Raw genomic sequence first — 64,601 nt, forward strand, 5'->3', positions numbered from 1 at the left:
CACTTTAACCGTGAGATTTTACACCAGCTTCAAATCTGCGAAATAAATTAAATAATCGAATAAATAAATAGATGTATAGATATATACACGAAGAAGGCACTTGGTAACTGAATAACTACTTAAAAATAAAATTTAAGTTATATGAACGACTTACATAAACTTGTAATCAAGACCAAATATATAAAATATGCAGTCTAAAACATGGTCATTATTTAAAATGCTCACAATTGCTCACGTTTTTAATACCCAGTAAATGAAAATTTGATACCTTAACTTTAATTTAGCATGTCTACATTTTTTAGGAAATGTTAGGAAATCTAAAAGAATTTAGTTTCAAATGACTACATAGAAAACTGTAAACGCTTACTTTAACGAGTCACTGTTATCTGAAGAGTTACAATATCACAGAAACGCATGCTGAAAGAAGTAGTACATTTATTCTACCGATGAATCCCCAGCAGTGCGCATTGTTTGTATTAATTAGTTTCAAAATATGACACGTGCGCATATGTCACCCACAACTTCCGTTTTGTTGAAATTTTGATGCATCTGCTGATTTACGATAAAACCGCGGTGCCGCACAGTGTGTTCAAAGGATTATGTTAATTACATGTAAAATGGTGATAATTAAGTGACTGTGGTGATATCTCTCGTAGGATTCTGAAAGGAGCTCAGCAAGGAACAACATGTGGTATAATAAAAAATTATCACCAATTATCTCGTCCGCACTCCATCTCTATATTACCTCCATGCAAAGCGTGAGTATTTCATTATAAAAAAAAAACAAAAAAGAAAGAAAGAAAAAAAAACAGTGTCAATTATGTTGTAATATACTGTACATATTGATATTATAATGCATGAAATGTCAAAGAAATGGTGGTTCTACAGTATTGAGTCAGACTTGTTAACAGTAAATGTAGAAACAAAGTTGACGCAAAACTAAAACAACGACACGTACATAAACATGATAAGAATAACGCAAGATAACATTGCAACACCAGGAACGTTATAGACATAAGAAAGGAAACATGACACAAAATAACTTCAGTAATAAGTTAGTAAATATGGGGAAACAAATTGATACAAAATTGCTCCAGTAATAAGTTAGTAAATATACTGGTTTGGACTAGTTTCCGGACAGGACCAGTTTCCGGACACATGTAATAATCGCTTTATTTCGGCGTTATTCACGTAATTGTTTCATCTGGATCAGTTGGATGTTTGTTCTTCATGTATTCAACAAACCACTATATTACAGGACTGTTTAACATTAGGTTTTATGATGATATCTCACCTGTGTTTTTCTGACTTAGTGGGGCATGAAGATAGCATTGTGCATGCGCAGTAGTTTACACTTGTCGAGGTATCAAATGGGGAAGAAATAATTTAACTACATATTGTCTGCTGATAACATTTGCTACTTTTAATTTCACGGTAATAGTTACATAAAATGCAGGGCTGTCGATTTTTGCAGTCTAGTTTTATTCTATATCTATTGGAATTATTAAGAATTCGTGTTAGACGAAATTCGAGCTTTTTACAATAGACGAGTTTCACAATCCCGTTAATCCGATAATCTTTTAATCGAGCTGATTCGAAAACGAGGCTGAGGATGTATTGATTTTATTCATGATTAAAACAATGGCGGATAAGCATACAGATAACGCGTTAGATGTCAATATTGATAAATTATGGACTTACACATGTAAAGATTTGAAAGATATTTTGCGGAATCTTGGACAACCGGTGTCAGGAAATAAGGACATACTTGTAGCTCGTGTTTATAGTGCTTCATTAACGGGAAAAGTGAATGAAAGTCAGCCGGTTGAATGCGGAAGTGAAACACAACACAAAGAATGCGATGCGTTGAGTGTTCTTCGTACAAGTCAAACCAATGAAATAACTTATAATGACATAATGCTTACAACTAGCGGTCGAGTATGGTCGAATGATTTACGTGATTTACCAAACTTTACATTTGATAAGTTATTCACATACTTGGTGGAACGTACCAACAAATATGGTGCCAGTGAGATGAAAGGTGTATCATACAAAAAAATGAAATCCTACCAGTTCTTTGTGGAAGGTCATGTTACTTCTTATGAGATTGCTAAGAGCAATGGACTTTCCTGGGTCAGGTGTAAGGTGATTGCTTCCATGAAACAAGAGAAGTACAAGGTGATAGTTGTATTTGAAGATGATGATGTGAAGTTTGCAGCATGTGAATGCCCAGCAGGGTACGTACCCATTCATTTTCCTGTACATTTTTATTTTATTTGTAATCAATCTCACTCGCGGGTTCTAAGCATATATATCGAATATAAAATGTTAACAGTGATTTGCAGCATTCTCCGTTATTTATTAACTCGAGTAGTAAAACTAATTCAACAATATTCATGAGCACAATCCATGTCTTCATACTAAAGAAACATTAAGTGTATTATTTAAATTTATCAGTCCCGAGAAAAACAAGAGTTTGATAAAAGCTTCCAGTTACGGCATACAATTGCTATTATCATTCATCAAATATATGCAATTATATTTTTTCTCGGGATTAAAGATTTATAAACAGTTTCTACTTGTTTCCTGTCACCGGACCTCTAGACACTGGCCCACTGCCATTCTAGAATAGTGGTCCACACATGTAAATTTTTATAAGAGAAGTTTCATGAATAATGAATTGCTGTAAGGCCGGTTTTTGCATGACGTTGATCATTATGATCCATACTGTACCTGAACATCTCATGGTACCTATACTGTCTGAATAGTGAACAGTATGGATCCTGATCAGACTGCACGGATATACATGCTGATTTTGATCCATACTGGTCACAATAATGAATTGCTGTAAGGCCGATGTTTGCATGACGCTGCTCACATATGTAAAAAAGGAGGAAACAAACAAACTGATAACATTCTGATTAAAAATAAGAATATTCTTTAAAAATTGTACGCAATGCCGAAACAAACAAACCGATAATATCCTGATTAAAAATAGGAATATTTTTAAGCCGAAACAAACAAACCGATAAAAATAAACATCCTGATTAAAAAAAGGAATATTCTTTAAAAATTGTACTCAATGCCACTGTGTACAATTTTTAAAGAATATTCCTATTTTTAATCAGGATGTTATCGGTTTGTTTGTTTCCTCATTTCTATATATGTGAGCAGCGTCATGCAAAAACCGGCCTTACAGCAATTCATTATTGTGACCAGTAGGGATCAAAATCAGCATGTATATCCGTGCAGTCTGATCAGGATCCATACTGTTCACTAGTCAGACAGTATAGGTACCATGAGATGTTCAGGTAACAGTATGGATCATGATGATCAGACTGCAAGGCTTGTTTTCGCATGACACGGCTCATATGTATATCAGTTACTCAGTATGCTAAATCATGTTTATAATTAGAATTTGCCTTTTGTATTTTTCAGGCTTGGAATCAACGGAAATGGCAAATGTAACCATGTGGGTGGGCTGCTTTTTGCAATTGAAGACTTCACGGCCAAAGGGAAGCAAGACGGACCGGTAAAGATGTCAAGTACGTCCAGGTTGAATGAATGGATTGTTCCACGCAATCTGCCTATACAGGCAAAGTCTTTGTCAGAAATGAAAATAAGGAAATTTAAATATGGAAAGTCTTCCAAGGAGAAACCAACTGTGAATGACTTTGATCCACGTGCTCCACAAGACCGCGTTCTAGATACTTTCGCCCTGCAGCAGCTACACCGTAAATTGCAAGATTGTGCTTCAAGCTCTGGGTTTTTCCTTTACCACGATGACCCAGAATCTATGTCAATTCCTGAAGCAGACTATTACGACACGATTGATGGCGAGTGTTTAGGACTGGATGTGTCTATTAATTCCACATTTACAGATTTTGAAGAGACTATTAAGGAATCCGAAAATCCTGGTTTAAGTCTAACACAACCTAAGTGTAAAATTAGTGTTAACCCTCAAATCAGTGATCAGGAACAGATTGATGATAAATTTATTAGGTCATATGTTGAAGAAGTGATTGAAAATGAAAAAATTAGTGATGAAGAAATACAGGATGTAGAGAAAAGGACTATTGATCAGGCTAACAGTGATGAGTGGATGGAGTGGCACAAACATAAAATTACCGCATCCAATTTTGGTAAGGTGTTTAAATGTAGAGTCCCTGAAAGTGCCATTAAACAGTTATTGTACACAAATGCTAGTAGTTATACACTGCAGTATGGAAAGGATAATGAACAAAATGCTGTAAAGGCTTATATGAACATGAAAGCAAAAAATGGCACACCGGTTAAAGTTGAGGATGCTGGTCTCGTTCTTTCGAAGGATAGGCCGGGATTAGGCGCTAGCTTAGACGGCCGAGTTACTGATGAATCAGTCGATGATTCCTGTGGTGGACTGGAGTGCAAGTGCCCTATCAGTCAGAAGGGAAAGACTGCCATTGTCGCTTGCTCTGACAAAAACTTTTATTTACAGGATGTTAACGGTCAAATTGCTTTAAAGAGAAATCATAATTATTACATACAAATTCAAGGTCAAATGTTTTGCACAGGACTGAAATGGGTTGATTTCGTTGTGTGGTTTGGGGACGACCAAGATATATTTTGTGAACGTATTTATTTTAACGAAAAACAATGGTATTCCGAGTATTTACCAGTACTAGATTTGTTTTATAAGTGGGTGTTTGTGCCAGAACTCTTGACTAGACGGTTGGAAAGAGGCTTGTCTTTAATAACTCCTGAGCAGTGGAAAAACTTAAAATACTCAGATGAGGAAGTGGAAAGTGACTAATTAAACTTACAGGAAAACTGAAAAATACATGTACTATAGACTATATTGCTATATATATTTATTCTGATACTATTATGCATTCCTGATTATTGGTTATGCTAAGTATTGTTATCTGTTTAAAAGACTGTATATAAAGCTGAGAATTCCAATGTTATTCTTTTTTTTTCCCTTGTGACAGGACCAGTTTTAGGACATTGATACTGTTTGAATGTGCAGTATCTGATCAGGATTATGCTTAGCTGTTAGCTGACCTCGGACCGATGTGACAGTATACAAATATTTATGGTCAATACAAGGATTCGAAGCTTTACTGTACATCAATACTGCTAAGGTGGAAAAAGAATTGTTTGTTTCCGGTATCATGACCTAACCGGTATTTTTAATTTTTGCCTGACCCTAAATATTTTTTGGATTCAGAGAATTTTTTTTTTTCGACTTTTTAACAAAAAGGTGTAAAACTGCAGTCTTTCTGCTTTCTAAAGGCATAACCCCATTATTTTCATTCATTATTTTTTTGACACAAAAATAATTTCCGAAAAGTCTCAATAAAAAAATTCAAAAAAAATTCTGACCTACCACACACTATTTTTTTTTTTTAATGCTACCGGAAACAAAGAATTTTTTTAAGGCCTTATTAATTTTAATGCAAAGTAAGTGTGCTTCTTAACCACTCTACTGAGGAGGCCATCTCTTCACAGATGTTATCCTTCAAACAATCTAACCAGAGGCATTACTTCATTCAACAAATAGATTGGTTTCAATCCCATGCTGCTTAAAAATCTAAGTATTGGAAAGAAAATGGTGAAAAGAAAAAATATTTATAATTTATTTTCAGAAAAAGTAAGAATATCATTGTTAACACCAATATACATCTAATAGAAGTATAATCAACTTTTCAATTAAAAACTGCGAAATTTGTACTGTGATTTAACAATATTTTAAGCACAGACTGGTTCTGAGTGACCAGACCATACTACATAAACTATAACTGGTTAAGCTGCCGTACTCCATGACACAACTTCTAAGCAGAAATCAAATAAAACAACAGTTTTCTTACATTACTTAACATTATGCACACGGGTGAAAAATGTATTGCCTTTGTGACAAGTGCAGTCTGATCATGATCGGCACTGTTCGCTATTCAGTCAGTTAATTTTGAATAATGTAAACAGTTTGTCTAAACTGAAGGATGGATAAGTTTTTCTGCTGCGTCTTATAATTCAACAGTAACCGAGTCAATCAGAATCACATTCCTTTGAAACTGCACTACCTGGCTCTACTAAAGGCGGCAGAAAGCATGTCAAGTAAGAAATGACCTTAAATATCTGACCAGCAATATGTGACAAACTTAAGGGTAAAACACCATCCAATATATGATAGTTCTTTATCCTACCAATCTCTCTTTCTACATGTATTCTTACTGTAGCAATTTTAATTGTTTCTTCTACTTCCGCCGAGGATAGCTGTTTATTTAGTTTGAATGGCGGTATGTTAAGTGTCACTCCCTTTGGAAGTATATCACCAATGTCAAAACCTTTATCTGCCATTACATTATCACCACTATCTAGCAAATCTAACACCCCGCTACGTTTTGTGATTTCCTTATCTGACACCCTACCTCCCCACAAATCTGAGACGAAAGTCACAGTGCCGTTAGGCGAGACGCCAACTAACACCTTAAATGTGTTGTGGTGCTTGTAATTTGACCATGTTTGAGACTGACTTGTCATGGAACTAGGGATTTCTACAAACACCTCTGTACAGTCTAAAATGATCCTTGTTGTAGGATATTGCTTAAATGAATCTGGCATATTTTGTCTAATCTTTTCCTGTGATGGAAATGGAAACAGTAAAGGTAGCTCATGATGTAAGAAATTTATCCAAGTAGTGAAAATCTTTGAAAACTGAGATACTGAAATTTCAAATCTATCAGCAATATCTTTCACAAAAAGTCCAACTTTGAGTCTAATCAAAACCATGAAAAATTCATCTTTTAATGATAGTTTCCTCTTCTTGCCTGGCTTTCCCCCTTGAATCTGGTACTGTTTGTTGTCAGTCTGTTCACTCTGCCCTCTCCAATATTGGAGACGGGCTGCTTTATTTTCAAGATATTCATAAACTGCTATAAAAACACCATAATTTTGAAAGCCAGTATAAAAAGACATGGCATCATTGTCATGTCTAATCTTTTCAATGCTGAATCTGTTTTCTTCAAAAAAATTTATCATTGCCTTAAGTTCTGAAATTTTGGTTTTTGCCTTCTTAAGATCTTCTTCTAGTGTCTCAATCTGATGCCTTAAAGTGTCATTTGAACCGATGTCCTTCACAGCATCTTCAAATTTATAGAAACTGTAACAATGTTCATCTTTAAGTTTATTTTCATAAACATGCTCCCAGGACGTCTGTGTGCCCATTTCCTTCGTGGAAACCTCTGTCTGCGTACAATGGCTGGTCACCTAAAGTTAAAAAAAAATTTCAACATATCACAGCTATTTTTAATCAGCATAGTTTAGCATGAGAAAATCTCAGTAGCAATAATATGAAAGCAGAGGACTCCAAAAATTACAGCAAAGCTGCAGACTAGGTTTTATTCAGTCTGTACATCTAATTGCTTGTTTCGGTGAAATCAATATTTATTTCGTCATATTGCAGTGATACAAATGCCTGCACAGTGGTCCTGGGTTTGAGATATTTTTTTCACCACCTGTTACATGTATGATAGTTACTGCACTCACTTAGAATATCGGCATGTGACTTGTTTTTTGAAAACAATCTGTTTATACATATACATTATTGTTTATATTTGCAAATTCCTGCTGATGTTTGTTGATTTTATTTATTGATTTATCGATTAGTTTTTATCTAGAAAGAATGAACAAGCAATACCATTTCTTTGCCTCGGTTTGGCTTCTCATCATCAATCCCGTCACCAGGTTCTGTCAGGTTCTCGGAATCCATACTGAGTGTACTTAGTGGAATCCTTTGTGTGGGTGCTTTTCTTTGACCAACTGGGGCTTTGTTCCAACTGAATGCACATGGTTCTACACCTTGTTTAAGAGTCCATATCTTATTGACAAGCGATACCTTAATCTGATCTTTCAGAAAGTGCTGATGACAAATTCTAGTGTTTTTTGACATTTCAAATCCATCACGACCATGTTGACGTTTAATCAGACAACACCACCTGTCCCTTTTACGTTTGTCTACCAACACAGATTGGGGAACTGAGAAAAAATGAATATCCGACTTAGAACCATCAGCAAGTAACTGGAAATTATAACATCCATATACTGCACACTGCCGTCCTCTTGAGCTGTTGGGTCTTTGTGGCTCAGTCATTTTCAGCACTCTGCAAGTTAAGCAAGCATTTCAATAAGACCTTTCAATAAACAACATACTAAGTTAACATTTGATTGTTTACATGTTTTGGGAAGCAGGCAATCTGTCATCTAAATAAAGCAAACTTGCACATTTCATTAACTTAAATGATTAACATAATCTTTCGAAGCGTAACAAACCCGAAATGTGTGCTTGTCTGCAAAATAAAACCACTATAAAACTGCCGGTACCAACCGACAACAACAACAATATACAGAACGAAGCGTAAATACTACTTAAACACGATTAAATTTGCATCATATTAAGAATATTTTTAATACTCACACAAATCTGAACCATTTCATTGCGATATCACAAAATAAATATCGATTTTTACCTTCAAAAACGACGAAAAACCTATCTTTTTTTCTCACTTCCTGGTTTTGACTGTTTACATCCAGAGCCTCGTTCTGGATTATTTCGACAAGGGAAGTAACTCGGTAACTATTCTGATTTAACCGAACGTGAAAAGGGTCTATTAGCTTCTCTTTGCTTTCGTAGCTGCTATTGAATGTCAGGTTATCTTTCATGTGCATTTTAGTAAAGATTAATGATAAAGAAATGTGTAAAAATAATTTAATTACTTATTTTGATATCAAAATAATTGCTGATTACAACATCGGATGCAGAAGGAGCTGAAGTTAGTGCAGTGTGGGCTTCATTTAGGTCAAATATGTTGTTGAGAAATAACAGAGCCGAAATATGAAAATTTGTCCGGATACTGGATCCCAACCAGGAGGGAAACAAATTGACATAAAATTGCTCCAGTAATAACTTAGTAAATATAGGGAAACAAACTGACATAAAATTGCTCCAGTAATAACTTAGTAAATATAGGGAAACAAATTGACATAAAATTGCTCCAGTAATAACTTAGTAAATATAGGGAAACTAACTGACATAAAATTGCAATAGCAACAAATACGAAACATGTCAAAAACTAGGCACACAAATTGCAAATTTTAAATAAATCACATTTCTACAAGCATAATAATACATAATAATTTATTCAAGCAACATTGCTCATGAACAAAGCACAAATTCACATTTTATAATTACGTAATCAACATGAAACAAAACAGCTTTTCTAGGAGTAAGTTCATTAACATGCTTTTACAAAATATTCAATATACAGCTATACTCCAGGCACAATCAATAAATTATTCATTATCATAGACAACAGATAGATATGTAAGGAATGATTCCATATTTCTTGATCGAATATTCATACATTTTGTTTTACAACAGTTCAGTGTAACCAAGAATGTGCGTTGAACAAAAACATACATCTATTGTTATAGTATATAATTTATGAGGCTATACCAAGGAGCTGAAATCTTGCCGTCAGAAATCGGGTAACTAAAGAAACCGTTACTTATAAGTCATTATCTCTATCGTTTTAAATCAGTTTCCCTGTAATTACATTCACATTGTTTCCTATTTAAATTTAGGGCCTCTATGGAGCATATATAAAGGAAATGAGTAAATATGCACATCTATGTGTCATACATTCTTAGCATATCACAAACGTCCATATGGTTCATCTGGTTTTACGTGAACCACAAAATGAGCCGCGCCATGCGAAAACCAACACCAACACAGTGGCGTTGCGACCAGCATGGATCCAGACCAGCCTTCGCATCCGCGCTGTCTGGTCAGGATCCATGCTGTTCGCTTTCAAAGTCTATTGGAATTAGAGAAACTGTTAGCGAACAGCATGAATCCTGACCAGACTGCGCGGATGCGCAGGCTGTTCTTGATCCATGCTTGTCGCAAAGCCACTATGTTGGTTTTATCATGGCGCGGCTCAAATAGATTATAATATTCATTTTTAAAGGTTTATCACTTATTGCATGTAAAACCAGCATTTACGAATAAACTGTTTTTACGATTTTATTTGTTCCGTTTCATATGCGTAAGCAAAATTTATACATGCGACCAATTTCTATTTCCGTTTACTTTGTGCACACAAACAATAAGTATTCAATTCAATTCAATTTCCCAAGAGTACATTAAAGTTCAGTAAATTGAAATACGTCAACATACATCATATCACCAATAATAAAAAACGGTGGTTTTGTTAACAAAAGGTATTGTTTTAAAGAAGATACATCTATTTTTTATGAAATGAAGCCCTAGTTTTCAAGCAAGCAGCCCTACACAAACAACAATTGTGTTTGTTTTTCAAAATCAAGTCTTCTTGCCTTTTGTGAGACAGGAAGTCCTACATTTATATAAAACAAAACTTATTTTGAAGCAAGTATTCCTAGTAAACAAACAACAGTTGTTACAAGAACAAGAAATATGAACAGATACATGAAACATCTGTCCATTATGAGAGCCACTTCTTTCCACGAATACAGTTTAACATCGTCCTCTTTCTGATGACCATGTACAGGCTGATCTACGTCCATCAACTCCATATGTGTACCTCTAAAGCGTGGTCTTGCATTAGCATCATGTGCCATGTCATCTAAAGGGAGTTTACTGTTGGAAGCCGTCAATGTAGACCTTTTCTGAGGATTGACCTTTGGCTTTCTACAACACTTTTCACCTGTAAAAAAGATACTCTATTTTAAACACTTTTAGTCCAGTACATGTGCAGTAACACATTTACAATAAGGTACAGGAGACGATAATATTTCGTCAAACTTGACAAATTTGGTTTGATTGTATTATTCATAAAAGTTTCATAAACCATTGCTATACACAGTATATTCTGAAGAAATGAAGAAATATAGAACTGCTAAACTGCTTTCATTCTTTTTCAAACATCTAAATAATTACTTGAACGCTTTAAAATAGAAAAATAAAAACATGTAAGTATATTATGCAAAAGCAGTACAGATTGTCATATTTTATGCTATTCTGCACACTTAAAGCTAATATGTGAATCAAAAACAAAATTTAAAGCAATAAAATAATACGACGAAAATCTGTTTAAATATTAGAAATTGCGAACTGTACTGTGTGCAATACGTCCTGTTTTAAATTGTATTACATGGCCTCCATGCTGACGATTTCGTGACAGTACACAATAATTTCAGAACACGGGCTTAAAAATTATTGTGAAGAGATAGAATTTATATTACATTTATACCGGTCAATTGACCGGCAAACCATATTCATGATATACAGTAACTTGAATATCTGCCTCTAATGCTATAAAAAACATAATACTAAAAATATCATTTCGTTTCTTATTTTCACAGCTGAATTATACAATAACAATGTTAATGAATGTCTTGTTCCTGACTTAATGCTGCAAAAACATTTTACTTATTTATTTCAAAATGTATACAAGTTTCAGTTCAATATTACTTACCTTTAAGGAAATACATATATATATGCACTGAATTTAGATAAAATTTGTGTTGTATTGTTACAGTATTGTTTAAATTTTTAGTAAGTAGCTTTTTTGAATGCCCTATCATAACATTATGCATAATTGTCAACAGTGGATATTATACTCACCTTTCCACATAGACATTTTCACGAGTAATACTCTAGTCAATGTTTGTACCCAGCGCGGTGGTTCCTCGTCATCATCATGGTTGAAATAAATGTCCAGCACCACAATGGTGAATACAACAGATAATGTACTCAACATCAGAATAATTGTAAGATATGTGGCTGTAAATATATATAATAAAAGATAAACTCGACCATGATCAATACCATATAATCGACCATGAGAAATACATGATAAAGATAACCTCGACTATGAAGAATACTGTAAAAATAAATCCGACCATGATAAGTAAATATAAAGATGAACTCGACAAAGTCGACCATTATGAATAAATATAAGGATAAACTCGACCATGATGAATATATGTAAAGAAAAACTCGACCATGATTTTATTGAATACTATAAAAAATAAACTCGACCATGACAAATATATATAAATTGAAATTAAACTCGACCATGAAAAATATATAATAATATACAGAAGTAAAGATGTTAAATGACTAATAACCAAACTATATAATAACATTGTACAAAAGTAAATAATGAATGACTTAAAGAAGGTATCATGTAATAATAATGTGCACAATTAAATGATAGAATGAACGAATTAGAATCCGTATTCTACAAAGCGATGCTAATAACATGATAGTGCCCATTTACAATTTCGACGAATATTTATTAGCTAGTTTATTGGTATCATCTGACATCGCTATTATTTACCATACAAATAACCGCATTTGTAAATTATTTGGTCAAACATGTAGAAACACAACACGTTTGGAGATGCTGTTACAACACGTGTAAAATTGAATATTCATACTATGTACAGATAGCACGTGCTTTTTCGCGAAAAAATATACACTGAATTCTTTAGGAATGGTTGGCCATACATGTCCAAATGTTTTAAAAGATTCTTTAACATTAAGCAATTATGCGTTAACGCTTTTCTAGCAAAAAAACGTGTTAAAAGTCAATTTAAAAAAGCAAATACATGTACATAAATTTCAGCTAAAACTAATTTGATTATGCATTATAGAGCCATTGTGCCTTGACGTTGGAACGTGAATATACAAAACGTTTCATGTAAAAACAACCTTTACTCTCCTGCTGAAACAGCAGCATGCAACACCCGTTTTTTGCATATCTTTAAATAATTCAAGCTAGATTATAGTAGAAGGTGTTTTTGTCACAAAAACATATGTCTCTACCCACCTATATATTCTAAGGATGGAAGAGGGGCATGGTTGTTTGTATTCAGGGCGATATGCACAACTATGCTTGGTAGTGACCACTCCTGTAAAGTTTCGTCGAGATACGGCCAGCAGTTTGGCCTGTTAAGACCTGAAAATATTTTCTATTTTTAGCTCTGCCAGCCATTTTGTGCAGCGAAACGAAACATGCCGGCGATATGCACAACTAGGCTTGGTACTGATCACTCCTGTGAAGTATTGTCGAAATCCGGCAAGCTGTTTGACCTGGGAATGCAGGACAAGCTTAATGCGGACGGATGGACGGGCAGACAGACAGACGGTAAAAGGCCAAACAATATGTCTCCGCCACCTATGGGTTAGACATAGTAAAATTCATTTGTGGAGACTGATATGCTAGAAACCGGTACTTACACAGTATGCTGGTACTCAAAGAAGTTTTTGGAATGTTATCAGCAATTAGCGTCAAATATACAGCATATGCGAGAAGAACTGTATAAAGCAAGGAATAAAACAACAATTAATAGACTATGTTTAACAAATTATCCAGAACCAAAGATATTGGCAGATTAAATTGACATGACTAAAGGATTTACTGTATGAAACCACAGTTACTTAGTATACGATGTGGAATAATTTCTGTGGATAAAGTAGAATCTAGTTGGATCAATCCTTGATAACAATCCTGTTTGTTCGAAAAAAATCTATTTACTTTAGGTGCTAGTTAAAATCCGCGAATTGATATTCCTGCGAAAAAACCGTTTGCCATGAAATAATTTTACAGTAGCAGAAGTTGATGTTATATAAGCACCTGTCAGCGACAGGCCTACTCGTTCCCCAGATTCTGGAGGCAGTTTGAACACAAACACAATCAGGGACGCCATCAGCAGTACAGGGAATATTGTGTTCAAAATATGAAACAGTGGACGTCTCTTCATTTTTAACGTGAAATACAATCTGCAAAGCAAAACTTAAAGAAATGAGAACAAACATTTAAGACAATACCGACTGTTGCATGTTTTCGGATAGTTTTGAATTTCGGATATCAAGTCGTTATCATTAGTTCAAGGTTTGTAAATATTGTAATGAGATGCTCAACTTTGACGAATGATTTGGCCAATTATTTCAATGTTACGTTAATTGGATGGCTCCGCTTTTAGGTTGTCCGGTTAGTTTTTAGGAGCTTGCTATTCGTTACATAATTTCTGTTCCTGGTGATCTTAGCGATATGTAAATGATACTTGAATATTGTTCAATGTCTACATTTCTTTTGATCTCCTTCTAGTAGGGCTCATGATCAAATATGGGTTGTTCTGTTGGTTGAGTGTGACAGCACTTACCTGTCATAGGCACTTCTATCTTGGGGCGATTTGGAAGCTGTTTCGGATGATGTTGTGGTTTCGATCAAATCCCATTCACCATTGGGCTGTTATGTTGTAAAAATAAATGAGTCTATTTTAATCGGACCTACTGCATACAACAATTAAATTAAAATTAAAGAAATTATGACATCGGAAATGCCTGAAATCATAGTGGGAATATCACGAGACATGTTGACAAATTTTAAAGACACAGCTGGTCGCCCGATCTACAATACCGTTTGTTCACTGATTCTTATTGTCAATAATTTCTTCATAATCTTAGGAACTGGCTGGATTGGTTTCAACATTCAACACATCTTTTCCCAGAATACCTTTTTTTCAAAGACACTTTCAAATAACTTTAATAACACTTTTTACACATGTTTAGTATTTATAACTTATACAGCTAACAGCAACCAGAAGAATGTAATCTATGAATTTATTCATCAGCTACATTAAAAACTATGATACATATTTACATGAAGTGCTTTAAAACTTACACTAAAGCTGTCGGTTGTGACTGGATCACGTGTAAAATACAACGTAATATCATCCGAAGTGTATGCCCAAGTTGTCAGCACGATACTAGGAAACAATATATTAAGCAATTAATCAAGACATCAATTAATGTGAGAGATGAGTCTGATTGATGTGATATTGCTATGAAAGATTTTGATGGCAAATTGTATTTAGTAGAAACAATAAAATTAATTCAACAAAGCAAGCCGAACATTGGAAATTTTACTTCTGTTGGGCGTTACTAAATCTTTTTGTTTTCAAACATAATGGTTAAAATCAGCCTACTCTAATATGTAATTATTAAGTACAAGTGTAAACGACGCAAGAATAATGTATAACTGTAATTTGTTTTATATGATAAATTTGTCTTAACTAGAATTTGATTCTGCTTTAAATGATATTTTGGAATAAAAGAAAGTCTGTAGCCGAATGTGTACGCAACCTTTGAATATAGAAATAAGCTTGTGCTAGACACCACACATTGAATTGCTAAATTCGATTTACAGAAGAGAAAAAGGTAAGGGTACAAATCCCGGAAGTATAGAGCAACCCAAAGTCTTTTATTTACATGCATGACTTTTTTGTCAGAATATCATTCTATAGCCAGAAAACCTCACCTTCAAGTCTGTTTATCTAATAGAAGGACTCATCTGCAAGTCTATGCTTCGAAATGAAGGCCTCATCTGCATGTCTATTCATCCAAATGAAGGACTCAACTATATATTTATTTATCTGAATGAAGGACTCACCTGTATGCCTGTTTATCTAAATGAAGGACTCACCAGCACGCCTGATTATCTAAAAAAATGACCCATCTGCATGTCTGTTTCTCTAAATGAAGGCATCACCTGCAATTATGTTTATCTAAATGGAGGACTTAACTGCAGGTCTGTTTATCTAAATGAAGGTTTCACCTGCATGTGTGTTTTTGTCTAAATGAAGGACTCTCCTGTATGTCTGTTTATCGCAAGAAGGACTCCCCTGCATGACTCTTTATCTAAATGAAGGATGAACCTGCATAGCTGTTTATCTAAATGAAGGTTTCACCTGCGTGTCTGTTTATCTAAATGGAAGACTTACATCATGCCCGTTTATCTAAATGAAGGACTCACCTGCATGTCTGTTTATTTAAAGAATGTACTCACCTGCATGTCTGTTTATCTAAATGGGTGGCTCACCTCATGTCTATTTATCTAAATGAAGGTCTCACTTGCATGTCTGTTTGTAAAATATAGGACTCACCTGCATGTTTGTGTATCAAGCGGGTAGTATGTAATGTCAACATCACAGCTGGTTTCAAATATTCCACCTGGTGTCCAGTATGCGACGCCACCCGAACTTATTCGTATTAACCAATTCTCGTCGCTAAATACCTCTAGTTCGTTAACACTACGTTCACAAAAATACATCATTATCACTTGTCAATGGCACGCAAAGCGGCATTACGAAATAATGAACACTTACTCTTTGGCTTTATATACAAATATTATTCAACAGATCAAATTACAACTTTTTTTTCAAAACCTTGTACATTCTACACTTCAGTAAGTAACGCACAATTCAGCAATTTTGGATAAAGTACATGTCAGCGATCTGACTTTCATATGTTTCAGACCATCTGACACAACTACGCAGCTTGTCAAAGGACTTGTGTCTCAAAAATGAAACCCCAATGTGAATACTGCCTGAAAACGCTCCTAGGAACAGCAACTTGAAGTGGCATCTGCTTGTTCCATAGGTAGTGTCTTCTGTCATTATTTGCAGCAGTAGAACATCACTTACTGTATCAGAACTGTATCAGTATTCAGAACCTTATATGTATTCCGTGTTCATAAATATATAATTGTTTAGAGTTTAAAATTTTTTTGGATATGATTGAAATAAAATGCATATACATTTTATATCAGTCATATCCAAATAGAATTTAAACTCTAAACAGTTAAATATACATTTTATATCAATCGTATCCAAATAGATTTTAAACTCTAAACAGATAACTTAAACGTAATTATTTGGAATATTTATTTCAATCTAAAATGCACTTAATTTCAAAACGTTTTGTATGAATAGATACAAAACATACTAAATTACAAATTAATAAAAGCAAAACCTATTTTATGTGAAACGTTGGAAACATCATGTTATAATGCGAATATATCATAAAGCTGCTCCAATACCTAGAGTGACTAAATACAATTGTTAAATAACTAGCGTATAAAACTATTAGAATATAAAGCGATATATAACAGTATCTAGTTTATTTTATCAGATAAAATTGGTTACTATGTGCCTGAGGTAACAATGAGAGATATAACATATTTAAACAAAAACTTAAAGGATATCATATAGAATAACAATAGCAGGGAAATATCGTCCGACATAAAAGAAAGAGAAACTCATACGGTGTTAACGCTTAGCCTTACATTTTGAGAAAAAAAACACACACCAAATCATAGAAAGAAAGAGTTGTTTCACATACAAATTAAACAGCACGTAAAGCATGTAAATTACTCTACGAAACTAGTGTCAGTATACTGATATAAACATTGAATTTTGGAAAAGGACTGCCTAAAGGGGCTCTACTTCCGGACAGTTAAATGCCTTTATAAAAACTCACCATTTTCAAAGAACTGTTACATATGTTCGTTTTAATGCATTTGCAATAGCGTGCGAGTGTTGAAATTTCACATAACTAGGTGGAACACAGTTTTCAGCAATTGTTTATTTTTATTTCTTTACAAATGTCATTCATTTTCAAAAGGGAACAACTTTTTCAGAATATTTTACGTATCCGTCGTACGGGACAGTACGGCAGAATATGTAATGGTCAGGTAAAATATTGGTAAAGATGGTGTTCGTTTACCAAATATTTCTGTGCTGTGATGATATACTCCTAAACCTTAATACTGCTCTGCGGTGTACTTCTGAATATTTACACTCGACCTATTCTTTTCCATTGACACTTTTGGGAGTTCATTTCGTATGCATGTACGTTCCATTCATTAAAGCAAACACTGTTACCACCTTAAAACAATTTTGAATATTATAAATAAATAAATAAATAAATAAATAAATAATACATATTATCTACAAAACTTATTAAGAGACTATGTCAGTATAACACTACTATTTAGCGATATAGTATGTGGTCTATAAATGTCGACCATAGTTTGACCTTTGAACATTCTAGATGATGAATCTATCTGTTGTTATGTGAAATAGTGTGTTGAAGATTCACTTTTTGTTACAATTATGGAGATTTATTTTATTTCAATAACTTGCAAAGGTCTCAGATGATTTACAATGTTCAAGAAACTTCAATGTTTCACAATAACCATCGGTTAACATTTAAAAGAGAACTCTTGACATTTATATGCAATATCGATAGAATTATAAAAATGTACTTCACGTAACGTTTTCGCAGCTCGCTTTACAGGCATGATTGACGAATGTAACTTTTAAAAGCAAAACTGTGAACTTCAAGTACGGTGATCGTAGTTTTTCATCTGCTGCACTGCAGTTATCGAATACCTTTCCGGCTACCACCAGATATGCTAAAAGTTTGGATGCTTTCAAAAGATCATTAAAAGCACCTTTTTTCTTCAAGGTCTATTATTGTTCTTTTAAATATCTAGTATAATTAATATGTAGAGTCAAACCTGATTCTAGCTAACTTCCTCTGGTAATTTTAATATTGATATCTTTTTACTTTATTTTGTGTTGTATTGTGTGTCCATATCATTCTGTGGTATGCAGTTTGTACAGCGCTTTTGAACGTTTATTTTATAGATGAAAACAGACGCTATAAAATCTAGTAAATAACAATAATATATTATTTAATGAATGGAAATGGTTGTCCTTTAGAAACAGGTGTCATTATCACGCGGCGGTTTTGGTATATAAAGCTAAAAACGCTACCACCTAATTACAAAAGATTTGTTCAACTTTTCCAGTAATAACGCTTAAAGCCTTAGATCGATTTCAAATACCAATTTAGTAACTGTTACACCAAAACAAAGAATTAATAACATTAAAGCCTCTTTTTCATTTATCTCTACACATTCCTACATATATTCGTTCTGTAACATCTCTAAACTCATTTTAAACGTAACTGAAATATTATTTGTTACATGAATGTACCAACTTTGGTTTTAGATTAATATATGAAGTATTTGACTATAAAACTTACTCTGTTTTATGTATAATTTTTAAGTATGAATGCGATTTTGGATTATGTTTTCTGAGTGATTGTGGTGTAATTTAACGTTTGTACATTTTAATGTTATAGAAGGCCTTGTTTGACTTATGATGTTGTAAATGTTTTTATTTGGATGTATGTACATGATATCTTCTGAAAATAAAGAATTTGTTATTATTGTTATTATCATTAATATTAATGGTATTTGATATTTTAGTGTATGAATATATAGGATAAATACTTGCAACAAAGTAGCTATGTAGAGAATCATTAAATATGTGAGAATCATTAAATATGTGCTAATGCAATACTGAGAAGACTGGGAGTATGCAAGAAATAGTTGACGTTACAACGTCTAAGTAAACATCAGCCTCTCCAAGTGTGAAACTTTACCTGAACTTTAAAATCATTTTACCACTTTTATCAACATTTTTTCTAAAAAAAAATACAATTCTATCTAAAAGAACTCCAAAACATCTGTTTGTTTAAATATGTACTTTATGACCGGTGTATATTAGATCTTATCCATGATATTCGTTATATTTCGTGTAAAGTGCGTGTCTCTTTCTTTTCGTGGAAATATAATTAAGAAAACAAAGAGTTCCCAAAATCATGAAAATTCCAGACCTCTATATGTAATAGAAAGTGTCATGCTTTGCACATTACAACATAATTTAGCTCACCTATTTTCTACTAATAGCGTTGGTCGCCACATATATTTCTCATTGGAGAAAAGTGATGTAATGCTGGTATAATTTGTTTCTGAGCTCCAATCAAGTCTTCCGTCAGCCCATTTCTAAAATCAAGTTATATTGCAATGAATTATAGGGAAACACATGAATTGTCTTGTTAAAACATCTGCAAAGGATTCTGCAGAGGCTATTACAGATAACAAACATGAATTAACGCTGTTCTTACACAAAACGTGAATACTATGTGGATTAACAATAATTTTGTTTTAAACTTATTTTGATTATGCGTTAGAAGGCCGTTAAACTTGTACATTTCTCCACAGCCTGCGAATAATTATATAAGAAGTTTTGTTGAGAGCACTTGATCTCATTCTTAACGCTTGTTATGGAAACTTTCCTTTGACCTTTTCAACATGATAAACATGGCAAAACATACAAATAGTCATCTTTAACATTTTTTTCCATAAAATGTTACGTTTAAAGCTAAACCACAAAAATAATCGATCATTTTATTCATAGTGCATGACGCTATCTCAAAGAAATCTAACCACGATAACGCATTAAGCGGCACTTTAACTTGTGGCTGTAAGATATAGGTGGTCCAAGATCACAGGTGTTAATGCTACACGTGGTTTCAGCGTCATGTGGTCTCTGTTTACGGTTGGTCTTAAGTACAGGTTTGACCGTAAAGTACATGCTCAAAAGTCCAAAAGTTAAATTATTAGCGCTGATAGTATCTATTATTGTTCAAAATTTAGTTGAAAATGTTGAATATTCGCGGTACATGCTCCTCACTCGAAACCTGGTCTATATGATTGTACTGAAGATCTTTACTCACTGGTTTAGATAAATTGGTAAAAAATATTTGGAGAGAGAATTTATGGTATTAGACGATTTGTCCTGGGCTCTTGAGCAACACAAAATGCGGTTATCTAATATGTCACATTTTCTGAATTAAGTATTGGGGAAAATAAGAAAATAAGTAACAATTTTCAAAGAAAGCAAAAACAGTTGAACAACATAAACACCTTTGGTAACGGTAGTCTTATGCTAGGATAAAGGTTTCCCCATAGGCGTAAATGAACTTTTCATTAATAAAAATGTATTAAACACAATACATTTCATACCAGTCACATCTAGAGCTATTAGCAATATTTTGAATCACAAATTTGAGAGGGTATTGTACAGTATATATTGGGAGAAGTTTACGTTTTTAATCAACACATTCTATTACCTCTCTGCGGCTCAGTCCATTATCTTTTGAAAGAATAAGATTTGAATGATTGCAATTTTAACTACCTTCTATTTATGTTACTTATAAGATAAACAAGGAAAAACATAACACTGTATTGGCGTTATGAAAAGAAAATAGTGATATGTAATTTAAAGGCAAAAGAATGACAATACAACATGATGCAAAAATGATGACAACGAAACTATTCGTAGTTACGTACTTTAAATCACATTATAGTGAATAGAATATGGAGCAAAATCTTGCAAAGATGTTCCCGTTTGTGAAGAAAGCACCGCATTTTGCGTTAAATTACTTTAAGGCAGTCCAAATCCTACAAGAGGAGAAGTCACGTTCTATCTATCTCCATTACCTGTGACGTCAATAGTTTGCCATATTTCATACAGAGTATGTGTCGTCACGTAAAACATCAATACGGCGGTTTTCTTTCGCAACTCCCTGCATTTCGACAAGATCAGTTTTTACGATCCTGGAGCGCGATTTGAAAGAACGGCGTATTGCTCCCAGATGGATACCCTATTTGGTTGTTGCCGAGGACCAAAAAAAGGCGTGTTTCGGCTACCCGGAAATTATTAAAACTGTATCCTAAATTCAATCTGTGAACAATTTCTAATCTTGTGACTACTGACGAGACATTGGTACATTATTTCCAGTGCAGAAACAAAATATGAACTACCAAACAGAGGAGACCTCCTGTAGCTAAATAATTATAAGTGTAAAGACGGTCAGGTACGCTGTTTTCTGCAATAGTCGTGGAGAAACTGTTCAAGAAGCGACTCCGCGTTGTAGGACAGTTACTGGCAAAATATATTGTGAAGTCGTACTGAAAGGCTTGAGAAAAGGTTGAAAAAAAGACTGGGCGTGCTAGGTTTATCAGGTAATAGCCTTACTGCATGACAAGTCTCCGGCTCACAAGTCCTCTTAGTGAGACAGTGTTTGAAGCACAAAGGCGTGTCTGTTTTACCACACCTTCCTTACTCGCCTGACCTTGCCTCTTGTGACTTCTTTTTATTTCCGAAACTCAGAAAATTCTTTGAGGGTTGCAGATGTCACAACAGAAATGCTATAGGGTCAGCCATTTTCCAGTATCTCCAGACTTACCAAAAAGACTATGAAGGTGCTTTTCAGAATTGGTTCCAAAGGCGAAAACTTACAGGCTGAATACTTCAAAAGTAGGAAATGAAATAAATCTCCCATGTTTGTGTTATTTTGTGTTTTACAGGCGAAGTTGCAATACTTATTGAACGGACCTCGTTCATGTATTCTTTTCTTCCAGCTTTGGTGGCAGCGGAAATAATCACCACACATGGAATTTAACCTTTGAGTTCTGAATGATTTGAACGTCATTGAAAACGCACTCTTTTGTATGCTTTTGTAAAGGAATAATCATGGCGGGTTTGGCAGTTTCAGCAAAGTGGGGACCACGGTTTACCGGTAATCTAACATCCACTGTATTATTTCTGTTTCAGTCGTGATTCGCAGTTGCACCATGCTTTCGAATAATATTCTTATTCGATACAGTATGATATTAGATGGTTTAAAATTTGGCACGAATTCTTATGTCGACCAAACGTAAACGACGCTGACAGATAAATGTAACAGCATACATTACCGTCAACAAACTGTTCACATCATATACGACAGCGCTATTAGTCATTTCGATCAACTCTTTTCTTAATACTGTGAAATCATTAATATTCGTTGGGGACTAATTTTTGTGGATTTCGTGGTTGAGTCAATTCATGAAATTTAATCCCAACGAACAAGTAAAATTCCAAAACATTTTATGTTCAAAAGTTGAAATCCACGAATTCATATACCCACGAAATTGCCGTTTTGACCAAAACCACGAAATTTCATGCCCATGAAATTAAATAATTTACAATATCAGTTCACGTAGAAAAATAAGCATATAATAAATTTGGAAACATTTTGGTGCGGGATAAGCTGAAAACACTTAGTCTCTCTTATATGCTTTCTTAGCTGTGCACTCATCAAAATATTATCTTCGTATTCAACAGATCAAATAACCTACATGTACATTTTTTAAGTATAATTTAGCTCATTTTTAAAATTTGTTTCGAACTTATTTGTAAATACAAAGCACTAAAGTTGTGCGAACACTGCAGAATAGTAGATCGCAACAATTGCATAGATTTTGTTTAATGACACTTTGTAAAAAAACGAATTATCAGGTCAAGAAAATCTATTGTGAAATAGAATATGAAAATATGAAAACAATATTATTTACCATTGTGAAATATCCTGATGTCGATAAAATCTGGTCTTTTATGTCCTGAAATAAAAATATTGATTTGTATAAACTATTATTAACTTTATCATGATATCAGAGGTTGTAACTGACCAATCAAAGAGCTGCATTTTCGAGTACCCTCCTGTTTCCACTTGGACGAAGTATTTCTACAATGAACATATAGCGACTTCAGAAATAAATATCATACTATTTCAGAAATCAAATTATATTTTGACTTTACATGACCAAAGTGATGCTACAAACAACAAAATTTCGAAGTTTCTTTGAAATTTTATATGGATTTAATCCTTTGTTTTTAGTTTAAATTTTGAGATTTTACACAGGAAGTATATGGTAAAGTCCGAGTAAAATGTAGTCATTACCAAGGTGGAATAAGTATCATTTCGTAATGCTTCAAACATATTGAAATTATGAATACGACTGATCTTAGTCGCAACAACATCCCAAAGTTGTTATATATATAATATAGCTTCACGACAATTGGTTAAGTTAAGATAACCAGTTCAAACTTTCAAATTCTATGGATTGCATTCTTTTTTTCACATATGGTCACTTCATTGCCAAGTAAATAACTGCATGGGGACTCCATGGCCGAGTGGATAAGGCGTTGACTTAAAATCACTTGCCCTACACCAATGTGGGTTCAAGCCTCATTCGGAACGTTGAATTCTTTATGTGAGGAAGCCATCCAGCTGGCCCGTGGAAGGTCGATGGTGTTACCCAGGTGCCCGCTCGTGATGAAATAATGCACATAGGGGTACCTGGGGTCTTTCTCTATCATCAAAGCTGAGAAGTTGCCGTATGACTTACAACTGTGTCCGTGCGAGGTTCAACGCAACAAACAAGCAAATAACTGCATTGATGTAACAAGCACTTATCTTTTTTTTTCGCTGAACTGACTAAATATTTTTTTCCATTCCGAATGAATCATTTGACCATGCTTCGAAATGTTCATAAATCAATCATGGTTGATAGCCAAGACAGGCTTTTAATATAACGTTCCGCACAAACCATGACAACTTTGAAACTTACGTTCCTGACGTTTTGTTTCTTACCAGTCATATAAGTGTATTATAGAAATACCATAATATATAAATCACATAATATTACCAGTGAGTTGATTGTCACCAGGTTTAGGCCAACCGACATACTGACAGTCTGATTTGGCCTCTGTAAAACTTCATAGCCGGTGAAAAGTCTTGTCCTCAATTCAGTCTCCAAGTCTGTAGAATAAGGTGGTATTCCGCTGCCGTGAACAAACACTTTAAGAAAAGCTGAAATAGATGCAGTTAGTAAATAATGAGTTTACGCAATGTTATAATGGATTTCAATCTTTGAAATGATGTCCAAAGTATTACAAGTGACTTTCGACATCGGCAGGAAATATTACCCATTTAAATGTCTTTTCTGTAATGATCGTCTAAAAATATTGTTTGGAATACCAGCAAATCCTACATATGTCTTAGTATTCATGCGAATTTAATGTTTTCGTGTGTAAGCGATCTTGATCGGGTTATATTCAATGACTCATTGGGAGCATAGAGTCACTCCAATACCTGCCTAATAGAATAATCTTGAGCTAGGGCCATGAGGGGTGTTTCACATTTCATTACCTATCTGTACAAACCCTATCATCCAGCATGTCTGTTTTCTATTTTTCCTTTGGATATTCTTTTAAATTGTGTTGACTATCACTGCAGCAGGCATTAAGAGACAAGTATCGCCTACATTAAGTATTCGGACTCGGAGTTGTTTTATATTTTAAAAATACTTTTAAAAAAATATCTGCGTAATAGATTTCCCCGACGCCAATGGCGTTAGAGGTGTTTCACATTTACAATCGTCTCATGAACATACTTAAACAACCTTAGTTTGCTAGTACTTTACATGGTACATGTAGCGTGCCATGCTTCTAAACGACCTTCTTATAGATTTTATAGAGTATACGACTAATTTGAACATGAAAGGTTAAAGTAATTACAGTACCTACAAAGATGACACTCATTTATCTAGTTACAATAATTAACAAAGCGTTGATAAGATATTTCCTCTTTTTATTTGCTACTTTCCTTTAATTCTATTCATCTGTGACAGTTTGTGTCAATAAAAACCTTTAGCTGAACCTCCATTGTTAAACTCCAACTATTCTCACGATTTTACATTCAGTCCAGAAATCCGATTTAGACAAACACCCGCTCAGGCACAGACTAAAGGAGTTTTTGTTTTGTTAAATACAATATTCTTTTATTAAATACAATGTATCATAGTTCGACTGCGTGTTTTGAGCCGTGACAGAATTATTCACTTTTTCAATTGAGTTGTATATCGATATTCGGTTCATACCTGTCTGAAAAATCTCTACAAGTAAGATGATATGTATGTTTTGTTTACCATGAAGTTGATTATATTGCTGGCGCAATTGGTAGAGCGTAATAATTACAAACCGCGAGGTGCGAGTTCAAGCCCAGATTAGGGCAGTATTTTTTCTCTAGTATATGAGAATCAGTATTTTAATTTCATTTTAGTCAAGAATCTTTGAAGTCTCTTTTTAAAAACCATTTATATGTTTTGATAATTGATAAGGTTTGACTTATTTATAATTGTTTCTATATTTTTAATATATTTTGCTACTTTTATTTCAATTTAATTAATGTCGCATAAATCGAGAATAATAGGTTAGTGCCGTAGATGAGAAAGTTTATCTGGCGGGGCGGATGAGGTTATCGGGTGAGCCGAAGGCGAACCTGATAACGTCCGGAGCCGAGTCAGATAAACTTTCTCCATCTAAGGCACTAACCTATTAATCTATTCATCTTGTCATTACTTCATTTTCCGATATTTGGCAATTTATTTTTCAAAAATAAGTGTGCGACAACCGTTTTAATGGCGTCATATTCGTAATAACGTCACTTATATAATGATGTAATCACCGACACAGTAATGTGGTTACAATTAAAAATCGCAATAATTTCTTCGTTTTTGAATAAAAACTCATTATTTGACCACTCATTTTCTCAGTTCGGACATTTCCAACACAATGGTGATGATTTCAATGCAAAATTTCTTATGACAACAATATCGATCATAAGGTCACATGATCAACTGACCGTATATCACTGGTCACGTGTCAACTGACAGTATATCAAGAAAGATATACGGCACCCTGATATCGGGTCGAAAATACTGCAAGTGACAGGATAATTTCAACTTCACTTGCTGTGTCTGTTGGCGACCCTTCAGCTGTGTCAGTCTCTGAGTCGGAATTCGAGTTAAATAAGCTTCATGATCAAAGTGCTAGAAGATCGTCTATAACAATATATAACTCCCAATATTTCTGTTCAACTGCACTAAATGTTAAATACACCTAGACCAATCTCGTGCAATGTTTATTGAAACAAACAATTGCAAAATGTGAATTTTTAACTTACCAAGGCTCGAACTACGAAAAGCAAGTTTGTTAAGCCAACGCTATACCCTTTGGGCCATGCATTCGTTTATATTCACCGAAAACTTATACCGCTCTACTATGTATTACATATATGTTCCTACCCTTTTTTGGCGAATCAACTGCCCTGTATAAATTAGTCACGGCTGAAAAAACGTAGCCGACCTATACCTATTTCAAATATGTAAACAGTCACAAATAAAGTGCAAAATACATGTACTTTAAATACATGATAAAACGCGGTAAATTATTTCTCAAAATTTAACGAATATAGAATTACAATCAATTACGACTTATTTAGAAAAACGTAAACAGGTTTTATTTTGAAAAACACTGAAGGCTAGAAAATATGCTTCTTCACATAAAGTAATTAAAGACGCATAAAACGAAATCTATGGCAGATCCAAAAAAAATAGTATACATGTATTTACAATCACTTTACATTTGGCATGGAAAGGAAATAACGATTATTTTTCCTATAAACAACACTGGAGCAATTAAATTCCTTTCCCTAGATTCGGGTGATCTGACGTCATTCACAAAAAGTACAAGGAAAATGGCGTCGTTCGAAACAAATATTTTGAAATATATTGAAACTCCGCAATCAAAATTTCAAAAAGAATAATGAATAATAGCTAAAGCTCCTTTTCCTCACGGTAAAGAATAAAATTGAATATGTACGACTATGCAAATTTTCAATGTTTGTATGAATATTCTAAATCAAGGTAAGGAAGTGCAAATCAAATTTCAATTTGAAGTGGATAAAATCGTCTAACTCAATGTAAAAATGTTACTATAAGGATTGGGCGATTTTGTTCCTAGCATATACGGATACAAACCACATTGGGATTTCTGGCAAAGCTCCAAAGAATCGCTAGTAAAATTCATGACTTTGCAAGAAGTCCTAAACGCTTAAAGTAACATAACTTAAAAATATTACATGGAATCCTGTTAGTGGCATGGTAGCGTCGAATCGTCGCGTGACCAGCTATGTTCTAAGGTATGATCCAAACTGTAAAAATTTGTGCCACGACGCTCATCGGTACGACACGACATACGACATTTTGTATCGACACGCGCGTTCGGATGTTATGACGCGCGGCATTTTTATCCGATGGCAAGATTCGACCTCCGACGGTGCGTTACGACGCGCGACATTATTTTTAATCGTTTCGTGTTGTAGCCCGAAAAAAAAACTACAAAGATCCTAAATTCGGCCTACAAACCCATATATTTCAGTATAGCAGAGTTTTGTTTAATCAGGTGCTGGGCTTGGAGCACTAATGTGTTATTTATTTTATTACCTCGCATTAACAGATTCAGTCAAAGCGTGTCTGATATTATTTTAGGATTTTCTGATAGATTTTCTTGCCAGTAGGTGTATTACCTTTAATATTATTGCTGTTTGTTCAGTGTTTCCGTCGGCTTTGCTTTCATCGTTGTATCAGATAAACATTTCCATGATACTTAAAATAACAAACGTTTAGACGGAATGTCTATACCTCTTTATGGATACAAATGCTTTCAAACACATAGCAAACAATTAAACTGATTGTGTTTCCGATACAATTAACACTTATTAATTTATAATTGACCTGTCTCCTTTTGCATTTCTGAGTATACTAAATGTATTGATACAGTGCCTGTGCCAAATAATTAGTTAAAAGACGATAAACTCTACGAAGAATTTTAAAACACGTGACACTATATTTCCTCTTCTATAAGCTAATAAAACAAATTTAAGAAAGTGCCATTCTGAACAAGTAATGATTCATCTATTAGGTATGATGTTCTCTTATTTTTGACCAATGTATTTGCTTTAAACAAGTGTACATGTTTATATAATGATAAGGATAAATCTCAACTGCAAAACCAGACGCGGTGGCTTCGGCACCGTGATTCGTGAAAAGCGTTAAATTCTATTTACATAAGTGAAAAAACTTTCTCAACAACAAATGTGGAATAAATATGCTTAATAAAAACTGTTTACCACGTGTGTTACTGTGCTTACGCCTTTGCTGTTTAACAAAAAAAAATGTGTAAGAAATTACGTAATTCTAATTGATAATTAATCGGATTCTAGTCGGTCTATAATTAAATTTAGAACTTCTAATCTCATGATTAATCAAATATTGAAATTATAATTGAATGCTAATCCATCTGTTCCTCTTTAAACAAATATGCAGAAACTAGCATATGTCGTTTGTTTGAATTGATAGATGGTATTGCACTTCTTGAAGCGCTGACATTTGAATGTGGACTAAATGTATGCAAGACGATATCATTGAAGGTCTCTCACACTTACTCGCACGTTTAATTGTCTTAGTCTTTGTTTTTTTGCAATAAATTACAATATCATGTTTCAACTATTACCTAAAAGGAGGAGCAGTGGTCTAGGGTAAAGGTGTCGGCAGTTCAACCCGGTTGTCGTTGGTTTGAGCCCTACTTGGTCACGACCAGGCCATATCGTATGACATCAGTACAGATTTTTTCCCGCCAGCTTAGCTCAGAAGGTAAGAGCGTTGGTCTACGGATCGCGGGGTCGCAAGTTCGATCTTCAGGCGGGGCGTATGTTCTCCGTGACTATTTGATAAACGACACTAGTCCTCCACCTCTGATTCATGTGGGGAAGTTGGCAGTTACTTGTGGAGAACAAGTTTTGTAATGGTACAGAATCCAGGAACACTGGTTAGGTTAGCTGCCCGCCGTTACATGACTGAAATACTGTTGAAAAACGGCGTTAAACCCAAAACAAACAAACAAACAGATTTTTCCAGAAAAAGGTCTCGAGAATGGTTCAATAAGTTAGAAGCTTTCATCACGAGCTAAACTAAATAAGTGAATACCAATGCCTATTTTAAAAGCCTTTCTATAGAATGCACAGTCTCTGGCTTTACAGGAAAAATAATAGATTGTTTCAAAACTAAAGCGGTTATTTGAAATTAGATTTTAATTCTAAAAATTGCCAATCTTGCCGAAAGTACAGTGAGTTAAAATCGAAACGTTTGACCTGAATTAATTTTATTGAACATTCCTACATACTACCTCTTTGATTATTGTGTTTACATAGTAGACGTTAGAATATTTGTGAGAATGTTAAAATAAAGAATGGTGAAAAGAAATCCAGTGTTTTTCCGTGACTCTTATACGTTGTCTAGTATTTTATTTGTACCATTTATAATATTCTTCCATGTCTAACGATCATCATAAATTTGGGATCTATCGGGTACTGTGTGTCAGTTGGGGTATAACTTTTAATACCCGTCTTGTTGTCGACTGCCTTTATAAACATTACTATGCAAGTCTTAAAGTAATAGAAATTCATGGTGAATGGCTCTTACTCTTCCTGTTTTGATAAGTTGCAAATACTGAATTTACTATGCATACGTTATATTAAATAGGTGGTTACATTTCTATATAATTGTCGTAAAAGAAATAACTTGTGCCATTTAACATTAGTAAGAACATTGACGTATTTGGTCATGAATGTGTGTTGAATAGTTGATGCTCTTATCAATGAAGGTAATTTCTACAAAATGCAATATTATACATTTATTCAATGAGTTGCCAGTCAATGGTCAAAACAATTACCCGAGGACCGAAGGACATAGAGCCAAAATAGTTTTGTCTATTGACTGTTTCTTGTCTAGACAAATAATAAAAACATGTTTATGGCGTCAAGTTTCTTTCATAAGTGTTACTTTGCTGATTTGAGCAAATATCAGTATAAAACATGCTTTGGCAGAAGGAAAATATAATAACCGCCTCATGAACTGAATCTTGTATATTCTTCCGATAAAATCAAGATCTGTTGTTTTATATTTAAATATTCATTTCTCGTAGAAATTATTAGATTCTTAAAATGCACTTTACGAGTGTTTAACATGTTAGACTAAACATGATCATAAATAGTCGAACTCAATGCATTAATTTACTTCAAATTTGATGTGCAATAGAAATAAATTTTCTATTAGATTTGTAAATTATGTAATTGACAGATGGATGCTTTTCGTTTTCGGTACAAAACCCTAATTGCAGTATAAATATGAATCTTCTGCATATGTGCTTTAAATGAAACTCGTTTTAGATGTGTCTCATGTGTCCGTGTGGAACTGGACATTACTATGAGAATTAATATCACAATTAGAAACGAAACACAAATAACAATGTCAAAAGAGCTGATACTTGATACTTATATATTCTAGCATAAAACTGCTGTTCTTGTCAATTTTCGGATGAGTTTTAAGAGGAGAGAAAACGCGTGTTAAGAGAGAGATTCTCGCGCTCACTACTTTTAAACATTATATATGCTCGTTCCGTGGAAATGTAAATGTATTACGACCCGGATACGGATAATATTCAAAAGGAAATGACGTCAACGTGAAAAAAAAACGCTGAATTTTATTGATATTTAATGACGTTGACGGAAAATACATTCCCTTATTTGGTTTACGCGTTAAATGCTAGAACTGCGCTACCGCATGTTCTTTTCGGGCCATAACATCTAAAGAGTCTCTCGGAAAGAGCTGCTGCCTTCGCCCTACCGACCTCGGAACCCACCAATCCCTCTGGATTCTGCAGATGTTATAACACGAAAACATGCGCTATTCCCCTACAATATACTGTATTTCTTTTACGTCAAATATAGGTTTATTTCGAGTATGTGCTGACACATACGAAAGCATTAGCCTAAGTTTATGTAAGAGCTAGCTTAGAACAGCTAGACATTTGCAAGCCAACAGGAAAGCTTCCTAAACATTCACAACATATTACCTGTACTTAATAAATTCAATGTTAAGCTACGAAACAGACTCACCAATGAGGAGACGAAGGCTGAACAATAAAGTGAATGGTACCATATCTTCCCGTTCGTCAGAAAGCTAGGCTGTTAGACCTTAAATGTAGACAATATGCAGTGGTTTATCCATCAGATGAAGCTAAATTGTAGTTTTTGTTTCTCTAATCAGTCGTTCGGGTAACATCTGAGCAAAGTGTACAATGTACTTTACAATCTATAACTAAGAGGCTAGTCCGGTACGCTCAGTTGGTAGGACAGTTATCTTCCAAGTTTCAATCCAGGGCGATAATTTCTACACATTTGTAAGGAGGACGCATTGATAACTATTTGGTTTATTTGATTATTGTGCTTACGTTTGTATGTGCATTGATTAATTGACCCTTGACTGAGCTAACAGCCATTAATTATCAGTATGGTTCGTATTGGAAAAATGGATTTTAATTAGTGGGAATAGTGTAAACATAAGCGGCTATTGAAACAGTGGACAAGTACAGAATATCCCCATTCTGTGATTTATAATCACCATACGACCACTTTAGACTACAATGTATTCAGATCCCCACGGAAAGGTTGTTTAAGTAAAAAAACACTAAATCAAGTGATGTCATAGTATGCTATCCATCCCGTGAAACTGAATATAGAATATAGAATATAATATAATATTTGTATGATTTTTTTTTAAATGATTTTTGTTTATACTTGTATAAATGTTTATTGACCAGTCCTAGTCGGTATCTCTAGCCTGAATGGTATAATTGAATAATCAAATATTTGGAAACTTCATAATTTTACCAAAATACAGCCTGTTGAAAAACGAAGTGTGCTCTACGGTTCAAACACAGAGTCGAAGCATATCGTGTTTTGTACCCAGTTAAGAAGTGATTTGGCAATTTGTCACGTTTACGTATTTCTGAATAGTTTAGATTTTGCATTTTCTCTTTACATGAGTTTATTGTATAGACTTAAAAATTCCGAAATATTTTTCGTTTGACGAAATAATAATGTGAATCTTATTTCATCGATTTAATGTTGTTTAATCTATTGCTGTCTGCAAATGGAATACGGAAGTGTTCTTTAAAACAAAATATAGTCACTGACATTCGATTACACATCGCGAATGTAATAACTGAATATTTTGCAACCAGTTTCAGAATAGAAATAGAGATAGATAGATAGAAAGATAGAATTTGTTGTGGTAGAATGGACAATATATCATAAAACAACCCCAAATTCAATGTCAACACATTAAATATGAACATTAAAATGCAATTGTAGATGACGTATAATCAATACCAAGGATAACACCAAAAGAGAACATAAAGCTTTCATATTTACACTGTGGTCCTTAATTAATGACTTTTACATACAAATGTTAAACTTTGTTATTGATATGTTATGTGTCATTGAATATGGTTTTAAAACAAAATACCGGAAGAGCTCTGAAATTGACATTTAATGCTAAAATGGATTCATATTTTTACCTTTTATTTCATATTCTTTTCATCGTAAGAATACATTACTTTTATGATATATTGAATATAATTATCAACTGAGATCAAATGGCAAAATAATTACACGTAGTGTCTTAACATAACTGACATTAACAATGAACTTGGAAAGTATCTCCATCAAAATGGGGATTTCATAATTGGTTCAGTACCAAGATATATAGTTCGAAAATGAATAATTTTATGTTATTTAAATTTGAGATCTCTAGTGTACACGGAAATCTTGTCGGTCAACAGTTAAAACATAGGAAATCATCTTCGAGACAGTTTTATTCCTCCCAAAACAGTGTTGAAATATAGACAGTCCAACAACAGAAAGTATTTAACCGCCTCGATAGCCTAGTGGTAGAGCGTCCGCTTCGAGTGCAGGTGGTCGTAGGTTCGATCTCCGGCCGCATCATACCAAAGACGTGAAAAATTGTACCAGTAGCTCCATTGCTTGGTGCTCAGCATTAAAAGGGAAACTGGCCTCTTCTCTCATACCCTCGTGGCGATGGATTCCGTCAGAAATGAGGTGTCGAGAGTGATTAATATAAGTTGTAGAGCTTCCTTCACAATCAACCTAAGATAAATTATGCATAAAGAACACAAAGTATGGATCGCTGATATAAAAAAAAAATCATGTAAAAATGTATGCATATTACGCTTGTACGTCAATAGTCAAAAGTATTTTCATCAATTTTTGACTCGCCGGTCAATAATCAAAACTTTTGTCCGATGTCCAAAGAAGAGAGGGTTAATATATTTTGTGCAGGTCACCTATTCAATAAGTGTTTTATTACACGCAATCAGAAATAAGTACTTTTTGCTTAAAGCGCAGCAAAATAAATTTCGTTATCAATTATAGACTGGCAAATAGTACTAGCTATGGCCCGGTGGTTGATAAAAGGGATCGTTAATTAAAAACATGTATAAAATTATACTTAAATATGTATTGATAACCGAACTATGAACAACGATTTAATGACAAAAAATGGAGGCAACAAAGAAGGAAGAAATTTCCCTTGACGGGAATATTTTATAAAAGTAGCGGATTTCTTATATTTATAATTTGCAGTCTAATTAAGCATAATGCACATGCATTCAAGGAATACGTGTATAGTAAATAAAAGAATAAATTTTAAGTTAGAATTTTCATAATTGTACAAAATTCACAATAATACCACTGTTTCACTTTTTTTATTTTCAATAAAATGTGATCTTAAATGTATAAAAATACAAAGACAGATATCTATCGACACATAATGATTTATCTAAAAAAAAAATGCTTTCTAAAAAGTGTTTTTTAATTAATCAACGCACAACGTATATATCAACACTTTTTAAACCTGCCTAGATAATAATAACGACAGATTTCATGCAGAGACTCTTCGAACCAAGAATAATTTATGAAATGCAAAGGACACTTTCCTAACACTTGCATAAAGGAAGAGGAAACTTACCTTTCGCAAATCAAAGACCACCAACAATTTTATATCCATTTCATAGCTATAAACATGGATTATATTTTTTTTAAATCTTCCGATTAATCGTTCGGCCTTTATTGTTGGCGATTAGAAAAATGAAAATCAATAGTGTAAAAGAAAGCGCCATAATATTTATAAAACAAAGATCATGATTTTTATTTAAGTTGGTATAATTGTACACAGGTAATAAGTTTAACTTAATATCCGAGATATGGCAAATAAATATAAGATTTAACAAACTTTTTCGCTTTAAGTACAAGTAAACCAATTTCTTTTTCCAATGCTGATGGTTAAACTATCTGGTTCTTCAAAGTAGCAAATTGGAGTGCCTGTGTTTTCTAAGTTTTATCGGAAAACAAAAAAAATATGGACGACTAACAGATTGAAGGATCCGTTAGTTCTTCGCTGGTTTATATATTCAATAACAGGTATCTTTACGTAACTCATGACAATATTTATATATTTCTTACGAATTATGTAAATTGCAATTGATTCTAAACAATATTTCTGTATGATAATCTAAACCCTTAACAGGTAAAGATAAAAAAATTGGAAACTCAATTATTCATAAATGTTATTCTTACCGGTTCCATTATCGGTAATTAAATACTATATTAAGAATATTTCCATATTTCTGATGTTTGTTTCCCTTTAATCAGGAATTGCATAAATGCGGACTGCTTAGCGCATTCATTTTTATTTCACACAAAAGTCTTGTGTGGTATACGAAAGGTCAACTTTCGTATCCAGACTGTCGAACTGTGAAGGATTCGAAATCATTTAAAGCGACAGTTTGAAATGAAAAAAAAGTTCTAACACTTGTATCTTGTGAAATTAAATATGAATTTTTATGTTACTCTTACTTGTTTTACATCAATTGTGTACAATAGTAGAAAAGTAAAGTTTCTTGTTTAATATGGGTGTCAACGGAAGACAATTGCATGCCCTGGTAATAAATATGCATAAATGAAAAGAGTATACTGGCTGTTTCAATATCAAAAAATTGCTATTTCCCCCTAAAGCTGTTATGTTTTACATTCAAAGTAATATTTTCTCATTGCAATTGAAAGGAAATGTTCAACAATATGTATAGCAAATACTTTTACGAATAGTAGCATTTATATATTTTTCAATCCCAATTACCCTCATGCCACTTCAAATTTACGTGCAGCTGTCATGGACTGATTATGTCACACTCGGCGACTCGATTTGCGTGTTTAGCTCTAGTTGCATTTATATGTGTTTGTGATGCTCGATGCTTTATGCGATTTAAAGTTTATTACTACATTATGACTGAGCTATCTGTTGGCTGTAATTTCGGGAAATGTACCGTTTCCTTTTATGTCTGTCTCATTCAGATATACCTGGTCAGTGCAGATTTTCTGGAAGACCTTTGCGTGAGTCAGCATGTGTCACCAGCTTAGGGAACATCTTTGTCCATTGTTTTGGAATAGATCCTAATGCTGAACCAACATACTACACGGAAGACGAAGAAGAGGAATAACTAGATACTAACTTAGAATGCAGACAACAGAGAAACACAATCCTTCTTTTATAAAAGCGATGGTTTACTTCGAACTTATTTATTTAAGGACACTCGCTACAGTTTCGTTATTTTTTTCTCAATAATAAACTTCGATGAAATGTTTTATATTAAAAGATCGTGTTATGATGTATTGAAAAATGAAATAAAAATGCTAGGTCACAAGCTTTGTTTCGATTTAATTTGCCCAAGATAACGTAAAACAATATATCTATTTGAAACATGCTCAGAGAAGTCGAAAAGAAAATGATTTTGTAAAGAAAGGAATACTTGTTTAGCAAACCCAAGGGCTATTTTTGCATATTTTTGTCAATTTTAAGTTGGTTACGTCTACCTAATCTAAAACAAAAAGAAAATTGATAGATCACCATATTAGATTTCGCTTAAATCAAATTACAACGAGGTGGGGTGTGGCGGGTATTTATACAACGCAGGTTGGTACGAAATACTCTTTCAGTGTTTGAGCAAATGACTTAGAGATATATCAAATTATCAAACGGCAGATTTCTTTATATGCGGATTTTAAGGTGTTTCTGAAGCATTTTGATGTCATAGAACGATGAAAGTTTCCGCCTTTCTCCGAACAAAACCAATAGTTTATGAATACAGATGTACGGTATCGGTACGGTTCGGGATTAGAAACAGCTATGACTCAATGCAGAGTCGGAGTGCCGGTATAAATTACTGACTCCAGTATATGTCAGATTGAAGCAATTTGAACTAAAAGTACTTAAAATGTATATATTTTGTAACCATGATGATACTTACCCTAACCTTTAGTCAGTATATTATACATATTATGCATGCGAACATACAATAATTTACCGTCCGCAACATTAGATAATCACTTCCGGGCATGCACAGAAGTCCGCTCCAACTCTGCAGTGAGCTACATCGATTAGAAACACAACCAAATTGGTACAGTGCTGGAGTAAATATCGACCCGTCCGAAAAAAAAAACTGTAGCGAGCGCCTTTAAGCGATTTTTACATTTGGACATATTTATTAAAGGGATAGTTTGCTTGGGAAACATTCTTTCATTGACAAGAGATTGTTAACTAAGGACATCATCGTTCAAGCGATAGTTCAGTTCGGACATATTCGTTCAAGCGATTTTTTTTTTTTACTTCGGAAATATTCGTTCAAGCGATTGTGTACTTTAGACATATTCGTTCAAGCGGTTGTTTATTTCAGACATAATCGTTCAAGCAATTGTTTACTTTAGACATATTCGTTCAATCGATTGTTTCTTGAGAAATATTCGTTCAAGCGATTTTTTACCTCGGAAATATTCAACCAAGCGTTTGTGTACCTCAGACACATTCGTTCTAGCGATTGCTTACTGTGAACATATTCGTTTAAACGATCGTTTACTTTAGACTTATTTATTAAAGTTGTGGTTTGTTTTGGACATATTTGTTCGAGTGAATATTTACTTTGGACACATTCGAGCAAACGCATGTCCACATATAGATAGGACGGTGTCAAGACCTGATAACGAACTTTTGACTATATCAAAGATACAATTGTATAATGGTACAGCTAGTTCGCAGGAGCGTGTCAGGGAACAGATAAGCATTTACGTCACAATAATACCGAATTTAAACTATTCATCTATCGTTGAAACTCATGACATGTATTACACTTTCAATTTGCATACATACATGTACATAAATCATTACTTAGATTCACGTTTGAATTGTCAGTGTGCGACAAAATATTGCTTTTGAAAGACTACAGGCCAGGTTTGAAAAAGATATATGTATTGTTTAAAAGATTGATTATAGACAGCGGTAAGTGCAATAATGAACGAGCATCATTATTCAATGATCTTATTGTCAACTTACACGGATTTTGAAATATTTAACGAACTAATCCACAAGGAAGAGAGACAAAGATATAACAGACACTTATTGGTCTTGCCATATGTTCTAATAAATCGTTATAAAGATAGGAGAAACTATTAGGATATTATATCTTCTCAATACATATGAATTGTCCTTTTGCATTTTACCAGTGAATATACAATTAATGTTTGAAACCTTTTAGGAAGCGATGCATAAGCATCCGAAATCTTTGTGACGGAACAAAACAAATTGCAAATTTGTAAATGCTACCACACGTCAATTGACAAAAAAAATGATAACGTTCTATATTGTGGGGCCATGAGTATCTTTAGTATGTCCAAAACTGTTTTATTATTTCATCACTGCAGACTGAGGCTATGAATGGTTCATTGGTATAAACGTTTAGCCGATCTGACATTATCGGCGGCAGTAATGTATCTAGCACTAGCAGTAATGTATCTAGCACTGATTTCTGCAAAAATCCATGTACTTGATTATTCATATTGTCTTGTAAATACAATACGTTTACATGTACACAACTGGCACGTGTTTGAATGTTTGTTTAACTTTTCAGAGGAGAAAACGCACGACGTAAAATTGTTTCTATTGCAATAATTGTTGAAACTTAATTGTTATACAAAATTTAATGAACCATCCCTTAAATTTATTTACTAGCACCCCATTTGCTGGTGTCAAAATATTATCAATTTTACTTACTTTTAAAGGTTTCAGTTCTGTTCCAAACTGTTTATACAACTCGACGAGGAAATCCCGCTTATGGTAAGACTTTTGTTTGTTTATTGCACATTATCTAGTGTTCTCTAGAACGAGATAATTATATCGATACAAACTTTGTTTAATATCCTATAAAGTTTTATATACGGGACCAGAAACACAAATGCCATCTTTTTATGGAAGAATAATTTAAGTTTACGAATTGTGACGAGTTGTCTGTTCCTACAAATTTCTGTCTTTCACACCTGTGCTTGTTGCATGGATCTACAAAGCAAACATCTGACATGACTTTTGATAATCAGTGTTGGGGCCTATTGTTGCTGACTCCTTTATAAAGAGTAATAGTTAAAATTGAAAACAGACTCAAAAATGTCAAAAGTGAGCATGATTTACATTAGAAACATTGACTAAGGTTCGGATTAGATGGGTAGAGTTTTATGTAATTAGATATAAAAATCACCAGTTTGTTCGGTTTTCGGAGTAGAGAGGTTTCGGATGTCAAGGGTATTTTTACAATAGAGAATGAATAAGAAAATTTGGGACCAAATAATTCGTTCAGTTTAGAGAGGTTTTCGGATTAGAGGGGTTCGGATTAGAGAGGTTCTACTGTATATATCACGTCACTCTCAAATAAATTATGTCTAATTTACTAACGAACAAGAATGACGTGACGTCGTTGTAAAACGTCTCTTTGAGGTATGATTTTTATGTGTCTCTATTTCGTGAAGGTTTAAGCTGCCTTATAAACATAATTTCTCGCTGTTTTCTACTGACTATACTGTCCGTGAACATTTTGAAAAATGGAAATATTTTATATTTCGGGAACTTGTGTCCCGTATAAACGTCAAAATATTCGCTTACGTAAAGTAACCTTTTGATGGCGTCATGGATGTGTTGATTGTGTAAGGTCACTCTGTTTCGAAGATTTGAAGATCCACTGATGTATTATTGTTTACATCCCTGGCACTGAATGACATATATTACGTTTTCCACATCGCAGTATATTGATTGGTTCACCTTGAATGCTTTTCCGCATCTGAATGTGTATGAGTCTCCTTCTATAATATGTTTGCACATACCACATTTTGAACTGTTGCATTTACTTACTACGAATTTTCTGATTTTTAGGAATCACATATCTAAAACTGGAATCCAAAGTTGAACACAGATTTTTTAAACTTTCACATTCAAAATGTTGAAAGCAATGCTCTGATTGGTCAACAGACCTGATTGGTCTAAATAGAGATACAGAGACTTCAACAACGACGTCACGTCATTTTTATTCGTAAATTAGACGTCACGTTTTAAGTGTGACGTCACTTGTTTCTATTCACGACGTCAAATGACGCCATGTTGTTTGTAACACTCCTGATGATAATTTTTGAAACCGGTTGAGGAAAAAAGTTTAAAAAGATTTGGATATTTCCTTAAAATTTTTTTTTAATATTTCCACCCGTACCATGGTCTTTTTCATGAATAAATATATTTTATCTGTGTATTCATATTCTTGACTTTTTTTTATTTCCGCGGTGGCCTTGGTTCGAGTCCCGACTTTGGTGTGATTTTTTCTTGATTTCAAATCTTTCCAAAATTTCATGTTCTTATGTTCATAATATAATGAAAAATTCATTCTTAAGAAAAATATTTTAGACAAAATCTGAGTCTAGTCCCTTTTAGGCAAACGCGTGTTGAAACGAGTCGTCTGATTGGTTCAAATTGAAACAGATTGCTGGAAATAGAAGTAGCAATATTGGAAATCCGATTATACAGAAAGATAAATTTGAAAGTGCTGTCATCAGATGTAACTTTTAGGAAGATAAAGAACTTTAGTCAGATTGAGGTAAATCAGAGGAGATTAATATAAACTAATCAAGGTAGAGTTATGGTTCTTGAACACTGCACTTCTATCAATTTCATCTCTCAGTATGTGGACTTTAATAAAATCCGTTTCAAAGTTATGCGGTTACATTCCGTTTATTCCGGACATTACTGTTATATTAAAACGGTTTATAACCAAAACAGTAATGAAGGACGACTTATGTTTCGTGCATTTTTCTCTTTCTGCCAATACCCTCCGTTATTGTATTGTAAGGGAATGCCCCCCCCCCCCCCCCCCCCCCTTTTACAAATTACATAAACACTGCCATGAAATCATGTGACAATCCACTCTAAAATACACGTAAATAAAATCTATAAGCAGAAACTTACTTCTATGGACTGTGAATCGTGTCATGTTAGTGTGTTGTAAGTGGAAGCCTTTTAACTGTGCCGAAATTAACTATTCCAGAACTGAATTCTCCGTGAAAACTAAAAATGCAATTTCAGTCTAAATTCTCCTTTGAATAGAGTACTTTTAAAGGTGAATAACTCTTAAAGTAAATAGTGTAATCGATATTCCTAAGATGAGCTAATGTTCAAATCATTCTAGAACAGACTGACAACATGATTTTTACCATGAAGTGCCAGACTACGGAGCCAGTTAGACATTTTCTACAAGTGTGCCAAGCGTCCATTTCGATGTTTGTAAAATGGCGGCGGATCAACATTGGAACTATTTTTATGTTTTGTATACCGGCTTTTTAGCTTACCTGTCACAAAGTGACAAGGTGAGCTTTTGTGATCACGCAGCGTCCGTCGTCCGTCCGTGCGTGCGTGCGTGCGTGCGTGCGTCAGTCCGTAAACTTTTGCTTGTGACCACTCTAGAGGTCACATTTTTCATGGGATCTTTATGAAAGTTAGTCAGAATGTTCACCTTGATGATGTCTAGGTCAAGTTCGAAACTGGGTCACGTGCCGTCAGAAACTAGGTCAGTAGGTCTAAAAATAGTAAAACCTTGTGACCTCTCTAGAGGCAATATATTTCATGAGATCTTCATGAAAATTGGTCAGAATGTTTATCTTGATGATATCTAGGTCAAGTTCGAAACTGGATTACGTGCCGTCAAAAACTAGGTCAGTAGGTCTAAAAATAGAAAAACCTTGTGACCTCTCTAGAGGCCATTTATTTCACAAGATCTTCATGAAAATTGGTCAGAACGTTTACCTTGATGATATCTAGGTCAAATTCGAAACTGGGTTACGTGCCGTCAAAAACAAGGTCAGTAGGTCAAATAATAGAAAAACCATGTGACCTCTCTAAAGGCCATAATTTTCATGGGATCTGTATGAAAGTTGGTGTGAATGTTTATCTTAATGATATCTAGATCAAGTTTGAAACTTGGTCATGTGCGGTCAAAAACTAGGTCAGTAGGTCTAAAAATAGAAAAACCTTGTGACCTCTCTAGAGGCCATATATTTCATGAGATCTTCATGAAAATTGGTCAGAACGTTTACCTTGATGATATCTAGGTCAAGTTTGAAACTGGGTCACGTGCCTTCAAAAACTAGGTCAGTAGGTCAAATAATAGAAAAACCTTGTGACCTCTCTAAAGACCATATTTTTCATGCGATCTCCATAAAAATTGGTCAGAATGTTCATCTTGATAATATCTAGGCCAAGTTCGAAAGTGGGTCATGTGCGTCAAAAACTAGGTCAGTAGGTCAAATAATGAAAAAACGTTTTGACCTCTCTAGAGGCCATATTTTTCATGGGATCTGTATAAAAGTTGGTTTGAATGTTTATCTTGATGATATATAGGTCAAGTTTGAAACTGGGTCAACTGCAATCAAAAACTAGGTCAGTAGGTCTTGAAATAGAAAAACCGTGCGACCTCTCTAGAGGCCATATCCTTGAATGGATCTTTATGAAAATTGGTCAGAATGTTCATCTTGATGATATCTAGGTCAAGTTTGAAACTTGGTCACGTGCCTTATAAAACTAGGTCAGTAGGTCAAATAATATAAAAACCTTGTGACCTCTCTAGAGGCCATACTTTTCATGGGATCTGTATGAAAGTTGGTCTGAATATTTATCTTGATGATATCTAGGTCAAGTATGAAACTGGGTCAACTGCGGTCAAAAATTAGGTCAGTAGGTCTAAAATTAGAAAAATCTTTTGACCTCTTTAGAGGCCATATTTTTCAATGGATCTTCATGAAAATTGATCCGAATGTTTACCTTGATGATATCTAGGTCAGTTTCGAAACTGGGTCACGTGCGGTCAAAAACTAGGCCAGTAGGTATAAAAATAGAAAAACCTTGTGACCTCTCTAGAGGCCATAAAAGTTAGTGAGAATGTTCACCTTGATGATATCTAGGTAAAGTTCAAAACAGGGTCACGTACCTTCGAAAACTAGGTCAATAGGTCAGATAATAGAAGAACCTTGTGACCTCTCTAGAGACCATATTTTTCAATGGATCTACATGAAAGTTGGTCAGAATTTTTACCTTGATAATATCTAGGTCAAGTTTAAAACTGGGTCAAATGAGCTCAAAAACTAGGTCACTATGTCAAATAATAGAAAAAACGACGTCATACTCAAAACTTGGTCATGTGGGAAGAGGTGAGCGATTCAGGACCATCATGGTCCTCTTGTTGTGAATATGTCTCTGTTTAACATAAAACTTTCAGGAATTCATATATATGTAAAAATAATCATAAGCCCGTTTAAAGCATTTGTTATATTGATGTATTCATTGTTTTACATACAAGGACTATATTATGTTCGGCGTAGTAAATTTCGTCTGCTATTTTAGTACGCTATTAAGGTTTAGCTCGAGCTTTTTATCATTTGCATGATTTTTAACTTAATTTGTTAAATATGTTCAGGCTTTTCATAAAAGCCCGCTGTAAAATGTCAGGGTCTATATTTATATGTAATTTTAGCAGCACAATGCAGTGTTTCTCTCGTGGACGGATAACATTACCCTGTTGAAAGCCCGTCTTATGATTGGATAATTTAGTCACGTGGTATAGTCTAGAAGGTTATATATACAGGTCCCCGTCTTTCATTCGGGTATCTTCTTCTCAACTGTAAAAACTTGAGAATAACAACAACAAGGCTTAAACGGCTGTTAAATCTTACCTACTTTGGCACATAACTATCTTTCAGTCCAAGGTATAACGAGTACTAGCTTACTATCATAATTACTGTTGGAGAACATTGTGTTTATTTATTATGTATAGCAAGTAACACAACAGCAGCGAAGAGAAAATGAACCTTGTGGTATGCCTTGTCTAAATTACCACGTAATGGCGAAACCAAGGAGGTGCTTTGGACTTCGTATACATATTCATCTTTACGAAAAGTATTCTGTTTACCGTATTGCCATTCAAAGAATTTCCATGTAACCGTTCCATAACTTGAGAAGAAGAACCCATTGCATAGGCTCGGTCCGTCGTTGTACACTTTTATGCTAGATGTTATGTACACTTTTATACTAGATGTTATGTATAAATTTGATAGTTCACTAGATGCACTCGCTCTGTTACTGTTTTTGATGATATGAATTGCGCTGTAAACTGACTGATATGATGAGCTTGCACACCATGCATAATATACATGTAACTGACACATGTCAATTATTACGTTTGAAGATTTACACAGATGTTCTTTGCGCTTTTCAAAGTGAGCGGCTGGGAGAGTTGAGAAAGTACTTGTATATACACTGGTCATTGTACCACAAATGATCATGTGTGTATCTAAGTTATATGATGCAAAGGCACACTGCAAAGAGGTCAACATTATAACAATTAGTGGTCCAGTACCCATTAACCCTCACACGAAGTAAATTACAACTATTTGGTACAATGCATATCTATGCCAGTCATGCACATGGCTGTGTGTGTATACGCATTATATATAGGGAGCGACGGTCCCGGAGAAACAACTGCATCCTAGACTAATAAGAGACCGTCAAAGTTTGCCCAAGGTATATGATCTATAATGACGCACCTACAGTGATTGTCCAATATCGACGCACCCAAAGAGGTTGCACCAGGTATCTATTTCAACGCATCTGGAGTTAATCGCGACATACACTTGTATCTGCATGCTTTATCAAGAGAGATGTTGTTATGCAACTGCCAGTTATATTACTAAGTAAACCGGTATCCTGATTAATAAGGATGTGCAACTACCACAAAGTGGGGTAGGTCCTTAGAGTATGTAGGTTTAACAAGGTTCCTTTCAGTAGATTTAGAGTTATCCTCCTGACAAAAGTGTTACGGATGGATGCTAGGACGGGCGAAGACCATAACCATCTACCACTTTGCCTTTTAGCGGCAGTGTGTGTTAAGTGCAACTCGAGAGGATTTTTGAGTAAAACATGACGCATTATACGCATATAGAAAGGAAAAGAAAGCAAAACAAAATCATGTCCAGAGATACGACATTCAGAACGTAAGATGTGTGATGTCGACAAACCAGCAGAATTATTTCAAACTTTAAAGTTTTTTTTACAACAGGCAGCAATACCTCTAAGATATCAAATGTTTTAAGGGCACACTTTGGAAGTAATAAATACAGTAAAAAACTTAGTTCATTCAACTTCGAATCACAAACGTTTTTCCTTAATATTAATCCTTCACGTTTTAAGTTGTTGCTTTTTGTCAAGTAAAGGTTTCGTTTATTATAGTGTCACTCCTATTGAAAGGACCAGCAAATTATGCATTTGGGACACCTTTTGCCATAAAATTATAAAGGAAATGAATACAAATGTGCATCTGTGTGTCGTACATTCTTAGCTATCACACACGTCTATATTGTTTATATGGCTTTACGTGAAACACAAAACGTTGGTTTAACATTTTTTTTTAAAAGTTCATCACTTATTGCCTGTAAAACAGCATTTATCAATATACTTTTAATGGTTCTATTCGTTCCGTTTAATTTCATAAGCGTAAGCAAAATTTATACATGCGACCAATTTCTATTCCCGTTTAGTTTCTACATACATAGATTCAATTCAATTCTCCAAGAATGCAGTTAAGTTTAATACATTGAAACACATCAAAATACAATAACAAACGATGGTTTTGTTATTAACACAATCAGGAGGTACTCCTAAACAAACAATAAACAATAATCATTTTTTATATAACAACGCCCTGTTAAAAAGGAAGTAATCGTACACAAAAGACAACTGTGTAGTTTTTCAAAATCAAATCTTTTTGCTGTGAGGCAGGAAATAATTAACAAACAACAATTATTTTAAACGAAACAAACTTATTTTGAAGCAAGTATTCCTAAACACACAACAGTTGTGACAAGAACAAGAAACATGAATAAATACATGAAACATCTGTCCAGTATGAGAGCAACTTCTTTCCACGAATACAGTTTAACATCGTCCTCATCCTGATGATCCGGTTCAGGCTGATCTACGTCAACCAACTCCATATGTGTACCTCTAAAGCGTGTCCTTGCATTAGTTTCACGTGTCTTGTCATCTAAAGGGAGTTTAATGGTGGAGGCCGTCAATGTAGATCTTTCCTTAGGATTGACCTTTTGCCTTCTACAACACTTTTCACCTGTAAAATAAGATGCACTATGATAAACACGTGTAAATCTGTAGTCACATAACAGGAGAAAACATAACATCAAAGATTTGGTTTGATTGTTTTATTTTTAAATGATTGATGCATCCATTGCAATACAAACTAAATTTAACAATCTATAATTTTGAAATACAGAACTGATAATTGAAATTGCTTTATATCTATAATTTCAAAGCAAATAAGCAGTTACTTAAACGCTTTAAAATAGAAGTATAAAAAGCATATACATTGTAAGTATATTATGCAAATGTAGTAGAGATTGTCACATTTCACACTTAAAGCTCAAATGTGGTTCTAAAAGAATATAAAGCAAAAAGATAATGCGACAAAAGTCTTTTGAATACGTTAGAAATTGCGAACTTTATGCAATATGTCATGTTTAAAATTGTGAACATTATGCAATACGCCATTTTTAAAATTGTGAACTTTTTGCAATACGTCATGTTTAAAATTGTGTACTTTATGCAATACTGCATGTTTAAAATTGTGAACCAACACCCTTTATGATAATGATTTTGTAACATAACAAAATAATTTTATAACACGGACTAATAAATTACTATGAGGACATTCTAATGAAACTGTCATTTCATTTCTAAAAACTTCTGAATTACAAAATAACAATATTAATGAATGACTTGTTCCTGACCTAATGCTGCAAAATTATTTTAATATTTTTTTGAAAAATGTATACAAGTTTCAGTTCAATATTCCTTGCCTTTATATGTTATTTCGAAACTAGCAATCTGTTTTGTATATCCTATTTAAACAATATGCATACTTAACAACAGTTGATGTTATTCTCACCTTTCCACATAGCCATTTTCACGAGAAATACTCTAGTCAATGTTTGCACCCAACCGGATGGTTCCTCGTCATCATCATGGTTGAAATAAATGTCCAGCACCACAATGGTGAATACAACAGATAATGTACTCAGCATCAGAATAATTGTAAGATATGTGGCTGTAGATATATATAACAATAAGCTCTTGACAAGATAAATAATATAAATTAAATCGAACAGAAACTCTTTATAAACAGTTATATATAAACAAATTATATTAATAATATCAAGAGTTATGGTTATTATTAGAATAATTACATAGAGTACATAAAAATATTATTTTTTTTTTGGATTTAACGTCGCACCGACACCTGACATGTCATATGGCGACTTTCCAGCTTTAATGGTGGAGGAAGACCCCAGGTGCCCCTCCGTGCATTATTTCATCACGAGCGGGCACCTGGGTAGAACCGCCGACCTTCAGTAAGCCAGCCGGATGGCTTCCTCATATGAAGAATTCAACGACCCGAGTGAGGCTCAAACCCACATCGATGAGAGGCAAGTGATTTGAAGTCAGCGACCTTAACCACTCGGCCACGGAGGCCCCTACATAAAAAGATATAGAATAAACAATTATGCAATAATAATGTAAACCAGTAAATAATGGCATAAACGAACTATGTAATAATAATAATGTTCACAAGTAAATCGTGAAAAGGAAAAACGTGTAACAATAATGTACACACGTATATGATTGATTAAGCTAACTATAAAATTACACTGTTCACCAGTAAATGTTCACACAGAACAATGTTGATAACATAATACTTATCATTTACCATTTAGATGGATAATCATTTATTTATTCATTATTATTAAACAATCTGCTTAAACTATTGTGTAATTTCTACAACGTCACATTGAAAATGTGTTTGAGCATACATGTAAAATCATATACAATGAGGAGATGTTATAACAACACGATTGAAATTTGGTATTTATATAGATAAAATATATAAAGTATGTACAGATAACATATGATTTTTCGCAATATGCAAAATCCTGTGGGAATGGTTGGTCCTAATGTCAGTTCCCATTACAACGAAAATGTCTGAGAAAATGCTTCGGCACGAAACATTATATGCTCACGCTTTTTGAACAAGCAAAAGCATTTAGTTTGTTAAAAATTCTAATTATGTATTATAAGGAAATTATGACTTGACGTTGGAACGCGAAATTATTAATATTAAAAAAATATGTGTTAACATCGCGTGATCTCTATGTAAACACACCTTAAACCTCCTGCTGGATTACCCATGGGAAACGAAAACATGATTCAGCAGTTTTATACATATCTGTTAAAATGAGGTTATAAAATGACCTATTTGTGTATACTGATATGCTAGAAACTGGTACTTACACAGTATGCTGGTACTCAAAGAAGTTTTGGGAATGTTATCGGCAATCAGCGTCAAATAAACAGCATATGCGAGAAGAACTGTATAAAAGTAAGATATAAAACAGTATATGCCATAAAAGTGTGTTAAGAAGACAAAAGTTTATAAAAAAACAGTTAGATATAGTAAAAGTGTCTTGGTCAACGACCTTAAGTAATTATCTAGAACCAAAGTATTGACAGATTAAACTGACATGACCTAGGAATTAACTAATGGTAGATGAGATCATACTTACTAGGTATACATTGGAGTATAATTTTTATTTGCGTCAATACATGAGATCAAACCCAAATGAACGCATAAAATTCTCATTTATGTATTCTAAAATGTTGAAGTCCACGAATTGATATCACTACGAGAATGTCGTTTTTCATGAAATTTCATAACCATGAATTTATTCTACAATAAGTGAAGCTGATGTTATATAAGCACCTGTCAACGACATGCCTACTCGTTCCCCTGATTCTGGTGGCAGTTTGAACACAAACACAATCAGTGATGCCATCAGTAGCACAGGAAATATTGTGTTCAAAATATGAAACAATGGACGTCTCTTCATTTTTAACGTGAAATACAATCTGCAAAACAATAAGAGCTGAGAAAATAAACATTTAAGACGTAACCGACATCTGCATTTTTTGGGCTAGTTTTGAATTTCGGGGATCAGATCGATATCATTAGGTCCACATTTAATTATATTTAAATGAATGAGATGTTCAGCTTTGTTAAAAACGACTTGGTTAAAACATTTCTATATTATGGTTATTGGTTAGAACTGATTTTAGGCTGTACGGCTAATTTTTATGAACTTGCAACTCGGGATAAATTTTGTGTCTGGCGATCTAAACGATATGTAAATGATACTTGAACATTGTTTAATATCTTCAAACAAATGTATTTCTTTTTATCCTCTATTTGCAGGGTTCGTGATCAAATTTGGTTTTACTTCTTTTCGTTGAATGTGACAGCACTTACCTATCGTAGCTATATGCATCATATTTCGATTTGGAAGCTGTTTCAGATGATGTTGTTGTTTCGATCAAATCCCATTCACCATTGGGCTGTTGTAAAAATAAATAAGTGTACTTTTTAATCGGACCTTCTGCATAAAACAATTAACTGAAAGATGTTATGACATCGGGATACCTGAAATCGTAGTGGGAACACCACGAGACATGTTGACAAAGATACAACCGGTCACCAGGCCCCGTGTTCACAAAACATTTTCAGTCTCAGCTGAGTTTGATAATGTAACTTTATTTGTGATTTATATCTAAATAGCATGTTTAAAACTAAATTTTAAGTTAATAACTATTTTCAAATGGCTTTCCGGTATTGATGGTCAGTTTCAGTTGGAATTACGTCTTGCAGTTTTAGTAAAACTAATAATAAATTTTTAAGCTCAAACTCAGCTAAGTTCGAAAAATGCTTTGTGAACACGTGGCCTATTGTTCAGTATTTCTTCCAGATCTTAGGAACTGGCTGGATTTGTTTATACATTCAAGAAATCTTTTGAAACACTTTCAAATAATAACTTTAATAGCACGTTTTACACACATTTAGTATTCATCATATATAAAGGCAACAGCCAAACAGAAGAATGTAATCATATAGAGGTATTGATCAGCCACATGAAAAATTATAATACACATTTATCAGAAGAGCTATAAAACTTACGCTAAAGTTGTCGGTTGTGATTGGATCAGATGTAAATTCTAACGAAATCTCACTTGAAGTGTATGCCCAAGTTGTCAGCACGATGCTGAGAAACAATAAATGAAGCAATAAATTAAGACGTCAAATAATGAGAGACGAATCTGATTGATGTGACATTTGTTATGAAAAATATCTTGATGGCAACTCGTATTTAGTAGGAATAATAAAATTCATTCAACAAAGCAAGCCGAACATTCCAATTTGAACTCATGTGTAACTAAAACTTGTTTATATAATACATTCGTATTGACTAGAATTTGATTCTGCTTGAAATAATATGTTGGAATGACAGAAAGTATGTAGCCGTATATGTACGCAACTATTGAATATATAAATAAGTTTGTGCTAAACACCACACATTAAATTGCAAAATTCGATTTTACAAAGAAAAAAAGTAAGGATAGATTTCCCGGAAGCAAAAAGCACCCCAAAGTCTTTTTTTATGTGCAGTTGATTTTGTCAGAATATCTATATCCTGAAAGCCTCACCAAGTCTGCTTATCTAATTGAAAGGCTCACCTGCACGTCTATGAAGGCCTCATCTGCAAATATATCTATCTGAACGAAGTTCTCACCTGCGTATCTATGTATCTGAGTGAAGGATCCGGATTCCCCTGCAATTATGTTTATCTTTATGAAGTACTTACTTTCATTTCTGTTTATCTAAATGAAGGTTTCACTTACATGATCTTTATCTAAATGAAGGACTCATTTGCATATCTGTTTATCAAAATGGAGGACTTACCTGCATGTCTGTGTATCTAGCGGGTAGTATGTAATGTCAACATCACAGTTGGTTTCAAATATTCCACCTGGTGTCCAGTATGCGTAGCCACCCGAACTTATTCGTATCAGCCAGTTCTCGTTGCTGAGTATCTCTAGTTCGTTAACACTAAGGTCACAAGAAAACATCTAATCAATTGTCAAAAGCAGGCAAATAATCATTACGAAATAATCATCACTTGCTGTTTGATTACAGTCGTGGTTAATTTTGTATCATATATTCAGCAGATCAAATTGCAGCTTCTTTTCCAAAACATTTTTAAACAATTTAAATTTAAAACTTCTGTAAGTAACGCACAATACAACAGTTCTGAGTACAGTACATGTCAGCGATCTGACTTTCATATGTTTCAGACCGTCTGAAACAACTACGAAGCTGGTCAACAAAATTGCATTATTATTTCTTAAAAATAAAACACCTATGAGAATAATGCATGAAAACGCTACTGGAAAAAGCAACTCGAAGTAGCATCAGCTTGTTCCTAAGGTGGTATCTTCTGTCATTATTTTCAGTAGAAAAAAAATCAGTAACAGAACATCATATATATTTTGTATTTTAAGTATGTACTATATACATTTTATAGCTGCCATATCAAAATAGATTTTAAACTATGAACAGTTGGGTTAAATGTAACTATTTGGAATATTTATTTAAATCTAAAATACACCTATTTTCTAAACGTTTTATATGAATACATACAAAACATGGTTGATAACAAAAAAGTTAAAGGCAATACTTATTTTATGTATAACTTTAGTAACAACGTTATAATGTGAATATAACATAAAACTGTTCCAATAGTTAGAGTGACGCTAAACACTGCAGCTGAATAACTAGGGTACATAACTTAGGATATAAAGCGATATATATCAGTACATGGAATATGTAATCAGATGAAATGTTTAACCATGTGTCTAAGGTAACAATGAGTCTAATATCATTTAAACAAGAACAAAAAGGATATCATATAAAATAACAATAAAATAATAGAATTTGTTTTAACATGACCTTGTGTTCAATTACAAAGTTTGAAAAAATTCCATCAGTGGGATTTTTTACCCAAAACTGTCGCATCCTTATTACTATGCTGCGGTCTAATTTTGGTTATAATATAAAATTTTTAAAAGATTACATGTAAATAACACTTGCGGTAACATTGATATTTGGTGAATGATGATGTTTGTTCTTTCATTTGCGTTGAGTTTAGCGCCGGTTGCCCACAGGTTTCCATTATGCAATGGCCTAACGTGTGTGTCTTGATTTTGTATCATCTCAAGTACTACAGTAACTGCTAAATTCTCCAAATGAATTAGGAGATTCGGCCGAATGAAATCAGATATAATCATTTTTTTTATTATAATCGTCTAAGAGAATATATACCTCGCCTGGACATAAATGATGGTCTTCTCGCTTATTTTCATTTTCATTGGCCTTTTTATAGAAAATAAGAGTACAACGCTGATAAAGCGAAAATTTAGCCCCACCTTAACTATGTTAATAGTGTAAACGTATGTAACTAATTTGCGGACGAGAATAATCAAACGTGATCAGAACATTATGTGCAATGTGCATGTAATTTTAAGAAATGAAAATGGATCAAGAAAACACTCTTGAGTAAACATTTTTAGGTAAATTACGCATTCTACAGACAACTGAAAGGGACTAAAACGAAAAAGAAACAGTACAATTCTAAACAGAACTAAGTAGTATGAAATAATGAAAGATGATGACATGATCCAAGAACAGATTGAAGCAAGTTACATCCATGTAGAGTAGATTGTGTGACTCTTACTAAAGAAATATCGTAACTTAAATGAAAACTCTAAAACGGAACAGACGTAATAGAAATAAATAAAAACACATTTTTACATGTAAAACACATAATCATGCCTACGGTTGGTCTAGTTTGCCTAATTGTCTGTGTAAATAAACGAAGAATAGTAACCATCTCACCTATTTACTATACAGGAAGCCGGGCGCTACATATATTTTTAATTTGAACACTCTTGTTCATTGCCTTTGAACTATCAGACAGTGTTAAACTCAACTTGGGAATTTCATGAAGCGCAGTTCACCTGACTCGAAACCGCAAAATCACATGTTGCATGATGCTCGTCCGCAAAGTGAATCACTTTCACGTGCAATTTTCACAAATACACGTTAAGCAAGATAAGTGTGGTTTAAAAATATATCAGAAAACAAGCCACTTTTAAAAATAACTAATGGATTAAAACAAAATCCATCACGAAGACCGTACCTATTAAATAGAAAAGCTCCAATGTCTCAGACGAATCTTATCAGACCAAATATAGGTTACTTAGTTAGTTCGTTGACAACAACTATAATGCCTTTAAAACAACTATGAATAAGGTGCGTGCCGATTTTTAATGTTCCCATATTTCACTAAACTTATCAGTGAGACCTTGTAATAACATGAATATGAAAAGAACAACATAAATGATATTTTTTTATTTTTATTTTTATTTCATTTATTTTTTTATTCCAATCTTTGTCAAATTTGATAAAGCGAAATGACGTAGGATCTCGTGAAAATGAAATATTATTTATAAGAGGGCAATAATCACTTTTCCAACTCTTAAATAGAAGTACAGGTTCACGATATTAATATCAATATTTTTTTATAAACAAGATACCTGAATTTGCATATTCATTCAGCAGGAAACAAATTGATGGTCGCTGATCTTCCTTTCCTATACAGTATATAGGCTTATATGCGATATTGGTAACTCTTGTCTAGTAATAATCACTTGATAATTACCGGGGTTTTTTTAATACTGACACGTCAAAACAATATGCCAAACGCCAGCTAAAGTTACTTGAGTCGAAGGGTAGCGTTGAATATGTACATATTGTATTTTCTGAGAAAACACAGTTTAAAGCCAGATATAGTATGTATGTTATTAAAAACAAATAGTACTCATATAGTAACTTTATCATCCTTTATAAAATGTCAATTGTCGTTCATATTCAGAACACTACAAGTAATCTATATTGAAATATACATGAGTTCACTTCTGATATTATCCCCTGGATTCAGCGATTTTTTTAGCGGAGATTTAAAACTGCATCAAAATAAAACTGCACAAAATAGTATGTTTGGCAAAGTCAAAATGTTGGTGCTACCAATTGAGTGTAACACATTATACTAAACTAAACTGGTAGAACTTATCATAAATTATATCAAGTCAATATTTGTAATATTTGCATTCCCAATGACGTTAACTACATTTATTTTATGTTCTTCAGTGAAATACTGAAATTTATCAGTGAAATAAAGTTGATATTTTCACTGTTTGAATCAGTTCAATGTCTCAAACAGTGAAAATATTATTTTTCTAATTCTTTTAGTGATACGGAACTACACTCGAATGCGAAATGATATGAATTATAAAATTAATGATAAAAATTCGTTCCAAAATATTCTTCAGTAAAGAAATAGATGTATGAGATTAATAACAGGATCATACTAATTTACACTCTATCATTATAAAATGTAAAAGAAATCAGGAAACCTAACAGAACTATTTACAGTCTTTGTACAAAGATACCATGACGTCACGACTTTATGACGTCCCTATGCGATGTACGTGACGTGGCACTGACAAACTGGATATAATTTTGTTAAAACAATTACAGATGCATTAAATAAATAGAACAATTGTTTGTTTCAGTGTAAGATCGAAATATATTATATTCCTAAACACCATGATTCACATTTTCACAAGTGGCTGCACCACTCGTGGAAATATTATACAGTGGAAACCCCATATACCGGGACTAAAAATTCCGGTTTTTAGAGGATTTCAGTTTGTGGAAGATATGTGTACTGTCAGAGACGTTAATATAGCTCTTGATGTTTCCTGCAGTGTCCTTTGGTAAACTATAACTGGAGGCTTTAACATGATTGCACCATAAAGGTAAGTTGCGCACATCCTTCAGATATTCCTTTCTCAACTTATTTTTTCCAGGAGAACGACTCACGAAATCGTTACAAAGTCGTTGAAATTTTATCGATTATTAAAAATCCGCCAAAAGCAAAAATAAACTTATTTGTTTAATTAGTTTTATAACATGCTCGAATTGAAAGAAAAAATGTTTTGTAGCTAACTGAGTAATTGAGCGCGGCATTTTTGTGCATCATTTTCGTATAGGTTAGTGTTTATTAGTAAGCATTTATCAAATTAAATTGGTCAGGCGCGGCAGAAATATTTCTTAAAAACACCATAATACTGTGTGACACCTATACTTTTGTATGCGCTGTGTATGCAAAATATACATATGCGCCGTTTTGGCTTTCTTCCCACGTAACAATAGTGTCTGAAGTAAACTATTGATTTAACTTCGTATATCTTTTATTTCAAACGAGATTGCTACTGACTATTTACATATTGTTGAAAAGAAAAACGCCACAGTACTTAGCAATACCTATATACGTATGTGCTCTATTATTAGTAATGGAAGAAAAATAAACATACGCGCAGTTTTGGTTTTTCTGCCCATGTGATGATAGTGTTCGCTTCTCGTTCTATATTTATAAATATTTACAAAAAAAATAAACCGTTGCAACGGTGTATAAAAGTTCATTAGAAAAACTGCCAAAACAAGTCTTGAAAATAGTTTGGATCACCGTGCATCTAAGATGTATTTAGAAAAAATGTTCAAAAACCGTTGAATTCATATATATTTTTTTGTTCAATTAATAAATAGTTCCTAGATTATACAAAACTTTTATATAAGTCGTTCCCTGTTAAATATCAGTCAGAAAAAGTATTAAAAGAGAACAAGATCAACTTAAATAGATATTAGAAATTGCCGAACTCTGTCAAGTTGTGCATATTTCATTAAAACAAATGCCAGCCAGAAATAAGGAAGTTTTGCATCACAAATAGAATCTATTTGGTCAAATGGAAAATAATCATCTATATTTTCATGATTTAGTATTTATTTTCTGAAAAAATATTGTTAGAAAAAGATATTTAAAAAAAACTGTAAAAAGGCGGATATTCTAAAACAAAAAAAGAGAGAAATACTCACAATTCCGTAAAAAACATCTTATGAAACGACTGTTTGATCAGACTATTATCGACCACGTAAAATTGGCAGTAAGAGCAGTGGGGAAAATAATAACTGATGATAGTTGATGACGTATTTCCATTATTCTTCGAAATCTGTTTAAAAGTGAGTCTTAATAGTATACCAGTTCCTTGAACAGCATAGGATACAGAAAGGTGAAGTACAGTGGGTCCGTATAAAATGCCATGATAAGTCTTTATACTTAAAAACTTTAATTAAACAATCAAAAAGAAACTGTTCTTTTTTCCAAACTTCAACCCATAAGCAACTTCTTTAGTACCTTTTGAAACAGAAAATCTGTCTTGATGAACGTGTTTAAGCCTTCCATAGTCTGCTCTACTGTGATCAAATGACCACACCGGAAATGTTCCGCACTTGGATGAAAGACGAGTGGTGTAAACAAAACGAAACGGGGCTCACAAGAGATGATTTTAAATATATATTGAGAAACTCCCAGATAATCGTGATATACGTCCAGGGTTGGTATACTCCGAGCGTTGTTCTGCCCCGCAAATTTACGTATCGCTTATTACAGCCTGCTTCACTGGCACCATCGATGACTGTTACTCTTTATATTGAAAAGTATGCTAACATTGGAATACTCGAGATAAACACATGCAAAAACGTAGATATATACAGAGTCATTAGACAAGGGCTTATGCAAAAGAAGAACTAGCACATGCAAGAAATTTAGGATGTAATAACGTTCTGGAAAAACTTGGTTCTCCAAGTCTGAAATTTTATAAGACTTTCAAAATCAATGCACCATTATTTTTTCACAACATTTACAGTTTTATCTAAATGAGCCTTAAACACTTGTTATTGTAACATAATGACTTTTTACAGTTATATTATTGCACATATTTACTTTGATGTATTAATTATGTTTTCACAAATTAGTAGAGTTAATTAGTTGATTAAACATGTATTTTGTTTCAGGGTTTGCCTGTATATTATAATCATTGGTTACAATGAATTATAGAGAAAACAGTATATAAGTTGTATGTGTGACATTTTAAATGTACGATTTGCTTCAGAGCCAAGTGCACGTGATCGCTGTCCAAGACAGATGTTGATTTGATATTTCATTATATTTTATAGAGTTGTTTGATTACTTAAGTTCACCCATCTGATGCAGTAAGAGTACTTAAACTTTTATATTTATTGATTGACACATGTAATAACCTTTTGGTCAATTGGCTCAAAAAAAGATAAACTTTTGGACATAATTCACATATATTTTGACAACACATTTCAGACATGACATTTCCGAAATATCACGGGTAAATTGCATCCAAAAGGTTAAATCCCTTTTCATTGGTTTTTCAATTATGTTAGATTTTAATTAGTTTAAGTTATTCCCCACTTTTAGTGTCAAAAGATTTGTCAGCTTATGGGGTGTTATACATATTGTGCACTGTTATCGGAAAGGCAAATGCCTTTGGTTATTCCTTACTGATTATCTTTCTGGGTCTTGTTCTTAATAGTATGTTTATGATAGTGGATATATTTTAAATTAATACAATTTCACTATACTATCGTTTTTTGAATTATTTTAGAAACATTTAAAGTTAATGATTGATTCAACTGGTTACATTATATTATGTGTTGCAGAAAATAACAAGAGCAGACATGATCTTATTCTTGACATTCCTTATATTTTGTTAAGTTGAGAGTCTATTTCTCTTCGTAGAAACAAAGTTTAACATTTTTTATAAATTAAAATATTAAAAGTATTATGAACATTCCAGAATGTTAGAGGTGTTATTAAGTGCCATGCTATGCACACTAAAATAAACTTTAGCTCACCTATTTTCTATTGCTAGCGCTGGTCGCCACATGTTTTCTTCGTTAGAGAAAAGAAAGCTTATGCTTGAATAATTTAAGTTTGAGCTCCAGTCAAGCGTATCGTCAACCCATTTCTAAAATGAAATTATATTTCAACAAATTATAGAGAAAACGCACAAATGTTCTTGCTAAAACATCTGCAAAGTTCAGACGGATTGGTTGATGACGGAGCCCGAAAAGGGAAAACTCCAAAATATATCCCAAAGGATTCTGCAAATGCTATAACTGACAGATCATAACTTAAGGCTGTTCTAGCACAAAATGTGTAAAAGGATAATCCTAATGAATTTTATGTGGATAAACAATGGTTCTTTTAAAACTTGTTTCTGAACTTTTAAACACGTGGACAAATAAGCATATAATAAATTTTGAAACATTATTTTGTGTGGGTACATGTACAAACTGAAAAAACGCAGCCTGTCTTGTATTCATTCTGAACTGTGTACTCATCCAAATATAATCTACCTATTCAACAGATCAATATTAAATAACCTATATTTGTTTTAAGTTTACTTACCTCATTTTAACATGTTTTGAAATCATTTTGTAAAATTCAAAGAAATAAAGTGGTATAAGCACTGCAGAATTGTAGCTGACAACAATTCTAAAGTTGTTTAAATATTTGGATAACGATGCTCTGTAAAAACGAATTATCAGGTCAACTTAAATACGTTGTAAAATAAGATATGTAGATGTGAAATCAATATGATTTACCGTTGAGAAAAATCCTGATGTTGATAACACCTGGTCTTTTATGTCCTGAAATATAAATATGAGATTTTATTTAACTGACTTAGTCGCAACCGCATCCCAACATTGCTTTGTAGGTTGAAAATATTGTGCACATTCTGCAATATAAAATTGGTTTAGTTAAGATTATCGTTAAGATGACAAAAGTTCTATCTTGACAATTGCTTTCTTTTTCACATATGTTCACTTCAGTGCCAAAAGTGGCTAACTGCATTGGCGTGATGAAGCACTAATCTTCCTTTTGCGTTTAAGTGACCAAATTCTTTTTGTCTGAATGAATTATTGCCCATGCTTTCATATGTTCCAAAATTTACCCAGGTTAATAGACGGTATTTTAATATAACGTTACACACAGAGCAGGGCAACTTTGAAATTTTACATTCATGATATTTTGTTTGCTTATCAGCCATCATGATGCCGTATATAATCGAAACCGTGTAATATATAAATCACATACCAGTGAGTTTATTGTCACCAGGTTCAGACCAACTGTCACCCTGACCTTCTCAGCTGGCCTCTGTAAAGGTTCATAGCCTGTAAAGAGGCTTGTCCTCAATTCGGTTTCCAATTCTTTAGAATAACTTGGTATTTTGCTGCCGTAAACAAACACTCTAAGAAAAACTGAAATAGATGCGAATAGAAAATAATGAGTTTAAGCAATGTTATAATACTCTTAATCATTGAAATGATGTGCAAAGGGTTCAAAATGAAAGTCAATATTGACAAGAAATACATCTGTTTGAATTCAAGTCTTTGTCTTGCTGGTCGCTATCTTTCGGATCATATATCGACTTAAATTATTTCGTATGTTAGCGGTCTTGATTTGGTTACATCCACTGACACTTTGGGATCATAGAGTCCGTCCAATAGCTGCAAAATAGAATAGCATTTAATGTTGTGCTAGGGCCGTGAAGGGTTTTGTACATTGTACATTTCTTATTCGTAAAAAAAACTCATCGTTCAGCGTCTGCCATTCTTCTTTCGGTTGTGTGAATATTCTGATATATTTTTATTGACTATCACACTCTAAATATTATTCTCAAGTACCTACATACAACCCATTTGGTTTGATAGCCAAAATGATTATGCTTTCTAATAAAATAAGTCTATAAGGCCAATATGAAATTGCTTGATTAGTAACATCATATTTTTGTTATCTACCTTCCTTTCTTTCTTTTCAATAGTAGCAGTGTTATTGCTATCACTTATGTCAATAAATTGTATATCCTAAAGTGAACCGCCATTGTTATTTTCCAGCTATTCTTACGACTTTACATTCAGTCCAGTATTTCGATTTAGATAAACAGCTGTTCGAACACAGACTAAAATATTGTTAAATACAATATTTTTTGTTATATGTATTACTTGTTCATAGGTGTATGTGAACGGTCGCAAATTAAGTGCAAAATGCTTACCCTTTTTAAAGCGAAATTTAATTACTAATCTACGGAATTCCGTAAGGACCGTCGCCTTTGGTTGTGTAGATCTGAAACGCGATACTCGATAGTGCAATGATGAAAACGCGAAAGCACGAAACTACGATAAGGAATTCGCGACAACACGATGATGATACGATAGTACGATGATGATGATAGTGCGATATACTATCGCGTTTTCACTATCGTACTGTCGCGATTTCACCATCGTACTATCGTCTTATCACGTTTTTATTATCGTAGTATCGCGTTATCACCATCGTACTGTCACATTTTAACCATCGTACTGTCGCGTTATCACCATCGTATTTTTGCGTTATCATCATCGTACTATCTCCTTCCGGTATCCGGTCTCTATCTATCTTTTCATTTAAGCACTGTTAAAATTCAAAATGATTTCTATTGCTTGTTCATGGGTTGTATAACGTTTTTCAGCTAAAGCCAGATATGTGATTTGTCAAAAATTCCTCAGGTCAGTCGCTTTGAGTTTTCTTTATAGTACAAGATTAATAACAGGAAAATAGAATGCCATATTGTACCATGATTAGAGAGGATTTTTTTTGTTTGACATGAATAGTTTCACAAACATGTTGAATATTTTCAAAAATATTATAGCTTTTATTTTTACACTGAAAATTGAAGCAAGTGCATGTCTTGTAAAGCTCATTTTTTCGATATTGAGTACCGTAAGATGCATAACTCCGGAACATCGCAAATATTTGAAGAATATGTTTTTGCAGTTTGCATGGCACACATTTCTATTTTAATGCAGAAGTCTGGCACCATCTGCAAAAGTAGATAGCATTTCTTTTTCGATTTTCACATGATACCAAAAGTGACGAAGTAAGTTAGCGCCCTTTTACTCACAAATTTTATCTATGATTTTAAGGAATGAGAAATGCAGTCAAATTATATCTGCATAGCATTTTGAACATGTTCAACTTCACACACGCTTCGCTTCCTTAAATTCATTTTCTGTAAATGTTCCTTAAGTTGACGAAAGCTGTAAAGGCATACAAAATGAATGATTGATTATGTTGCTTTTGGCTATCTAGCAGCTGTAGCTATAGTAGGATCGTTGCTTTTGGCTATCTAGCAGCTGTAGCTATAGTAGGATCATCAGTACAAATCATGATTTTCGCACACGAGGACCTGCGTTTGAATCTGCATATCGCCCTATCGCGAGAGTGGAGCTGTAGATCTAAAAGCATAGCTTCTAATTTAATCTTTCAATTTTGGCATGCGCAACTGAAGGCGATGGTGTGATGATGATAACGCGACGGTAAGATGGTGATAACGCGACAGTACGGTGATGATAACGCGACAGTATGATGGTTATACTGCGACAGTACGATAATGAAATTGCAAAATCACGATACTACGATAACGAAAACGCGATGATACGATGCGATACGACGCACAACATTCTATTTGATTGTCGTGGTGTACCGCCGTATCGAAATATTGCGCGTTGTATCGTTTAGTGTCTTAGCTCAGTAAGACGAAACGTCGGCCTCTACATACTATAACCACATCTATATATTTCTTACCTAACCAAAAGCTAGTTTGTTTATTTGTTTGTTGTGGGTTTAACGCCATTTTTCAGCAGTATTTCAGTCATGTAACAGCGGGCAGTTAACCTAACCAACGTTTCTGGATTCTGTACCAGTACAAACCTGTTCTCAGCAAGTAACTGCCAACTTTCCAACATGAATTATTAGAGGTGGAGGACGAATGATATCAGGCACGATGTCCTTTTTCAAAAACGTCACGGAGAACATACGCCCCGCCCGGGGATCGAACTCGCGAGCCCGCGTTCCGTAGACCAACGCTCTCCCTACTGAGCTAAGCGGGCGGGTTTGCCAAAAGCTAGATTGCAAATGGATGAAACGTAATTACTTACAGAAGGAATCAAACTGCTTGACCGTTTGTTGGTTTCGATAATGAATATTAATCGAAAGATGTTTTGATTATGATTGATTTTGATATACGTTTCTTTCTGACATTGGTGCCTCCATATACATAAGTTATTGTCAAAAAGTGAACTTCACTATATAAAATTATTCTCGTTACGAAAATGACTGGGTTTACGGTATTGGTTTTAGTTCAGTAATTTGCTCGTGTATTTCATGCGTTTGTGTAGTGGGGTATATATACCGAGTGTAACTTGTTTTTCACCATCTAGAGAAGACTATTTGGCAGTACACATTTATTTCTCATGTAAGATTATGTCACGCGAAGAATACCCGCCTCAAGACGACCAAGACACTTCACAGCGAGAGCAAAGGGAGAGGCCTTTGAAAGACCAAGTCGTAGATGAATTGAAAGACTTTTTCGACACCAAATTGAGGGAGCTGAAACGAGACTTCCATGCGGACTCCGAGTGGGTGGCAGAATCTACACGCAAAAAAGTAAGATTTGACAATAATATTCATTTGAAGAACGTGGCTAATAGGAAGCAGTTTATGTTCAATAACGAAATTGCTGACGTAATTGATAACATTGAGAAGGCTGTCAGTCTGAGAGATGGTTCCAAGGCTAGAGAATTTATCGCTGAAGCTAGAGCTAAGATAAAGCACCGTAACAAAATTATACGCATTGCTGATAGTTCGCCGGCCGGGTGGGCGACAATTCAAGAGTATGAAATGTATGACGTGGCCAGTGATTCTGACGACGACCGCCGAATCAGAAAGGCGGAGGAGAGGGCTAGAGCCAAGATTGAGAAATCAAATAAGGCTTCTGATAATAAGTACGATAACCCTTCTAGTGCTAGTTATTTTCAGCAGCAGCCCTTTCGTGCTTATAGACGCGGAACAGGACGACCTCCCATGGCGGGAAGACTCGAGTCTAAAAAACCCATCGTCTGCTACAAGTGTGGCATCGCTGGACACGTGGCTTCCGGATGTGCCTACGACTTCAACGGCAGCACGAGACACGTGGCAGGAGACACCGGAAGTACTCCAGCAACGGTCGGGAGTGGTACAGAGTCCAAAATGTCAGACCCTTCCTACAAACAACAATGAAGATATGTTTAGTACATCTAGATGGGTTGATCTGCGTCAACAATGTGTTTCCTTAAATAGACCAGAGCTCTTCTCAGAAGTGAAGAATGTTGTGTTGGCCAGCAAAGAGAAGTCTACATTAAATAACTATTCCAGATATTTCAAAAAGTTTACTGATTGGTGTTCAGTAAGTAAGACAAATCATTTACCAGCTAAACCTTCTACTGTAGCGCTTTATTTAGTTTCTAAGATTCAGTCTGATTCGAAATGTGGTAAATCCAAATTAAATCAGATATTTTATGCTATAAGCTGGGCGCATGACACTGCCAGTGTTTTTAATCCTTGCAAAGACAATTGGCTTCATTTATGTTTGAACGGATGTATCAGAATTGTGGCAAAGCCGGTAGTTAAAAAAGAACCGATTACTTCGCATATTGTTCGGCAGTTAGTCCAACGTTTCGCTTCTGAGAACTGTCCTTTGGGCGATTTAAGAATTATAACTCTGTTCGTTCTAGCTTTCGCAGGATTCTTTAGGATTAATGAAGTATTAAATCTTAAAAGATCTGATTTTACATTCTTTGATGCTTACTGTTGCATCTTCCTTGAAAAATCCAAAACTGATGTCTTAAGGCAAGGCAACGAAGTTTTAATAGCTAGAACGGGTAAAGTTACATGTCCAGTTTGTCTTGTAGAAAGATATTTTCGTGTGGCAGATATTAGTGATGACTCCGATGAATACATTTTCAGGGCTGTGACTTTTAATAAGAGAACTGGTAATATATTGTTGAGAAATAATAATAAGCATTTATGTTACACCACAGTAAGTGATTTATTTAAGGAAAAATTGACAGTGTTGGGTCTTAATGCTAGTGCTTACGGACTTCATTCGTTCAGGTCAGGAGCAGCTTCGATTAGTGCGAACAATAATACTTGTGAAAGACTGTGGCAGAAAGCTGGAAGATGGAGATCAGTTTCCGCTCGTGACGGTTATGTGCAAGACTCGCTAGAAGCCCGTTTGTCTGTGTCTTTGAATTTAGATTTGTAAAATTGAAGGACAGTAAAGACATTTGAAAAGGTGTTGAAATGTTTAAATGTACATCGTAATAGGAAGTTTGTTTAGTTAAGACAGGTATAGAATTTAAATTGATTAAATTGTTTATTGCATTAGCGATTTTTGTTTATATACAGATTCATGGTAGAGAAAAGAGCTGTTTGCAGAAAATAAGTTATGTTGAGTTTTCAGAATGTTTCTCAGTACAGAAGTTAGCGGAGGAGTCAAAATTCTGTATTTAATATTGGAGTTTCCAGCATTTAGCTTGGATGCGGCATTCCAGACTTGGATAGCTTTCCAAAATATCATTTTCGCTATTTCGAATAAAGTAAGTTTATTTTAAACTATTTATTCGTTAAAATTGGTATTTATTTGTAATTAATGTTTTGTATTGGATCCACGATTCAGTGATCGTCAAGTTAAGAATAATGCTGATTGGTTTGCAGTACAATGTAATTAGATTATGTTTAGTTTTCTTTCGCGTGACTTACAGCTTATTTATTTAAGAATTGTTTTATTTGAGATTTATTCAGATAATAGTTGTTACAAATATTGATACCATTTAAGTTTAGAAGTTTAATCATGAAATATGCGAGAGATATAAACTGTTGATCTTGTATGTTATTTGATGTTTGTTGAGATATCAGACAAGTGTCGTTAGACAGGTCTGTATGTGTCGAGATATCGGACAAGTGCCGTTTGGCAGGTCTGAATGTGTTGAGATATCAGACAAGTGCCGTTTGGCAAGTC

At 33.9% G+C, this 64,601-nt stretch overlaps 4 protein-coding genes across 5 annotated transcripts; 1 reads left to right on the plus strand and 3 right to left on the minus strand.

Annotated features, from left to right (window-relative positions):
* Positions 1-1,565: 1,565 nt before the first annotated feature.
* Positions 1,566-4,941, plus strand: LOC123555858 (uncharacterized). The gene is made up of 2 exons (XM_053530779.1): positions 1,566-2,237; positions 3,439-4,941. Exons 1-2 carry the CDS (start codon positions 1,630-1,632, stop codon positions 4,790-4,792), a joined length of 1,962 nt encoding a protein of 653 aa, XP_053386754.1. The 5' UTR covers positions 1,566-1,629; the 3' UTR covers positions 4,793-4,941.
* A 663-nt stretch (positions 4,942-5,604) lies between these two features.
* Positions 5,605-8,643, minus strand: LOC123554226 (uncharacterized). Of its 2 annotated transcripts, none has more exons than XM_045344219.2 (3): positions 8,508-8,643; positions 7,679-8,141; positions 5,605-7,248 (listed from the first exon to the last, which is right to left on the minus strand). In XM_045344219.2, exons 2-3 carry the CDS (start codon positions 8,129-8,131, stop codon positions 6,028-6,030), a joined length of 1,674 nt encoding a protein of 557 aa, XP_045200154.2. In that variant the 5' UTR covers positions 8,132-8,141; positions 8,508-8,643; the 3' UTR covers positions 5,605-6,027. The 2 variants fall into 2 exon arrangements, with proteins under 2 accessions (XP_045200154.2, XP_053386755.1); XM_053530780.1 differs by having other exon boundaries at positions 8,456-8,561.
* Positions 8,644-10,416: 1,773 nt separating this feature from the next.
* On the minus strand, positions 10,417-25,960 carry LOC123538171 (acetylcholine receptor subunit beta-like). The gene is made up of 11 exons (XM_053529816.1): positions 25,945-25,960; positions 24,258-24,421; positions 23,124-23,168; positions 19,612-19,724; positions 15,973-16,119; positions 14,712-14,796; positions 14,191-14,276; positions 13,662-13,807; positions 13,265-13,342; positions 11,645-11,803; positions 10,417-10,724 (listed from the first exon to the last, which is right to left on the minus strand). The coding sequence occupies exons 1-11, from the start codon at positions 25,958-25,960 to the stop codon at positions 10,417-10,419; spliced, it is 1,347 nt and encodes a 448-aa protein (XP_053385791.1).
* A 19,300-nt stretch (positions 25,961-45,260) lies between these two features.
* On the minus strand, positions 45,261-59,424 carry LOC123538172 (acetylcholine receptor subunit beta-like). Its single transcript, XM_045322140.2, has 12 exons — positions 59,418-59,424; positions 58,820-58,983; positions 58,327-58,371; positions 57,574-57,686; positions 52,308-52,332; positions 50,632-50,798; positions 49,849-49,933; positions 49,147-49,232; positions 48,604-48,749; positions 48,135-48,212; positions 46,735-46,893; positions 45,261-45,900 (listed from the first exon to the last, which is right to left on the minus strand). The coding sequence occupies exons 1-12, from the start codon at positions 59,422-59,424 to the stop codon at positions 45,596-45,598; spliced, it is 1,380 nt and encodes a 459-aa protein (XP_045178075.2). The 3' UTR covers positions 45,261-45,595.
* Between the last annotated feature and the right edge of the window lie 5,177 nt (positions 59,425-64,601).

This window comes from Mercenaria mercenaria, chromosome 18 (assembly GCF_021730395.1).
Source record: "Mercenaria mercenaria strain notata chromosome 18, MADL_Memer_1, whole genome shotgun sequence".
NCBI lineage: Eukaryota > Metazoa > Mollusca > Bivalvia > Venerida > Veneridae > Mercenaria > Mercenaria mercenaria.

What these genes read in the sequence shown, in the direction of transcription:
- LOC123555858 (XM_053530779.1), top strand. Translation starts at nt 1,630, where the DNA reads ATGATTAAAACAATGGCGGATAAGCATACAGATAACGCGTTAGATGTC. An exon ending in GCATGTGAATGCCCAGCAGG is followed by an intron (nt 2,238 to 3,438) that starts GTACGTACCCAT and finishes TGTATTTTTCAG; the next exon opens with GCTTGGAATCAACGGAAATG.
- LOC123554226 (XM_053530780.1), bottom strand. Translation starts at nt 8,475, where the DNA reads ATGAAATGGTTCAGATTTGT. An exon ending in ATGAAATGGTTCAGATTTGT is followed by an intron (nt 8,142 to 8,455) that starts GTGAGTATTAAA and finishes CTTAACTTGCAG; the next exon opens with AGTGCTGAAAATGACTGAGC. An exon ending in CAAACCGAGGCAAAGAAATG is followed by an intron (nt 7,249 to 7,678) that starts GTATTGCTTGTT and finishes TTTTAACTTTAG; the next exon opens with GTGACCAGCCATTGTACGCA.
- LOC123538171 (XM_053529816.1), bottom strand. An exon ending in CTTGATACACAAACATGCAG is followed by an intron (nt 14,797 to 15,972) that starts GTGAGTCCTATA and finishes ATTGTTTCCTAG; the next exon opens with TATCGTGCTGACAACTTGGG. An exon ending in GAAAATGTCTATGTGGAAAG is followed by an intron (nt 10,725 to 11,644) that starts GTGAGTATAATA and finishes TCTTTTTTACAG; the next exon opens with GTGAAAAGTGTTGTAGAAAG.
- LOC123538172 (XM_045322140.2), bottom strand. An exon ending in CATCAGGATTTTTCTCAACG is followed by an intron (nt 57,687 to 58,326) that starts GTAAATCATATT and finishes ATTTCATTTTAG; the next exon opens with AAATGGGTTGACGATACGCT. An exon ending in CTAGATACACAGACATGCAG is followed by an intron (nt 49,934 to 50,631) that starts GTAAGTCCTCCA and finishes ATTGTTTCTCAG; the next exon opens with CATCGTGCTGACAACTTGGG.